At 35.6% G+C, this 72,089-nt stretch overlaps 1 non-coding gene across 1 annotated transcript; it reads right to left on the bottom strand.

Annotated features, from left to right (window-relative positions):
• Positions 1-55,741: 55,741 nt before the first annotated feature.
• LOC141715337 (small nucleolar RNA R71) lies at positions 55,742-55,848 on the bottom strand. Its single transcript, XR_012572103.1, has one exon. It is a non-coding gene; the product is annotated as a small nucleolar RNA R71 (small nucleolar RNA).
• Between the last annotated feature and the right edge of the window lie 16,241 nt (positions 55,849-72,089).

The following is a 72,089-nucleotide window of genomic DNA, read 5'->3' as shown; positions in this document are numbered from 1 at the left end:
TTACTGTCTCAAAGCCACCAGTTGCAGATGGTATAGATCTGATTCAAGTAGTAGCAACCAACTTGAAAGCTGCTGAGAAAGAAAAGTTGAGTTTGATCAACTGGGAAAAGATTGATAAGGAAATACAGAAGAAGTTTGAACTTGTCAAGGAGCCAGTTAAGTCATCCATCCATCACTCTCAAGTTAAACAAATCAGTGTGAATGAGATGAGCATGGACTATCTGGAAAGATGACAATCTTCCTGCATCAAGTCTCCAAAGGATGAAATGATTCTTAAACCAAGGGAAAACTACTCAAAATCATCCTTGAAAAACCCCTTGGATACTGTGTATGAGACACCCAAGCCTGATGAGAAGAAGCTTCTGTCAAGATCAATTGTTTTCTATAAAGATCCAACTAATTCAGCTTCTAAAAAGAGGATTGCTAAGATATTCAGAAATGGGAAGGAAATTTGTGTGGTAGATGGACATCCTCAATTTGCTCAAGCAAAGAGAGAAGAAAAAGCCAGATTGAAGTAGGAAAAGAAGCAAGCTATTCTAGATGCAAAGAAGGCTAAATAAAACAAAGAGCAGATTGCTATCTTGGCCAAGCTACAGGCTGTGAACTCACCACAACAAATTCCCTCTCAATCATCTGAAGCTACTGAATCAAGGAAACATGTTGAAGAACAGAAGAAATCTCCAAGAAAGAAAGAATTGGCTAAAAGAACAAAAAGGAAACTGGATATTGTTGACAAGGAATTGGAAGATCAATTTCCTAAGGAACCCACACCAGCTACAACTCAAGCATCAAAGCCCTCTGTGGTATTTAAAGATATAAGGGTGGTTGATCCCTACAAGAATATTCATGGTGAACCTATTGTGCCCAAGGATGAGCCAATAGAATGGGATAACATACCAATTCCTGACTTCAGTCTACCAATCCTTAGCAAGCCAAAAAGGACAAAGTCAAGGGCAGTCAAGAAAGTGAAATTGTCACCCCTCAAATCCAAATCTGTAGTCAAAGCTCAGCCCAAAGTCAATAAGGGAGACTACTTGTACTTGTGTGACATCAAAGAATTTTCTGATCTAAACCTTTATCTGGATGAACTAGATGAAGTGAGGGGAATTGATGCATACAGAAACCTACCTGAAAGGTTAGTGTTCAAGTACAAAGGAGGAAAGGAGATTTAGTGGCCACTTTACAGTATTCTTCAAGAGAGCCAAGCTATACTGATTAAAGTTTATTCATCCTTCAAGAAGAACTTTGGGTTCAATATCACTGCAAGAAGACTAGTATTAAAGAAGATTGAAGAACTAAGGAGTGTTAGAGCTAAAGATGCACTCCCAAAGACTCTAATCATCCCATACACAGGGAGAAGAGTGCATCTAAGGCCCTACCGGCTGATGGAGTTCATAGACGATAAAGGTGTGAGAAGATTCTTCAGATTAGAAGACCAACTGAGCATCTCCAGCAATGAGACTCTCTTAGAAATGCAAGAAAAGATAAATCTCTCAGAATCTGATGAACTGGGATTCCACAGGCAGCTCCAAAATCAGATTGATGAAAACAACAGAAAGCTTGGAAGAAGATCCAGACCTTCAAGAAACTAGAAAAATCTGCTCAGGCTAGAGGAGCATCTTGAAATGACTGTGAGCCAAACTTTGTACATTTTGATTAATTGAAGCACTTTCACTATTATCTACTTTTCTTTAAAGCTGTATGTTTAGGATGTTTTGTTATCATCAAGTATCTCTTAATTTATGGCTACAATTCCAGTAGACATAAATTGGGGGAGATTGTTGTGCATATGTTGTGTACTTGATGATTTAACAAACAAAACACCTAAGTAGATTTTACTTAGTGAAATAATGTAGCACTCGACGGATAAGAATTATAGTCCCGGCGGATCACTCATTATAGTCCCGACGGATGATGACTTATTATCCATCGAGTGAGTAGCTTATGTAATAATGAGTCTGTAGCACATTTCTGCATACACCTCTGTATAGATTTTGTAGTAGCATATAAGTCATGTTGCTTTAACTAGATATGCAGAATAGGCTGATTAATTGTACATAGATGATGTCTTGTAATTCTGCATAAATGAATTGAAGTCAAGTGCCAAAATAGCTACCGACGGATGATTAACAAAGCCATTGACGGATGATCAAATGGTTATCAACGGATGTTTTATATAGCAGTCGACGGATGATCAATGAAGCCATCAACGGATGATCATAAAGTCAACGGATGATTATGTACCCAACGGATAAAGAATTCAAATATCAGTTGACAATGACAACTGGTCACATGCGTCGGGATGTATGCAAATGGAATGAGGAAGCCTATTAACTGGGTAATAGAGAACAAAGTAGCAAAGCATAAAAACTGATAGTTTTTATAATGATTCTATCTTTTGTCTTTGTAATCTTGGTATTATATAAACCAAGAAGTAACAAATAGAAACTAAGATCTGAGATACAAAAAGTGAGAAACATTTGTAAGCAGAATTATTAGCATTTCTCTATATTCTCAGTAGTTCATTTTTTAAGCAGCTGTGAGCATTCTTGCACACAGAGTTCTCTCGATATAATATATATCTCTGGTGGAATTATTTAAATCCACCATAAAGTTTTTAAAGACTCTTGTTTTTAATTACTTATGTTTTGATTCACTTAAGTTTTTATTCCGCATTGTGCTAATCAAAACACTTATATTTGTATTCGAGTTTGAACATTTTTATTTTTAGAAAAAGGTTCAAGAATTCCATTCAACCCCCCTTCTGTAATTCTTGCTATATTGTTAAGGGACTAACAGAGGTTATCAAGGTTCCAATATTGAAGATACATGAATATCCAATCTGGAAAGTTAAGATGGCCATATGTTTGGAAGCAATGGATCCTGAATATCTGAACTGGATTTATGATGGTCCTCACATGCCAATGAAGCTAGTTGTTGCTGACCAAGAAGAAAAGATGGTTGATAAGGACAAGAAGGATTATACCCCTGAAGATTTGTCATCAATTATGAAAGACGCAAAAGTGAGACATATTCTGCATATCAGTCTTGACAGTGTTATGTCTAACAGAGTTATTGGATGCAAAATTGCCAAAGAGATTTGGGACACTTTGGAAGTCAAGTGTTAAGGAACCGCTGCTATTAAGAATAATAGGAGGACTATACTGACTCAGGAGTATGAACACTTTGACTCAAAAACTGATGAGTCCTTGACTGAAATCTATGACAAATTTCAAAAGTTGATTAATGACTTGTCCCTGGTTGACAAAGAATATGATTTGGAAGATTTTAACTTGAAGTTCCTTCTTGCACCCCCAGAAAAGTGGGACTTAAAGGTCACATCAATTAGTGATAATTATGAACTGGATGATATATCTCCAGATGAGATTTTATGGCATGCTGAAGACTCATGAACTGGAGATGGAACAAAGGAGCAAAAGAAAAGGACCAAGAGCGAGACAGGTTGCCCTAAAGGCTAAGAGAAGCCAAAGGAGAAAGCCAGGAGAAAAAGACAATCCAAAGGAAATGTTATGATTGTAAATTCTGATACTGAGTCATCAAACTCTGATGATAACTTAAACTCTGATAATGAATCACACTGAAATTGATCATGACAATAATGAAGATATTGAACAAATGGCAGCTGTTTTGGTTAAAAGTTTTAAGAAGATGGTCTACAAGAACTTCAAGAAAGGAAAGAGGTTTTCTAGGAAGGGCTCCAGTTCCTCAAACACTGATAAGAGGAATTTTAGAAGAAACTCCGATGTGAAGGAGTCAAAAATTGGAAAGTTTGACAAGTCAAAGGAAAGATGCTACAACTATCATGGAGTTGGACACTTTGCAGCTGACTGTAGAAAGCCAAATGCTGAGAAGAAACAAACCTTGATAAAAAAGAAGAAGAAATGAGATGATTCATCAGAATCAGATGATGGTGTTAACTATGCTCTCATGGAAAATGTTGATACTAAGGCTGACATTGCTGAATTAAAGGTACCCCAAACCACATCTACCTTTAATACTGATGATATTTGTGAATTAAGGTTGTTTCTTAAAAGTCTGCATGTTAGTTATAGGGATCAAACACTTGAGAATGCTAGGATTAAATCCGAAAATATTAATCTTAGGAAAATGAATGATCACCTAGAAGCTGAGTTGATTTTCATGCTAGAAGTTTAAAAAGAAAGAGAGGATGCTTTGTATGTCAAAGAAAAATTTCTAGAAAAGCATGCTTACTTAAAAAAGGAACTAGCTAAAGAAAGAGATGTAATTAAGCTTTGGACTAGTTTAGGGAAAATAACTCAGGGATTAATAGAAAATGGTTGTTGGGAATCAGTATTAGGGTATACTAATAAGTCTAATTCTAATAAGAAAATTGGAAAAGAAACTGAGAAAGTTAAACCAGTAGATACTGATATCAAGGTAAAACTTAACAAGTCTCAGTTAAGACCTATTACGTTTAATTTAAGTGCTAATGCTTTTAAATCAGTAAATAAAAAGGGATCAACATCAACATCTAAGTCAAACTTAAAAAACTGATAAGTGTGAACAAGTTCACAACAAATCAGTAAATGTTGGTCTAATGACTTAGGTGCAGCTTTAGCAAAAGTTGAAGGAAGTAAAAATTAAAAACAAAGAAAAGTAGCCCAGAAAGTAGAGGAATGGAAAGGTAGGTGTCACTAAATATAATAAATACAAACCCATTCCCAATGCACCTAGAAAGGCATGTTTTAACTGTGGTAGTGCTAATCATCTTGCTGTTACTTGCAGGAAGAATAAATGAATGAATATTGTTCCTCCTAAATCAGAATTTAGGAATAGAACAGTTAGATATAAACCACATAATCCATGTTTTCATTGTGTTAGTGTTTGGCACTCAATTTATACATGTAAAGAGTATCACAATTTGTATTATAATTATTATAAACTGAAACCCTCTCCAAATAAGTCAAAAGTTGTTTCTGCATGTGTGATATTAAAATAAACTCTGATTCAAAGTCTTCTTTGCAAATGTTAACAAACTTAAAAAGGCCAAAGAATCCAAGTAAGTGTGGGTCCTTAAAAACACTAATTAACTGTTAAATCAGATTGCAGGGTAACATGAAGAATTTTCTAGTCTTGGACAGTGGATGTTCAGGACATATGATTGGAAATAAATTCGTGTTATCAGAGTTTAAGGAAGAGGCTGGCCCAAATGTTTCTTATGAAGATGGTAACTTAGGAAAGACTGGGATATGGCAAAATCAAGCTTGAAAATGTCATCATTGAGGAAGTTGCTCTGGTTGCAGGACTCAAGCATAATCTGATAAGTGTGAGTCAAATCTCTGATAGAGGTTACTATGTGACTTTTTATGAGAATCGTTGTGAAATTGTCGGTAAATCAGATAGCAAGATTGTAATGGCTGGTTACAGACATGGTAACTTGTATGAAACCAGGGTCTCCATAAATATTGATGGAACTGAAATTTATCTACTTAGTAGAACATCTGTGGAATAAAGATGGAATTGGCATAAAAGATTTTCTCATCTCAATTTTAACAACATCAATGAACTTGTGAAGAAAGATCTTGTGAGAGGATTTCCCAATGCAGTATTTACTCCTGATGGCTTATGTGATTCATGCCCGAAAGCCAAACAAAGGAAAACATCCTTCAAGAGTAAAACTGAATCTGCAATTTTTGAACCATATCACTTGCTTCATATTGATCTTTTTGGTCCAGTCAATGTAATGTCTAGTGTAATAACCCCAATTTTTGAGAAATTTTGAAACCCTTATGAATAGTGTTTTTGCTGAACGAGAAAACTTTTCATGCCACGCTATGTAGGGGTTCTGTTATTGATCTTATGGGATATTATTAGTACTCTATGTGGTATATAAGTGTATGTAAAGATCGTCAGAATCCAATTCCGAACACTTTGATTTTTCCCGGAAATTCACAAGATACGGAGAGAATTGAGTATAAGGTAACATGATAAAAAGGATTTAAATTAAAGGATTATAGGAGGGGATCATAGAAGGAATACAATATATTGAGAAAGGTTAAGGGAACCTAAGTAATAAGATCCCGGGTATGATCCCTCAAACGATAAACGAGAACGAAAGATAAGCGAACCGTAAAACAAATAAGTGACCAAGAGACAAGCTTGTACAAGAAGCCAGGGATTGTGACATCATCAAACCACAAGGTGTGGACAAGTGGGAGCATTATGACATGTGCAAGGTGACATAAGCATGACATGGGAAGGAAGGAGGTGTGGTGGCTTTGTAACCACACAAATTCAAGGGCAAGAAGGTAATTGACTAAAGCAAGCACAAAAACCAAGCAACCAAGCCAAGCAAAAATCATTTTCATCAAAAATCAAAAAGCAACCAAGGCTTTGTTCTTGAAGCTCTCGGCTTTTTACTATTCATAAGGCAAGAACAATTCAAAACTCAAGATCCAAGCTTCCTAAATTGGTAAGATAATTCCCTAATCATCTTCATGCTTAGTTAGGACTATATCATGAGTTTAAGCCATTAATTCCTTCTCAATCTTCTTCATTTAATCAAAGAAGAAGACTATGAATAGTGTTTTCAAGTTTTTTAACTTGAAGTTTTCTTGTTTTTCTTGAAGATCCAAGCTTTCCTAAGACTTCTCAAAGCTTCTTAAGGCTTCCTAGCTCATCCCACCACTTCAAGGAAGGTATACCATCTCCAAACCCTAGATCCCTATGTATTATAAGATGATTTTAATTGGTAGGATGATATTGTAGCTTGTTGTTGTGATTTAGAGTTTGGGATTTGGAATGGTAGTGAAATGGAATGGTAAATGTTGTGGTTTTGATTAAAAGAACTTAATTATGATTAAAGTTAAGTTTAGGCATAAGTATGATGATTAAATTGAATTGGTTGGGGTTGTTATGATGTGATGAGGATGGATGTTGGTTGTATGTTGGATTTGAGGTTGGTTTGTGGTTGGTTTTGAATGGTTAAAAATTGGGAAATCGCGTAAACATAGCCGTCGTAACGTCCGATTTTCTTTGGACTATTTTTGTGCATAGCATTAGGACCCGAGAACCCCCTGCTAGATTATGACCACTGCCATGTTTAGATAGCTCATGTTACGAGCTTCGTTTTGATATGTAGTTCGTTCGATTCCGATGCACGGTTTAGGAGAAACGACCGTTTCAAGTAACGGCGTTTCGCGAACGAAACTTTTCCCCTCGCCTTACTTTGAAACATAGGTTAAAGACCAAAAAGGGTTAATTAATGTATGAAACATTTATGGTAAGTGTGTTAGGCAGTTGGTAAGACACTCGCGAAGGAATCGCTTTAAAACTCGTAAAGGTTAAATTATTAAAAATGGTGGAGCCGAGGGTACCCGAGTGACTTAAGCGAATCAGTGAGCGCAAAACAAGCGTTAGAGTCTAAGTTAGTTAAAGTATAGATTTACAAGTGACTTTGGTTTAATTCCAACTTACTTGTTGCTTATAGGTTACCAGACTCGTCCCGAGCCATTCGTAACCCCCAGTCGCTCAGGCAAGTATTCTATCCGTTATACTGTTGTTGTGATGTATACACTTGTATATGCATTATCTTGCGATAGATGCATGTTGGTTATTTAGCAAATTCTTGCGATATATTGTAGCATGTGATATGGTATATATGCATGCCTGTTTCATATTCTTGAAATATATATCTGTTGGTTCAGTTGATAATACCTATGCTAGAGGATAGCGGTATCTTGCATATACCCTTAGTATAGGGACCCAAAGGTGAAAATATTTTCTAAAACCGGGAGTCGAGGATCCCGAGTAGATTTTGTATATATATGGATATGGATATATATATATATATATATATATTTATATATATATATATGGTTATAGTTTTCCAAACTATTAATCGAATAAGGTTTATTCGATAACTTTAAACTTTATTTATTATTGAATATTATTTCGAATATTATTCGAAGGCGTATGACTCCTTTTATTTATTTATTGAATATTATTTGAATATTCATTCGAGGGCTTATGACTCTTTTATATTATTAGTGAATATTATTGAATATTCATTTGAGGATCTATGACTCCGATTATTTGCTGAAATATATTCTTTATTTTATTAAAGAATAAGGTGTTAATAATCAAACTTATTTTCGATTATTCAAATAAAGATAATACTTTCATATAAGTATATCTTTGGTTATTTAATACTCGTTTCAAGTATAAATTTTAATACTTCTACTTCAATTATTTTTATAAAGACTATTCTTTATGGGAATATTATTTAAATAATAATATTCGGTCATTTTCTAAATATTCTGGGGACTGATTTACTTCATTAAATCAGCTTTACTCCAAACACTCTTTAAAGTGTTTTCGAGTCTTCAAAATGATTTTTAAAAAGTCAGAGTGGATCCCGAAACTCTTTTTTTATATTTAAGATCTTCCTTTTAAGGGGATTTAAATACTCGCTCAAAACCTGGAGAATCCGGCTCTGTGGTGTATTTTATATTCGCAACGAGGTTGCAGTTTTGGTAAATGAATTGATTACTTGCCCAACGTTCGGGAAGTAAGCCCATCTAATTGAGTCGGCATAAGCGACAGGCCGGGGTACGGTCTATTATTGTGTAAGTGGCTGGGTGGCAGTCCATCAACGCGTGAGGGGCCGGGTAACGGTCTAGCACGAGGTCCTAATGCGGCCAGGGTGATGACCGGTGAGGAATTCATCCATCTACAGTAGAAAAGGTTACTTATTGGTATCTTTGCCTGATCAGCAAGATATCTGGTTTATGCCAAAATTCTTTTCCTTTCCAAAATTCATTGGATGTTTCAAACTCTGTTCATACTTTACATAACAGAGGTTCCAGGAAATGTTTAAGAGATATATATATGTGGATATATATATATATCGGGACTAAATAAAGTATCTCGTAACTTTATTTCATTCAATAATATTTCAAAGATTGAATCTATTCAAATCTTGTCTTGTAGTCTCATCTATGTGATGAACTTTTGAAACTGATTATAACTTGAACGGTGGTAGTTCAAGTAGTATTGGGAAAGATATAAGTATATTGGGGTATTTGGTAACCTCATCTTTTAAACTTATATCTAATTAATAATTGTCTTATGTATGACAAAGATTTTCAGAAAAACGTTGAGACAAGGTTAGATATATTAGATCACCTTGCAACGATATTTTTATACAGTTATAAACTGGGACTTTGTGTATATTATGCATGGAAGAGGACTTCCAATATTTTGAAAAGTATATATGTATATATACTGAATATTTTGCGACTTCATCGCATTAAGATATCAAACTTGGTTCATTTCTTTTGACCAAGACTTTCATGAGTACTATGAGAAGGCTCATATATTGTTAATCATTATACATATTATTTTGGTGGGCTTGCTGCTCACCCTTGCTTTCTTCTTTCATCACACAACATCAGATAGACAAGATGAACAGAACCAAGCTCCCGATTCGCAAGCGAGTAGGAGATGTTCCGCAGTTTTTTAGAAGCATTGATGCCGCCGTAGCCGGGGTAGGAACTACCAATAGGCTAGGCTTTCAACTTTTGATGTACCAGATTTATTTATATTTATGAATTGTAATAATGGCAAAGAAATGTAAATTTATTCAGAAAACCTTTTAAGGTGTATTGGCAGATAATTATGGAATAAAATGACTTGTGGTTATTTTTTGGATGTTCATCTCTGAGACTATAACGTATGGTGTGTGTGTTTATTGTGGGGTCACAGTACAGAGGAGTTGAGTAGTTATTAAGATTGGGTGTTATTAAGGGAAATGGAACTCGTGACGACCCGGATCCCCGACCCCGGATCTGGGGGTGTTACATCTAGTGCAAAGAAGAGGTATGCACTTGTCATTGTTGATGAATATATAAGGTACACATGGGTGTACTTTCTATACACCAAGGATGAGACACCATCCATTCTTCTTGATCATGTAAGGGAACTGGAAAAAGGATCAACACATAAAGTCAAGATTATAAAAAGTGATAATGGAACTGAGTTCAGGGACAACACTATGGAAGAATTCTACAAAATACAAGGGGATAAAACATGAATTCTCTGCCCCTGGAACTCCATAACAAAATGGAGTAGTTGAAATAAAAAATAGAACTCTCATAGAAGCTTCAAGGACCATACTTGAAAAAGAAAAACTGCCAACCTATTTCTGGGCTTAGGCTGTGCAAATTGCTTGCTTCACATAAAATGCAACATTGATAAAAAAGCATGGTAAAACACCATTTAAGATGGTTAAAGGAAAGAAGTCAAATTTTAAGTACTTTCACATATTTGGATGCAAATGTTTTGTTCTCAAAACTCATCCTGAACAACTTACAAAATTTGATCTAAAAGCTGATGAAGGCATTTTTGTTGGATACCCACTCTCAACAAAGGCTTTCAGAGTTTATAAACTGAAAACAAGGATGGTCATGAAATCTATTCATTTATCTTTTGATGATAAAAATATTATAGATCTAGACGATATAGATGACCATGAAGAGTTGAGATTTGAAAATAAAGTATCATATGCTAAACAGTTAAATCCTGATGATCCGATAAATCCTGATACTGCAAATCCTGATATCACTCTAAACTCTGATGAACCACATATCAGTGGTAATTCTGCAAATAATGAAGCACATGTTGAGTGGGAACAACATGATTCATATTATGAATCAAGTGATTCAAATCAAGAAAGATTGGTAGATACTTTATCATACTCCGATTCCTCAAATACTGATGAAGCAAATACTGATAGTACTCGAAATACTGATTCAGGGGGAGTTTCAGGAGATAGCAATGGTACTAGACAAAGTGATACTAGAGACTTCATAGATCGAAGGGAGGTTCTACTTCAAGAAGTCAACTTCATTCTGCAAGAAAATGGACTAAGTCACATACACCTGACTTAATCATTGGAAATCCTGATAGTGGTGTGAAGACTAGAAGAACCACTAAGAATGAATGTCTCTATCATTCTTTTTTATCTCAAACAGAAACCAAGAAAGTCGAAGAAGCTCTTTGAGATGCTGATTGGATTACAGCAATGCAAGAGAAGTTGAATGAATTTGAAAGGAGCAAAGTCTGGACTCTTGACCAAGACCAAAGAACAGATCAGTAGTTGGTATAAAGTGGGTGTTAAGAAATAAAACTAATAGTGAAGGCACTATTATAATAAATAAAGAAAGACTAGTTGCAAAGGGTTATTCACAACAAGAAGGCATCGATTATGATGAGACTTTTGCTCCAGTTGCAAGGCTTGAGGCAATCAGAATTTTTCAGGCCTATGCTTCCCACATGAAATTCAAGGTGTTCCAAATGGATGTAAAAAGTGCATTTCTAAATGGTGAACTTGAAGAGGAAGTTTTTGTTGAACAACCTCCAGGGTTTATTGATCCAAAGTTTCCAGATCATGTTTATAAACTGGATAAAGCACTCTATGGACTAAAGCAAGCTCTTAGGGCATGGTATAAAATGCTTGCTCAATTCTTATTGGATAGTGGTTTCAAAAGAGGTATAATTAATAAAACTCTATTTTATAAGTACCATGGAAATGACCTGTTGTTTGTTCAGATATATGTTGATGATATCATTTTTGGTTCTACTAATGATAAACTCTGTGAGAGATTTGCAAAGTTAATGTAGTCTAGATATCAATTGAGTATGATGGGATACAAGTAAAGCAGGCAGATGAAGGAATCTTCATAAATCAATCAAAATATACCAAGAATTTGCTCAAAAGATTTGGAATGCAAGACAATTCTACTGCATCTACTCCTATGGCCACTGCAACCAAGTTAGATTTAAATAATGGTTCATCAGTAGATATAACTAACTACAGAGGTATGGTTGGATCACTCCTATATTTGACCGCTAATAGACCTGATATCATGTATGCTACCTGTCTGTGTGCAAGGTTCCAAGCTGATCCAAGGGAACCACATCTATTAGCTGTGAAAAGAATTTTTAGATATCTCAAAGGCACCATGAATCTTGGATTATGGTATCCTATAGATTCAGACTTTTAGCCAATTAAATATTCAGATGTTGATTTTGCAGGATGCAAAATAGACAGGAAAAGCACCTCTGAAAGCTGCCAATTTCTTGGTGGCAGGTTGGTTTCTTGGTTTAGCAAGAAACAAAAGTCAATTTCCACTTCAACTGCAGAAGCTAAGTATATTGCTGCAGGAAGCTATTGTGCTCAAATCTCGGGGATGAAGAATCAGTTATTGGATTATGGGTTAGAATATTATAAAATTCCTACATATTGTTGTTAGTCCCTTAACAATATAGCAAGAATTACAGAAGGGGGGTTGAATGGAATTCTTGAACCTTTTTCTCGAAATAAAAATGTTCAACTCGAATATAGATATAAGTTTTTGATTAGCACAATGCGGAATAGTAACTTAATTGAATCAAAACAAAAGTAATTAAAAACAAGAGTCTTTAAAAACTTTCTGGTGGATTTAAGCAATTCCACCAGAGATATATATTATATATCGAGAGGACTCTGTGTGCAAGAATGCTCACAGCTGCTTACAAATTGAACTGCTGAGACTACAGGGAAATGCTAATAATTCTGCTTATAAAGATTTCTCTATTTTTGTGTCTCAACACTTAACTTTCTATTTGCTACGATCTTGGTTTATATATTACCAAGATTACAAAGTCAAAAAGACTGAATAAATATAAAAAAACTATCAGTCTTAATCTTTGCTGCTTTTCGTCCTTTATTACCCAGTTAATGGGCTTCCACAGTAGATTTGTATACATCTCGACGGCTGTGCTCAGCTTTCACTGTTCAACTGCTGTTTGAATTCTTTATATGATCATCCGTTGGATTCTATGAACATCCGTTGGATATATGATCATCCGTCGACTTTCTGAACATCCGTTGATGGCTTCATTGATCATCCGTCGACTGCTATATTAAACATCCGTTGATAGTCATTTGATCATCCGTCGATGGCTTTGTTAATCATCCGTTGGTAGCTATTTTGGCACTTGACTTCATTTCACTTATGCAGAATTACAAGACATCATTTATATACAGTTAATCAACCTATTCTGCATATCTAGTTAAAGTCAACATGACTTATAGGCTACTACAGAATCTATACAATGATGTATACAGAACTGTGCTACAGACTTATTATTACATAAGCTACTCACTCGATGGATAATAAGTAAATATCCGTCGGGACTATAATTCTTATCCGTCGGGACTATAATTCTTATCCGTCGAGTGCTATATTATTTCACTAAGTAAAATCTACTTAGATGTTTTGTTTATGAAATCATCAAGTACACAATATATGCACAACAATTGTGATAATCAAAGTGCTATTGCAATGAGTGGAAATCCAGTACAACATTCGATGATTAAACACATCAGCATAAGGTACCATTTCATAAGGGAGCATGTAATGGAAGGTACTGCGGAATTGCACGTTGTGCCTACAGATCAACAATTATTAGATATCTTCACCAAACCACTTTGTGAAGCAACTTTTACAAGACTGGTGAAAGAATTGGGAACAATTACCGGACATTTCTCAAACTCTGAAGGATGAAAAATGATCTGTAATAGGCAAACGTGATCAAAGAGTGGTATCTTTTACTGGTGTATCAGTATTTCTTAAAGTCTGAAAACTGTGATAAAGACTGATGCTATGTATTCATGCTATTTGCTATTAAATTTTTAAGTCAAGTTTAAATCCTGATAGTTAAACTCTGACAGTAGTTGCATGATAAACTCTGATAGATAAGTACTTATATTGGTCAAAGTTGAGTTGATTAATAGATCCTGACAGTAGTTAAATAAATATTGATATTGGTCAAAACATGATTGACTTTTTAATAATGATGATATTTTGAATTTATTCGAAATATATTTTTGGTCAGTATTTTTAATTATTGTGTTGAAGCAGTAGTTTAGTGAGAAAATTTAATTGTTTACAGATGTTATTTGATGGCGTGAGGGTAGGGAAAAATGATTGAGTAATCTACCAAAAATTACTTTTGGTAATTGTACACGTATTAACTGTCATAATTGCATGCGTCTATGATTACTTTTCAGTCAATAAACTTATGCCACGTGTCCCACAAAGGTGAAATACTTCTTATAAGTGGAGTAGAGTGGTAAAAAAAATCAATATTTGATTTATAATTATCACTTTATCAATTTTTGATTATCTTCTTACTCTCTTACTCTCTCTCTCTCTTGAGCCTAAACTCTGAAATCCTAAATAGTTTTGAAGAAAATTACTTACAGAAAATCATGTCTTCACCTGCTACTTCTAAGCCTTTCAACTATGGCGGTGCAAAATTCAACACAAATAACTGCTCTGCAATCTTGGACAATAATGGAATAAATCTCGATTTCCATATTTTTTAAGATTTCTTAAGGTCGAGTGAGGTTTAGGTATGCTCTCAAAGCTCCAACAACTGTTTCTAGAGACCAGGTTCTAGCTTTATAGAGAACTAGTCCATATGATGATGAAGGAGAGGAAGGCACTCCAAGCATCATTCTTGAATTTGATAATGAGAGGAGGGTTGTCACTCCTCAAACTGTTCGTGATGCTCTTTATCTCCCTGCTCCTAATTCTTATGCTACACTAGTTGGGGATGCAGAAATGAGAAGATTATTCATGGAGATTGGCTATGACAAGGACATGAGGAATCTGGGCCAACTAAATATGAATGGGCTGAGGAAGGAGTGGAACTTCTTCTTTGACTGCATTACAAGGGCTTTCAACAACAAATGCACAAACTTTGATGCCCTTCCAATCATGACTCAGCAAATTGGGTACTCTCTAATTCATGGTGAAAATTATGATTTTGGTAGAGTTGTTTTAAATTTTATAGGGGATAGATTAACAGCTAATAGGGATTTAGTATATTATGCTAGATTTTGTCAGTTAATTTTTAATGTCTGTTTCCCTGCTACCCCAGTCCCTGCTAATCAGACTGTGTCAATTTTTAAGCTCACCAAGAGAGCTTTTGCTGATCTTATTTCTAAAGATTCAAAAAAGTTGTTCGTGCACCCATGAGGTTTCCAGTGATTTCCAAGAACTTGCTAATTGCAAGGCTTCCTGAGACTTATGGTCTGCAAAATTAACAAATTTCTAAGCTGCAGGAAATAACAGTTGGTAACCCACTTGTAGCTTACCCCAACACTACAACCTAAACACAAACACAATCCACCTCAGGTGCATCCCAAAAGACACCTGTTATAAAAAGAAATAAACAAGCAGAGTTGGATGTTAGGGTTATTATTTCAACTGAGAATCCACAAGACATTATTGGTAAGTCTGCTAGGTCAAGTGTTGCAAATGCTGATGTAGCACATGAAATGGATTCTGTACAACTTCTCATTCTTTTAAACCTTCAGAATTTGTAAGGAGAAAGCTTGTACTGGCTAATTTAGAATCAAGTGATAAAGACAATGCTCCTTTATCATCAAAGTTCAAGAATTTAAAAGCTGATTCTACTTCAAGTCTACTTGTATTATCAACTGACGAGGGCACAACCACTGATGATGCTGTTCAAATTGGTGATGCTGTTCAAACTGATTTAAGCCCGAGACCAAGGATCAAGAAGAAGTTGGTCAAGACCTACTATGCTCAACAAAAGCTGAAGCTCAAACAAGAGTTAGCTGAGGAGACATATACTGATGCTCAAGAACAGTCAAATGTCGATGCTCCTGTGACAATTTCTGATTCTCCAGTGAAGATAAAGAAAAGAGTGAGGGAGGTCATTTATGAGCAAGTAGAGAAGATAGCTAAGAGGTTGCAGAAATAAAGCATGTTTCAAGGATCAAGCACACAAGAACCTGTATCTCAAAGTGATACATCAGCTACTACAATTATTGATCCAGTCACACAAGAACCTATATTTTAAAGGGATGTAGAAGACGTTGCACCTCTTGCTGAATGTTCAATCCAGGACTGACATGATTCAGCTATAATTAAGATATCTGTCGAGGCTTCAAAAGTCAGATCTATCTGCAAAGTTTTTAAGTCTCATTCTGCTAAATGATCAGCTGGATTGAAACTTGGAGCTGCTCAGGAGTCAGGCACTACATCTGAGGAGAGGAGTACACAAGAATCTGGGTGTCAAAGTCATCCAGCAACTCTTGAATCTCCAGCCCCACAAAAACCACTACCTCAAAGTGGTAGTAAAGGCTTGAATCCTATTATGTTAGCATTTGATACTGAAGAAATGATACATCCAACTTCACCATCTGCTGATATCCTATCAGTACCTCAATTGGATGTTTACACAGAAGTCAATCCTTCAGAAGTACAAAGTATAAATACTGATTTATCTTTATCAACATTTAATTTCAATACTGATTCTGTATTATCAACATATATTTTTAGTTCTATAAATCCTGATGAAATGACTGCGATTATACCTTTACAAAGGAATACCTCTAGTCATGTAATCACAGAAAACTCTTCTTAGCCACCTCTTATTTCTGTAGGATAATAAACTCTGAGCATTTCTTGTGAGACTGAGAGAAAAGATTTAGGAAAAAATATAATGAAAGAGAGGCAGGATCCTTACCTAGCAAAAGGAGAGGTAGATGAGTGTCAGGATTTAGTTAATCCTTGTGAGGAAACTCTGACTATCAAAAGTCATGAGATGAATGGTGTGGGGAGTAGTGAGACTACTTTAAAAGAAAATAGAGATTTAAGTAATTTTTTTGAAAATTTTGCAGGTACACAGAGTAGTTATGAAACAGCTGCTGAACAACAGTGTGTAGACCCTCAGATAAACTCTGATGTACCAAGTGTTGATATTCTCCCTGCAGGTCTAACAAATGATACTTTTCTGAAGTCCACTTACATCTCTATGCCATCCACTACAATAATCCATGTTCTTGCTGAAGGACAATCCACTCAATCTTTCATTCCACCTTCTATTATTCTCCATATTCTTGCTGGTGATGTAGATGCAGAACAGTCCATTTAAAATGAATCCATCATTGCAGAGTCACCCCATCATTCAACTTGTACTGAGGTTTTGGAGATAAATACTGAAGCTCCACCTCATATGGCCACTATTCGTGAAAATTTGGAGTTAAATGCTGAAGACATAGCAGTTTCTGAAGCAGCTGGATCACATATGGCTCCAATTCCCGATTATTTGCTAAATGCTGAAGATGAAGTAGCACCATTTGTTCAGGAGCCAATTATTAATGAAGAATCTGGTCATGAGAGTGAACCTAGTGATTAAAGAGATATTAATGTACACCTTCTATCTGATGAAGATCTTAAGGTATAACATAATGGGAAAAGAAGTCAAAATTAGCTAAGTTGCAAGCTAAGAATGAGAAAGAATATGTTGTCACTGAATGGAATTCTAAATGGAAGGATTTCTCCTGTCCAATCTCTATTGCTAATGCCTCTAAGCATTTAAAGATAACAGAGCAGAAAATTACAAATCCTGATGTCCTTGTTCATCTCAAAGCTTCTTCACTTATGATCAAGACTATTCAGAACACTCATGCTAATACTAAATTTGAGATTAACAAGTTCAAGAAATCCTTTTTGGAAACTAGGCTTACTGCTTTCCATGAGTGACCAAATAGTTGAGGCCTATCCTTACTAGACAAGACAAATTGGAAGCCAACCAAGCTAAGTTGGAACCTAATTAGGCAAAAATGTCTAGTCAATTGGATGAGGTACAACAGTCAATGGAGCTTATAGTTTCCCTCCTACTTGGTGATGATGCCAAAAAGGGGGAAAAATATTGAAATCTAAATATAAGCAACTCAAATTGACAGATGCTGATAAGGATGGTCATGATGGTGATAGCAAGGGTAGTAAGAGGGAGTTGGTATTGAAGAGACAAGGTGGAGATCTTATTGGTACTAATGGTACATCTAAAACTACTAGTCAATCTGGACAAGGTAGAGAGAGGAGTAGAGAGAGGAGAAGATCTTGAAGGCAAGTCTCAAAGATTGTGCAAAGTAGGGAACTGACTATGACTACATCTCAACAAACTATGAAAGTCACAAATGCTGATGATGACCAGGGCATTCTGGAGATAGAAGCTGGTGCTGAAGCAAGTCAGTATCTTCAAACTCTGAAAGTGAAAGGGAAGAAAAAAACTCTACAAGGATCCAAAGATTTAAGCTTTTGATTCTGAGGTGAGTAAAAGAATATTTGTAAGGGAAAATCCTGGAGTTGATATGGAATAGCTTAGGCTTATGGGGGAAGAATTCAAATCTTTGAGATCAGAAATACTGATGCTATCTCACCTTATGAAGATGTTCCTGGTAGCAGACCTATAAAAGGAGTAGTAATCAAGGAGGTCAGTAAAACTGATACTGAAAGGCCTTTAAGGTCTCAAGAAATTTTAAATGTTGAGAGGAGTTATAAGGGAAAAGAGAAAGTTGACAAGAAATCACAGCCAAAGCCTAAAGCAAGATCCAAGAAGAAATCAGCATCTAAGGTTATAAAATCTCAAATACTGATAGATCCAATCTATTCAGTAGCTGAATCTCATGATAACGCTGATGAAGAAAAGACTCAAGAAGATGAATCCAGTCAGTCCTACAAGAAAAGAAAGATGATTTCTGGAGCTAATTGGGCTGAGAAATTACAACTGATACCAACCTCTGACAATGCTCAAGTTGATAAAGAAATAATTGATGAAGCTCAACCAGTCACAACCACCGATACTACTCAAGTTGTTGACAATTTAAGTCAAATATAAGATGATTTTATAAATCTTGATTCAGAGAAATTAAACTCTGATATGCCAGAATTGACTTTAGAAGAAAAGAAGAAGCTACTATGGGGAAGCAAGACAACAACACCGGTAAGAGATTCTTCTGAGACTATAAATAAGATATATAGTGGAAATACTCAGTCTAGAAGAGCTGGTAGAAGAAGTGGCTAGGGACTTCCAAGTGCTGATAATTATGTTGCTGATGCTTTAATTATAAGGGAACCTGGAAATCTGACAGGAATTGGGGATAATACAAAGCTTGAAGATTTGTAGAAAATTATATCAGTACAGATTGTGAATGATCTAGTTGGTGAAAAACAGATTTATTTTTTGAAGACTTGAAGAAGATTAAAGCTTACTCGAGAGAATTTGAAGAACAAACCATGACAGAAGTTGAAATTTGTCACTACTTTACTCAAGGTAACTAACTCTACTACTACTAGATGGTTTAAATTTTTGAAGAACTAAGTATGTTTAAAGCATAAAGGAATGACATACAAGTCTAATTACATTCATGAATCTGGTCATATTGTTGATATGCCTATTAGAGGAGCCAAGGTGGTTAAGTCTTTAGGAAGAGAATTTCTAACTTTCAGTCCTGATGGTAAGATAGTTGGATTTATGGAACTCGATGATTTGTCACTTCGAGAATCATATCTGCATGACCTAAGAGCTGCTGTTTATCAGAATGATGAATCAACAGAGGAGCTAAAGGATATCAAACAGAGAATGGAAATGTATGTAAATGTGCTTGAAGGTCAACTACTCAAGCAATTCCTTGATGAAGCTACTGACTGTACTGAAGTTGAAGATTAAAGATAAAGTCTGAGAAACACTGATTGTAAGTGTAACAACCCCAAATCCGGGGTCGGGGATCCGGGTTGTCACGAGTTCCATTTCCCTTAATAACACCCAATCTTAATAATTACTCAACTACTCTGTACTGTGACCCCATAATAAACACACACACCACACGTTATAGTCTCAGAGATGAACATCCAAAAATAACCACAAGTCATTTTATTCCACAATTATCTGTCCATACACCTTAAAAGGTTTTCTGAATAAATTTACATTTTCTTTGCCATTATTACAATTCATAAATATACATAAATCTGGTACATCAAAAGTTGAAAGCCTAGCCTATTGGTAGCTCCTACCTCAGCCATGACGGCATCAACGCTTCTAGAAAACTGCGGAACGTCTCCTAATCGCTTGCGAATCGGGAGCTTGGTCCTGTTCATCTTATCTATCTGATGTTGTGTGATGAAAGAAGAAAGCAAGGGTGAGCAGCAAGCCCACCAAAATAATATGTATAATGATTAACAATATATGAGCCTACTCATAATACTCATGAAAGTCTTGGTCAAAAGAAATGAACCAAGTTGATATCTTACTGCGATGAAGTCGCAAAATATTCAGTATATATATATACATATATACTTTTCAAAATATTGGAAGTCCTCTTCCATGCATAATATACACAAAGTCCCAGTGTATAACTGTATAAAAATATCGTTGCAAGGTGATCTCATATATCTAACCTTGTCTCAACGTTTTTCTGAAAATCTTTGTCATTCATAAGACAATTATTAACTAGATATAAGTTTAAAAGATGGAGTTACCAAATACTTTACTACACTTATATCATTTATAAAGCTACTTGAACTACCACTGTTCAAAGTATAATGAGCTTTCAACAGTTCATCACATAGATGAGACTACAAGACAAGATTTGAATAGATTAAATCTTTGAAATATTATTAAAGGAAATGAAGTTATGATATACTTCATTAAGTTCTGATATATATATATATATATATCCACATATACATCTTCTTTATACATTTCCTGAAAACCTCTGTCATGTAAAGTATGAACAGAATTGCAATATCCAATAAATTTGGAAAGGAAAAGAATTTGGCATAAACCAGATATCTTGCTGATCAGGAAAAGATACCCATAAGTAACCTTTTCTACTAGTAGATGGACGAATTCCCCACTGGTCATCACCCTGGTCGAATAGGACCTTATGCTGGACTGCCACTCAGCCACTTATGCATTTGATGGACTCCCACTGAGCCACTTACACTATCATGGACTCCCACTGAGCCCATGTTGCTTATGCCGACTCAATAGATGGACTTACTTCCCGAATGTTGGGTAAACAATCAATTCATTTACCAAAACTGCAACCGTGTTGCGAATATAAAATACACCACAGAGCCGGATCCCTTAGATTTTTGAGCGAGTATTCAAGTCCCCTTAAAATGGAAGATCTTGAATTTGAAAACAAGTTTTGGGATCCGCTCTACCCTTTTTAAATTCATTTTGAAGACTCGAAAACATTTTTAAGAATGTTTGGAGTAATGCTGATTTATGAAATAAATCAGTCCCAGTTATGAAAGAAATATCTGAATATTATTATTTAAATAATATTCCCATAAAGAATAATGGAGGTAGAAGTTGGAAAACTTATACTCGAAATGAATAGCAAATAATCAAAGATATACTTATACGAAAGTAATATCTTTATTTGAATAATCAAAAATAAGTTTGATTATCGACACCTTATTCTTTAATAAAATAAAGAATATATTTCAGTAATAAGCGGAGTCATAATACCTCGAATGAATATTATAAATAATATTCATTAAATAAAATAAAGGAGTAATACATCCTCAAATGAATATTCAAATAATATTCAATAATAAAATAAAGGAGTCATAAGTCCTCGGATGAATATTTGAAATAATATTCAATAATAAAATAAAGGAGTCATAAGTCCTCGAATGAATATTCAAAATAATATTCATTTAATATAAAGGAGTCATACGCCTTCGAATAATATTCGAAATAATATTCAATAATAAAATAAAGTTAAAGTTATCGAATAAACCTTATTCGATTAATAGTTTTGAAAACTATGACCATATATATATATAAGTATATATATATATATTTTTATATCCATATATACAAAATCTACTCGTGATCCTCGACTCCCGGTTTTAGAAAATATTTTCACCTTTGGGTCCCTGTACTAAGGGTATATGCAAATTACCGCTATCCTCTAGCATAGGTATTATCAACTGAATCAACAGATATATATGGAAAGAATACGAAACAGGCATGCATATATATATACCATAGCAACATGCTTCAATATATTGCATCATTTGCTAATTAACCAACATGCATCTATCGCAAGATAATGCAAATACATATATTCATCACAACAACAGTTATAACGGGTAGAAAACTTGCCTGAGCGACTGGGGTTACGAATGGCTCGGGACGAGTCTGGTAACCTATAAACAACAAGTAAGTTGGAATTAAACCAAAATCACTTGTAAATCTATACTTTAACTAACTTAGACTCTAACGCTTGTTTTGCGCTCACTGATTCGCTTAAGTCACTCGGGTACCCTCGGCTCCACCATTTTTAATAATTTAACCTTTATGAGTTTTAAAGCGATTCCTTCGCGAGTGTCTTACCAACTGCCTAACACACTTACCATAAATGCTTCATACATTAATTAACCCTTTTTGGTCTTTAACCTATGTTTCAAAGTAAGGTGAGGGGAAAAGTTTCGTTCGCGAAACGCCGTTACTTGAAACGGTCGTTTCTCCTAAACCGTGCATCGGAATCGAACGAACTACATATCAAAACGAAGCTCGTAACATGAGCTATCTAAACATGGCAGTGGTCATAATCTATCAGGGGGTTCTCGGGTCCTAATGCTATGCACAAAAACAGTCCAAAGAAAATCGGACGTTACGACGGCTATGTTTACGCGATTTCCAATATTTTAAACCATTCAAAACCATCCCAAATCAACCTCAAATCCAACATACAACCAACATCCATCCTCATCACATCATAACAACCCCAACCAATTCAATTTAATCATTAATACTTATGCCTAAGCTTAACTTTAATCATACTTAAGTTCTTTTAATCAAAACCACAACATTTACCATTCCATTTCACTACCATTCCAAATCCTAAACTCTAAATCACAACAACAATCTACAATATCATCCTACTAATCAAAATCATCTTATAATATATAGTAATCTAGGGTTTGGAGATGGTATACCTTCCTTGAAGTGGTGGGAGGAGCTAGGAAGCCTTAAGAAGCTTTGAGAAGTCTTAGGAATGCTTGGATCTTCAAGGAAAACAAGAAAAACTTCAAGTTAAAAACTTGAAAACACTATTCATAGTCTTCTTCTTTGATTAAATGAAGAAGATGGAGAAGGAATTGATGGCTTAAACTCATGATATAGCCCTAACTAAGCATGAAGATGATTAGGGAATTAACTCACCAATTTAGGAAGCTTGGATCTTTGATTTTGAATTTCTCCTCCATTTGCAATAGTAAAAGCCGAGAGCAAGCTTGCTTGGATGAGAGAATGGTTTTTGTGTTTTGATGAAAATGATTTGCTTGGCTTGGTTGGCTTGTTTTTTGTGTTTGTTTTAGTAAATTACCTAGTTGCCCTTGATTTTGTGTGGTTAAAAAGCCACCACATCTCCTTCCTTCCCATGTCATGCTTGTGTCATCCTCATGATGTCATCCTCCCCTCCTTGTCCTCTTCTCATTGGTTGGGTGACATCATCCTCTCTAATCCCTTTGATTAACTTCCTAATTGTTTGCCTAATGACCGCTGATCTGTTATACGGTTCGCTTAACTTTCGTTTTCGTTTTTCGTTTGAGGGATCATACCCGGGATCTTATTACTTAGGTTCCCTTAACCTTTCTCAATATATTGTATTCCTTCTATGATCCTCTCTTAATACTTTAATTTAAATCCTTTTTATCATGTTACCTTATACTCAATTCTCTCCGTATCTTGTGGATTTCCGGGAAAAATCAAAGTGTTCGGAATTGGATTCTGACGATCTTTACATACACTTATATACCACATAGAGTACTAATAAAATCTCAGAATATTCATAACAGAACCCCTACATAGTGTGGCATGAAAAGTTTTCTCGTTCAGCAAAAACACTATTCATAAGGGTTTCAAAATTTCTCAAAAATTGGGGTTATTACAGTCTCCCCTCCTTAAAAGGATTCCGTCCCGGAATCAGATAGAAATGAATAGGGATACCTTCTTAATATTGCACTTTCTAACTCTCAAGTCAATTTTCCCACATTGTGGTCCTGCCACCAAACTCTGCCTAGTTTGATAATCCTTCCCCTAAGCACTTGTTCCTTCTTAATCTATACCCTTCCTGGTTGCTCCATATAGGTTACGTCTGGTTGCATGTCTATGCGCTCCTATGCCCCTATTTATCTGGCATCCGAATTACACTTCCTTAACATTGATACGTGAAACACGTTATGACTTGCTACATGTTCTGGGGTAAGGCTAGCTCATATGCTAACTTCCCAATACTTCTTAATATATCCAAGGGTCCAACAATTGGTGGACTTAGCTTTCCTTTCTTTCCGAATCTCATTAATTCTTTTCAAGGGAATACTTTTAACAATACAAGGTTGCCTCCTTCCTATTCTTTGTCCTTTCGTGTCAAATCGACATACTTCTTATGTCCTTCCTGGCTACTACCAGTCGTCCTCTGATTAGATCTATTATATCCCTGGTCCTTTGAACTACTGCGGGTCCGAGCATCTTGCGCTCTACAACTTCATCCTAACATAAGGGAGATCGACATTGTCTTCCCTCAAGGATCTCATAAGGCGATACCTCAATACTGACATATGATCTATTGTCGTAAGAAAACTCAAGCCGTGTTAAGTGATCATTCCAATTTCTTTCAAGTCTATTGCACAGACTCTCCTTATAGCTTTTAGCATTAGAGCTTTTGCTTCTCACTACCCATCCTTTTTCCCAGTTCGTAGTCGCTACTACCTTCCGTTCCTAATATTATACTAGTTATACTTTTGCTCGTTAGCATTCTATAACCTTTTAATAACCACGTCAACTTAGTATCACGAATGTGTTCCCATTCCGCATACTACCACCACTTTATTACTCATTTTTCAGTTGTTTCTATTTTCCAAAATTTGATCAATCAAATAGAAGTAAAGGAATTTGTTGAGAGATCACTATGATCATGAACACTTGTTATATCGCATAGTTAGTACAGAAGGTGGCCAGCCTTTAGTACTTGACAAGCAATTAAACAATAGCTGGTATCCTACTTGGCTTCTATCACACAGATAGATAGTCATTCGGCAATACCTCCCCTTCTGGAAGGGTTGTTCTCCTCAGCTTACATGAAATGAAAAGAAGAGAAAAGAACAAATTGAAGAGAATTGTATATTCATAAAAAAATTTTATTGCCATAAAATATCTGGCTTGGAACCTACCTCTGAACTATAGAGGTTTGTCATAGGAGAACAAAACATATATATATTTATATCAACATCAAGTATTATAGCATCGCATTTCACGTGCCTAAATATTTTCGCTATCCCGTCCATCATTCTATGGACCCATGCTCTTCCTCGAGCTTATACACAATTACCTTTGAAACTCCCTCGACATCGAAAATCGAATCTGGGATCTCATTCTAGACATCATCGTTACTTGAATTCTATGCTTGCACCGCAACCTTCCTCGTATAATAATACGACTCTCTATTGATAAGAAAGAATAATAATTCACTAGGTAGATACTCTACTTAATTAGTCTATCAATGATAACTTATACACTACCACGACCCGATTAGTGGTACTCAATCTCAACACCCATTCCAATACAACTCTCACGGTTGTAATCAGCTCATTACTCGCAGAATCATTGCTGCCTTACTATGGTCCACCACTGACCTACTGTAGTCATTCATTTTCCATGAAGTCTTAATAGCTAACCATACGAAGTCCATACATCTCGTATCAAATCCTTTTAAGGAGGTAACATAATCACCATTCATGATTCATGGAGTACACTCCTGATCCTGACATACTTACATGACATGAAGCATATAAAATTGCAGAAGAGTTTCAATCAAAGCACCGATAGCAGGTTAATACCATTCTTAATCATATGCCTTCAATAGAAGACTTAACTCAAAGGTTTGTTTGGTCCTTTTTGAAACATGGTCCTGGCTTATCTCAAGATAGGACCTTCTAAGATAGATAGCCCGTTCATGGCGATTACACGAATTAAACCTTTACCAACTACTATTACGGTTGGGTATTGCACAGTCATCAGAAGGAATGTCAATCTTCCAAACCATAATTCAACCTTCACATTTTTAACCATCATTACTGTATTCCTTTGGCACACGCGCCTATAATTATCCACTTACCTTTAAAGTGTCGGCCACCTCTTTGGCCTTTCCTGATAGTACAATTTCCTTATAGTCAATGTCATTTTAACCACCTCCAAATAATTTTCTACCTCATTTCAATCACAGCTTATGTGAAGATGTTTTCCTTAAAATCTGATGAGTAAAAAAAAATCACCATTTTTCCATAAGTTATTGCCTCAGTCTTTAGAGGCTAATCACTGTCAAGACTGACTCTCAATCATACTTAGAACATTTTTTTTTTCTTAAGTCCTAATTGCCCTGAACAATTTCGACCATTACTGGTTTGATCCATACTTTCTCGTGGTTTAACACGTGCCCCACTTGGCATCATTATAATTACGTCATATTTCCTTTATCCACATTTCTATTCTTGAGAATTTTGAATATTACCTTTTTCCTTATAAAACCTCTAAGGTTATCCTTGAATCGTTCCTCCTGTATTCCCTAGATACAGGGCATATCAAAATACCATATACTAATACTAGAATCATTGTCTATATACTTTTGAAAAAAAATTCTCCACTGATTCTTTAAAGGTTGTTGTTACCTTAATCCTTTCCAATTCATACTGTCAAAACTCATACTATCCCTATTAAGGGTGAAATGCCAACCTTTATGCATTCCCCTAGGATTCGTTTTAAGTTACTGATGTTTTATCCTTAATTCCACCTTTAAAAAGGTACTTGCATCCTTCCATGGATAAATCAAGTCTTATATCCTTGATAGATTATCTTAATCAATCATTCCCACCTTGATAGTTTATACCAATTTCACGATAGCATCCTTATTCAAACTGAGGTCAATCCATATGGCCTCCAAAAGATAACAATGGTCATCCGCTTTTCTTTCCTGATTTGGTAATGATAACAAGGATGTTCTGGAAGATATTGGTCGTGTTCAACGTGAACTTCTTCTTAATAATTCCTTATTTACTTTTGTTGTTTCTCAACAGTCACCTCAATGTTGGAATATCTCTCATACCTGGCGTCTCCCTTTCTGGGTATCAAGCCACCGGTCTTACACTTCACATTCTTGAAGGTCACTTCCTTCATCCAATTTTCCTAATTTCTTACTTCCTTGTCTCCTCAGTCTATCCGCGTCTCATATTTAACCTTCGAACTATCTCAAGGTTTCCTCGGATCCTTCCAACTTACAGGAAATAAAATATATGTATCTCTTATGCCTTCCACCATCAATTTAACTCATGGTGAATCACCCTCATCCTGACGATTACATACTTTTCTATTTCTATTGCTACGAGTCTTTAGGGTTTCCCTATACCCAACTCCCTTATCATTCCTCAAACTCTATTGCCGTTATATTCCTTTCCACTTCAATTTCTTTTAATTTTCCTTTCTCTTATCATTATTTCATGAACCAACACAACATAAACATTGATTTCAAACATCCCGTCATTCTGGATTCGTGTCCTCAGAACGAATCTTGATAACTTTTACAACTTAGATTCATAATTCATCATACTCATCCACTTTTGTTCTAGCTCCAAAGCTTTTACACTATCTCCTTATCTTTGGGAATTACTTTCCCGAAAACAATTGACTGAACTTAAATCAGTTTATTCTAACCTCTGGCTCCGTGCCTTTCTTGGTCTTTCACCAGCGAGTGGTCTCTCTCTTAGGAGGGTAAGTGACAAAACAGTCCTTTGTGGTTCGTCAATCATTTAGAATCTCAAATGATTCCTCTATTTCCTTTAGCCAGGCTCTTGCCTCGACTAGGTCAACCTGTTCCTTGGAACTCTGAGAGCTTAGAGACTTACAGGTCCTGAAAGAATTTCTCACCGCACTGTCTCCTCAGGGTGGTGGTTGGGGATAATAGTCTAAGTTCTTTTTAGACAGGTCCATGAATTGCCGTATAGGAGTACCGTCTCGGGTCTCCTTTCCTTACTCGACTTTCTGTTTCCTTAGTATGAAATGTTTCATCCTTCTCCCATACTTGGGGTTATCTTATACGTTAAAATCCTCATTTTCCACTTCATTATGTTATGGGTTCCTTCTATCTTGATGGCGTCCTCCCTGACTATCACATTCAGGGTTTGCCCTTAATCTTATTCCTTGAACTATGACTTTCATCTAAGATCTCATCCTTACGCTCTTGAACTTTCGGAACCCAAATTCTATAGGAATACCTCATTATTCCCTTATCATCTTTCTCGATATTAATCTTTTATCTAATTGTTGGCTCTCTGCCTTCATTCATAACTTTTTCTGGCACAATATGATCTTTTCCAATAATTCGGGCTGTATTGCAATCTCAAACAGCTTTTCGGTACTGGCTCCGGTTACCTTCACTTCTATTTCCATTTTCTCAAAATCTCTTATAAACTCTCCAAAAGACATTATCATCTTGAGTCTCTCCTTTTTACTAAGGGCATCAGCCACCATATTGGCTTTCCCCGAATGATAAAGAATCTCCCAATCATTATTCTTGATTAGCTCTAACTGCCTCCTCTGGCATATATTGAGCTCTTTCTACGTGAAAATGTACTAGAGCACTTATGGCTTAGGTAATTCTCGCACTGCTCTCCATACAAGTAGTGCCTCCAATCTTTAGGGTAAACTATTGCCACGAGCCTAAGCTCATGAGCGGGGATATCGAATTTCATATTACCTTAATTGTCTTGACATGTACGCGATTACCTTACCGTGCTGCATAAGCACGCACCCTAAGCCCTTGTGCGAAGCGTCACTACACTTCACAAAATCTCCTTTTCCATCCGGCAACGCCAGCATAGGGGCCATCACCAACCTCTGCTTCAGTTCTTGAAAGCTGTTCTCGCATTTCTCTATCCATTCGAACTTCTCAGTCTTACGAGTAAGCCGCGTTAAAGGGGCTACTATCTTTACAACTTGAACGAACCTCCGGTAGTGACCGACCAATCCTACCTCTGGTAGTCGACCTAACCATGGTCATCAATTCATCAGTGGTCCTTTATTCATTCTTGTCAGGATCCTCCATGGGATCCTTCTCAGCAACTATCCCTTCTAGGACAACATCCTCAACCGCTACATTCTCAATATCAACATCATCCGGTCCTGCATTAGGACACTCTATCGAATCCACAATCCGATCTCCAATTAGTAATAAAATATCATCGCGATGTTGCTCCTCAACCTCAGGGTTCGGAGTCCCGCTACCATATACGATAACGAACTACGCTCCTATCACGATATTTATAAGGGTTCCCATAAGGGTTTTAACTGTCAGTGCTACGTTAGGTAGCCCGACTATGAACTTGGCAAGAGTTCTTATTATCTTAGTTAACTTATTATCTTAACGTCCCATCATCTCTGAGGTTTATAACGCTTAGCTCTGATACCACTTCTGTAACAACCCCAAATCCGGGGTCGGGGATCCGGGTTGTCACGAGTTCCATTTCCCTTAATAACACCCAATCTTAATAATTACTCAACTACTCTGTACTGTGACCCCATAATAAACACACACACCACACGTTATAGTCTCAGAGATGAACATCCAAAAATAACCACAAGTCATTTTATTCCACAATTATCTGTCCATACACCTTAAAAGGTTTTCTGAATAAATTTACATTTTCTTTGCCATTATTACAATTCATAAATATACATAAATCTGGTACATCAAAAGTTGAAAGCCTAGCCTATTGGTAGCTCCTACCTCAGCCATGACGGCATCAACGCTTCTAGAAAACTGTGGAACGTCTCCTAATCGCTTGCGAATCGGGAGCTTGGTCCTGTTCATCTTATCTATCTGATGTTGTGTGATGAAAGAAGAAAGCAAGGGTGAGCAGCAAGCCCACCAAAATAATATGTATAATGATTAACAATATATGAGCCTACTCATAATACTCATGAAAGTCTTGGTCAAAAGAAATGAACCAAGTTGATATCTTACTGCGATGAAGTCGCAAAATATTCAGTATATATATATATACATATATACTTTTCAAAATATTGGAAGTCCTCTTCCATGCATAATATACACAAAGTCCCAGTGTATAACTGTATAAAAATATCGTTGCAAGGTGATCTCATATATCTAACCTTGTCTCAACGTTTTTCTGAAAATCTTTGTCATTCATAAGACAATTATTAACTAGATATAAGTTTAAAAGATGGAGTTACCAAATACTTTACTACACTTATATCATTTATAAAGCTACTTGAACTACCACTGTTCAAAGTATAATGAGCTTTCAACAGTTCATCACATAGATGAGACTACAAGACAAGATTTGAATAGATTAAATCTTTGAAATATTATTAAAGGAAATGAAGTTATGATATACTTTATTAAGTTCTGATATATATATATATATATATATATATCCACATATACATCTTCTTTATACATTTCCTGAAAACCTCTGTCATGTAAAGTATGAACAGAATTGCAATATCCAATAAATTTGGAAAGGAAAAGAATTTGGCATAAACCAGATATCTTGCTGATCAGGCAAAGATACCCATAAGTAACCTTTTCTACTAGTAGATGGACGAATTCCCCACTGGTCATCACCCTGGTCGAATAGGACCTTATGCTGGACTGCCACTCAGCCACTTATGCATTTGATGGACTCCCACTGAGCCACTTACACTATCATGGACTCCCACTGAGCCCATGTTGCTTATGCCGACTCAATAGATGGACTTACTTCCCGAATGTTGGGTAAGCAATCAATTCATTTACCAAAACTGCAACCGTGTTGCGAATATAAAATACACCACAGAGCCGGATCCCTTAGATTTTTGAGCGAGTATTCAAGTCCCCTTAAAATGGAAGATCTTGAATTTGAAAACAAGTTTTGGGATCCGCTCTACCCTTTTTAAATTCATTTTGAAGACTCGAAAACATTTTTAAGAATGTTTGGAGTAATGCTGATTTATGAAATAAATCAGTCCCAATTATGAAAGAAATATCTGAATATTATTATTTAAATAATATTCCCATAAAGAATAATGGAGGTAGAAGTTGGAAAACTTATACTCGAAATGAATAGCAAATAATCAAAGATATACTTATACGAAAGTAATATCTTTATTTGAATAATCAAAAATAAGTTTGATTATTGACACCTTATTCTTTAATAAAATAAAGAATATATTTCAGTAATAAGCGGAGTCATAATACCTCGAATGAATATTATAAATAATATTCATTAAATAAAATAAAGGAGTCATACATCATCAAATGAATATTCAAATAATATTCAATAATAAAATAAAGGAGTCATAAGTCCTCGGATGAATATTTGAAATAATATTCAATAATAAAATAAAGGAGTCATAAGTCCTCGAATGAATATTCAAAATAATATTCATTTAATATAAAGGAGTCATACGCCTTCGAATAATATTCGAAATAATATTCAATAATAAAATAAAGTTAAAGTTATCGAATAAACCTTATTCGATTAATAGTTTTGAAAACTATGACCATATATATATATATATATAAGTATATATATATATTTATATCCATATATACAAAATCTACTCGGGATCCTCGACTCCCGGTTTTAGAAAATATTTTCACCTTTGGGTCCCTGTACTAAGGGTATATGCAAATTACCGCTATCCTCTAGCATAAGTATTATCAACTGAATCAACAGATATATATGGAAAGAATACAAAACATGCATGCATATATATATATACCATAGCAGCATGCTTCAATATATTGCATCATTTGCTAATTAACCAACATGCATCTATCGCAAGATAATGCAAATACATATATTCATCACAACAACAGTTATAACGGGTAGAAAACTTGCCTGAGCGACTGGGGTTACGAATGGCTCGGGACGAGTCTGGTAACCTATAAACAACAAGTAAGTTGGAATTAAACCAAAATCACTTGTAAATCTATACTTTAACTAACTTAGACTCTAACGCTTGTTTTGCGCTCACTGATTCGCTTAAGTCACTCGGGTACCCTCGGCTCCACCATTTTTAATAATTTAACCTTTATGAGTTTTAAAGCGATTCCTTCGCGAGTGTCTTACCAACTGCCTAACACACTTACCATAAATGCTTCATACATTAATTAACCCTTTTTGGTCTTTAACCTATGTTTCAAAGTAAGGCGAGGGGAAACGTTTCGTTCGCGAAACGCCGTTACTTGAAACGGTCGTTTCTCCTAAACCGTGCATCGGAATCGAATGAACTACATATCAAAACGAAGCTCGTAACATGAGATATCTAAACATGGCAGTGGTCATAATCTAGCAGGGGGTTCTCGGGTCCTAATGCTATGCACAAAAACAGTCCAAAGAAAATCGGACGTTACGACGGCTATGTTTACGCGATTTCCAATATTTTAAACCATTCAAAACCATCCCAAATCAACCTCAAATCCAACATACAACCAACATCCATCCTCATCACATCATAACAACCCCAACCAATTCAATTTAATCATTCATACGTATGCCTAAGCTTAACTTTAATCATACTTAAGTTCTTTTAATCAAAACCACAACATTTACCATTCCATTTCACTACCATTCCAAATCCTAAACTCTAAATCACAACAATAAGCTACAATATCATCCTACTAATCAAAATCATCTTATAATATATAGGAATCTAGGGTTTGGAGATGGTATACCTTCCTTGAAGTGGTGGGAGGAGCTAGGAAGCCTTAAGAAGCTTTGAAAAGTCTTAGGAATGCTGGGATCTTCAAGAAAAACAAGAAAAACTTCAAGTTAAAAACTTGAAAACACTATTCATAGTCTTCTTCTTTGATTAAATAAAGAAGATGGAGAAGGAATTGATGGCTTAAACTCATGATATAGCCCTAACTAAGCATGAAGATGATTAGGGAATTAACTCACCAATATAGGAAGCTTGGATCTTTGATTTTGAATTTCTCCTCCATTTGTAATAGTAAAAGCCGAGAGCAAGCTTGCTTGGATGAGAGAATGGTTTTTGTGTTTTGATGAAAATGATTTGCTTGGCTTGGTTGGCTTGTTTTTTGTGTTTGTTTTAGTAAATTACCTAGTTGCCCATAATTTTGTGTGGTTAAAAAGCCACCACATCTCCTTCCTTCCCATGTCATGCTTGTGTCATCCTCATGATGTCATCCTCCCCTCCTTGTCCTCTTCTCATTGGTTGGGTGACATCATCCTCTCTAATCCCTTTGATTAACTTCCTAATTGTTTGCCTAATGACCGCTGATCTGTTATACGGTTCGCTTAACTTTCGTTTTCGTTTTTCGTTTGAGGGATCATACCCGGGATCTTATTACTTAGGTTCCCTTAACCTTTCTCAATATATTGTATTCCTTTTATGATCCTCTCTTATAATCCTTTAATTTAAATCCTTTTTATCCTGTTACCTTATACTCAATTCTCTCCGTATCTTGTGGATTTCCGGGAAAAATCAAAGTGTTCGGAATTGGATTCTGACGATCTTTACATACACTTATATACCACATAGAGTACTAATAAAATCTCAGAATATCCATAACAGAACCCCTACATAGTGTGGCATGAAAAGTTTTCTCGTTCAGCAAAAACACTATTCATAAGGGTTTCAAAATTTCTCAAAAATTGGGGTTATTACAGTAAGAGTGTATATTCATTTATATTTTTGCATTTTAGATAGTTTTGACATCATCAATTTAAAAATTGTCCATATATTCATAATGCACAAGTTGGGGGAGATTGTTAGAAGAAATTGATGATATCAGCTTATAAACTATCAGAGTTTGTTATCAGTATTTGATATCAGAGATTAGCAAAAGGTGAAGTTATCAACATTTGTTATCAGCATTTGCTGATCAGTAATTGACATCAGTATTTGGTCACTTCAGCTGAAAGTCAGGAGATATCGAATAATGAAAGGATTGCAGAATACATGTCAGTGTAGGACTTTATTCTTTGTAACAATCAATGCATGGATATATTTTAGGATTCCTTATTATAACAGAATAGGATTCCTTATTTGATTGTGTAATTGTGCAGTATATAAGCACATATTAGTTTACACTTTATGTGTCTCGAATTGATATATCTTTTATGTAACCTGACAGCTCTCAAGGATAATTGTTCATCCTTTGCGGAAGTAGTTTTTAATCAGTTTTTATCAATCAATACAAATTTGTTACATTCTGTTGAGTACTTAATTCAAATTGTTTGCATAAACTGTATTCACCCCCTCTACAGTTGTATTAAGTACCTAACACAATCAACTTTGATTAATTTTTAGAAAGGGGGGTTTGTATACAAATCAAAATTTTCATAATATTTCGTATTTTAGAAATAAAAACTGAACACAAATATATTCAAGATTTTTAGGTAGTTTATTTTTCGACTTGTCACCTAAGGTTTTTATTGAAGAAATACTCTGTTAAGATTACAGAGTATCTCACAACTGCATTTTACAGTGTCTCACTTAGAGGATGATCTCTCTCTCTCTCTCTCTCTCTCTCTCTCTCTCTCCCTCTATGACACTCAAAATATAAACCTATTTCGTAAGTAAAACATCTGTTACACCTTAGTTTATATACCACCAAGTTACAGTGCTTGCTAGACAATATATAACACAATTTTCAAGGTCCAGGAAGGTTGCTTCTTCATTTTTTCCCGGGAGGCTTGATAAATGAGGCTATAATCTATCTTGATATATTGGTTTGAGTATCCCTCCAATTTGTCTTGCATGGAAATAAAATGTTTCTTCTTTTTCAGAATCCATGATCACATGCAAAGTTTTTCTTGGCTTCTATTTTCTTTACTGAGATTCCCATCAGCCCATTAGCTGTGTCAGACTCAAGACTCGACCAATGTCACTATCACCAGCTATGTGAGTTCCCTTAGTCATTGACAGTCACTTGATTAGCCGTTGATGGCTTGTTGTAGTAAGCCGTTGATGATGAAGCTTCACTTAGTAGTTAGTAGATCACTTCACTTAAACGTGACATCAAGTACTTACAATTAGCAATCTAATTCTAGATTATCCGCTGAGTCAACGTGACTTCTGAATGAGTAACAACATTAGTATCTATACTGAAATTCTCACAGAAAGTGTTACAAAAACCTCATCAGATGATGGGCTACTCATTCAACTACTATCCTTTAGGATGGCTAGACGTTGAAGGCTACAATATAACTTAACATAATTATGCAATGTGACTTGTGAAAGAGATATGTCCTAAGTCCAATCATGTATGAGGATTTAAGAATAACTTTTATGTAATCTATTTTTGATTTCATTGATATTAATAAAAGACTTGTTTTTATTTTTTATTGCGGGCTCTATCTATTTTAAGTGTTTAAATAAGATATACCACAGTTTAGAGTAAAGCTTTTTATGGATTGTGATGAGATCATAATAATGAGACCTAAAAGATGATAACTCTAAACTTAAATAGTTCCTGGTCGTAGGATTACTAACTGGTAATTAATAATCCGCAAAAACGGTACATACTATGCTTGCTTCATTATGAAGGATGTCTGTTCTCATAGACATTTGTGTGGTGACACTATAGCTAGTATGTAGGTGCTTATTATAGAATAAGTTCACTGAACATGACTCACACAGCTGAACAACTGATGGAGTTCACTCACGTGTCAGCAGTTGTTAACATAGTGATAGTTGTACAAGTATCCTTAGACTTGAGGTCATCATAGTCATCTTGTGTACACTGAACTATGCTTTGGTTTAGTTCTTAGTCTCCAGGGACAATTATAAGGGCTCTACTGGGTATAGGAATTTGTACACGAAGATAGTGTATGATCAATAAAGGATCTACCCCTTCCAGTGAAGGAAGAGAATGTTCAAAGCTGATCCACTTATGCTAGTTCAGGAATCTCTAGCCAGAGTGAATGAAATTAGAAAGGAGTTTCTAATTTACATTAAATAGAACTAAGCATAGTGAATGGGAAAACAAGTGATTAAATAAGATAGGCTTGACACAAGTTTCATGCCTTGTATTTAATCATGAAATTGCAGGGCAGAAGGAATTGATTATACGGTAACTACTCACTGAATAGGTTCTTGGTATTCTAAGCAGTGAATTCGTATTATCCGGATAGTCGCGATATGCTGAGAAGTATCCCTCACGATGTAGAATAAATATGATTAATTAACTAATCATATTTAATGAATTAGAGAATTTATATAAATAATGATAAAATAGTTTTATTATTATTTATTTCTACTACCGGCTTAATATTGAACCTACAGGGTCACACCATAAAAGAGAATGATTTAATGATGGAGGAATTAATTAATAATGGATGATAATTATTTATTTATGAAATAAATAATTAATTGGAAAATTTAATAATTGATTAAATGAGATTTAATTGATTATAAATTAATTAAGAAAAGGTTCTTAATATTATTAATTAAGAATTTAATTTTTGGAAATTAAATCAAGTGAGAGAATTATTTCTAAAGAGTTTAGAAAAAGGATTAATAATTAAAAGGTGTTTTAATTATTAGTGAGAATAATAAAGGGTTAATAATAATAATATTTTATGGGAAAATTTTCAGCTGAAAATTTTGCCTATAAATATACTATTATAAACCCTATTTTTGCCTCAACCCAAAAGATTTACAAAACCCTAATTCTCACCATCTCCTCCTCCTTCATTACATCGTTTTCTTGGTGGATACCGGTGGAGTGCTTCACACTTGAGGAGCAGCTGCTAAGGATCTCTGTTAATCGTTCTTGGATCTCTATTAAAGACCTCCATCTTCCATTAACGTAAAACTTCTTAAGGTAAACATACTGAACTACGAATTAAATATTATTTTTTCGCCTGGATCCTGCGGAGGGTTTCGGTTTTTTTAAGATTAAATTTGCGTTTTCGCTGCGTTTATGTACTAAAAACCCTTCAATGGCATCAGAGCTACTTGCGAAAATTTTTTAATTCGTTTATGTGTTTAACTGTTTTCGATATATGAGCATGTACGTGATTCGCCATGATTTGATGTTGATATAATATGCTTATATATGTATGGTTTTGAATATATGATATTCATGTGAGTTGTATAATCATAAGATGATTATGTAATCTGTATATATACTGATATATACATGATTTATGTTTGTTCTAATTATGAGAATCATATTAGATACGGATTCTGAATTGGCTGCTGCAGATTTGCTGAAATCTGGGTTTGGTGTCCGATTTATGCAAACGAATACCCTATTCCATAGGGAAACGAGCGTCTGAATAAAGCTGATAGCTAAAGCTATCAACAACTCGTCTGTAAGGCATTTGATGTCGTTTACTGCCCGTAAACAGTGATTCTTGTTTTTCTGATTTTTGTCATATTTTCTTTTTATGATTAGATCATGGATAATATGATATGTTAAAATCAGATTATGTGTTTTAACATGATTTTATGTGTTGTATGAGCATGGTGGATGGTTATGGCCTTTCGACCTTAGTGTAATGGTTTTGGTTTTGGTTTTAAATACGACTTGCATGTCGTCAATCTTTGTAATCATAAATCTCGAATTTAACTCAAGTTATTCTTGTAAGTTCATTAGATTAGTTTTACTTTCAATCATGTAATGTAATTGAAGACTCAAGAAGGCTATCCAATGGAGGTGATACAAAGAAGAAGACGAGGCATACAAGAAGTCTAAACAAAAAAGAAGACTTATGTAATAAATAATTGTATTTATTTCCATCACCATATTATATTGACCTTGATCTTTATCATGAGCTTGATAAAGATCACATAGGATGGGGCCATAACAAAACACATTTACTATATTGCACTTTACATTTACTTGTTTATTTAATTTTATATATGAGATATATGCCTATGTTTACCATGCGATGATAGATTTAGGTGAACTTAAATCAATATAAGGCGTGCTCTAGAAAATCTAGAATAGGAATCGTTTCTTGCCTTAACAATAAATATTATGAATACGATCATGAGATTCTTGTGTTTATGAAAATACGTAATTGAATATGAATTTTCAATATTGAGAGAAAGGATGATTCTGTCAACAACAGATTTCTATCTGTAAGAAAGGGTTATTAAGTGACGCCTCTTGACAATGCTCCACCTGATCTGGGAATCATCTGATTATCGATTATTGATTTGAAATATTTAATTTAAAAGGAAGAATCTCTTTATAATATGATTATGATTATAACGTAATATAATCCCTCTAAAATTAAATAATATCAAGTAGTAATTGGCCAATGACACAACGGGCTTGTGTCGGTCATAGCCTTCCAACATGGTAGAAAGTGGTTCTTATTTTTAAATCATTGTCGTTTCGTGCTACAGCCGAGGGCTTTGATTTCGAAATAAGAAATACTTGTCTATTACATAGAGATGTGTACATTGAATTAGAATCTAAAGGTCGGTACGTGCTACAGCCGTGGGCCGTTGGAGACTGATTCAATTGTACGAAATATTGGGTTAGACTTGACTTAGAATATTGAGTTTGTCATGCCACGACCGTGACTCAATTATTCAAGAGGCTAAACTTATATTAGGGAATAACATAAGATGTAATTGACAAGAGTTGTCTGCCTATTGAACATCACATGACGTTTCATGCCACAACCGAGGTTGTGTGATGGAATGTAGGATCCCTATTCCCACTAGCATTATGAATGCTTAATTTTCACTTAGGGGTTTGAAAAAATTAGATAAACTAGCGGGAGACACTTATGAATAAAGACCCGATTCATATAGTGTTTGAAATGAAATTGAATATTTGCTAAGTGTTGTTATGTGTTTATCATTTACAGATTTACTATATTCGTCATGTCTTCTGCATTATCACTCCGGAGCCTACTAGATGCTCACAAGTTGACTAGTCCTAATTTAGCTGTTTATTTTCACTGTAACAAGTTGGGGCACTGGAAGAGGAACTACAAGGTTTACCTTGCAGAATTGAAGAAGAAGAAGGGTAGTAAGACTACCGCTTCTGATTCAGGCATGTTCATGATCAAAGTTAATATGTCACTAGGTCAAATTTCTACTTGGGTATTAGATACCGCCTGTGGTTCTCATATTTGCAATTCGTTGCAAGGACTAAAGGGAAGTAGGACTCTTGAAAAAGATGAGGTGATTCTACGTATGGGCAATGGAGCAAGGGTTGCGGCCATATCTGTAGGATCATTTAGTTTACATATGCCTACGGGCAAGATTTTTATTTTGAATAATTGTTATTACGTTCCCTCTATTGTGAGGAATATTGTTTCTATTCCTATGTTGGATGTGGATGGTTTTTCATTTATTATTAAGAATAATGAATGTTCTATCCTTAGAGATAATGTTATTTTTGGATGTGGCATTTTAAATAATGGTTTGTATGTATGTGATGTAGAGCATGATATACTTCAGATTGAACAAACTAATAAAAGAAAATGAGATGATGAAAATCTGACCTATTTATGGCACTGTAGGCTAGGTCATATTAGTGAAAATAGACTGCGGACATTGCATAAGGAAGGATTACTTGACCCCTTTGATTTTGAATCATATCCTACATGCGAGTCTTTTCTATTAGGTAAAATGACCAAATCTCCATTTAGTGGACATGGAGAGAGGGGTGCAGATTTGCTAGGATTGGTACACACAGATGTAAGTGGACCAATGTCTACGCAAGTCATGGGTGGATTTTCGTACTTCATTACTTTCATAGATGATAGATCTAGATTCGGATATGTGTATTTGATGAAACACAAGTCTGAAGCCTTTGAAAAGTTCAAAGAATACAAACATGAAGTGGAGAAACAAACCAAACATAGTATTATAACTCTTCAATCAGATCGAGGTGGTAAATACTTGAATTGAGAGTTTCTAGATTATCTCAAAGAAAATGGTATAGTCTCCCAGTGGACTCCTTCATATACTCCACAGTTGTGTGGGGTATCTGAAAGGAGAAATTGAACTTTGTTAGACATGGTTCGGTCCATGATGAGCTATGCTAATCTTCCAGTATTCCTATGGGGTTATGCATTGGAAACCTCAACATATTTACTGAATAAGGTGCCTTCCAAATCTGTTCCTCAAGCTCCATATGAGATATGGAAAGAAAGGAAACCGAGTCTTAAACACGTTAAGATTTGGGGATGTCCAGCTTATGTCAAGAAAGTTGACCCAGATAAGCTGGAATCTCGATCCGTAAAATGTAATTTTGTGGGATATCCTAAAGAGACTTTGGGGTATTACTTTTACACCGATCATCGGGTGTTTATCTCCAGACATGCTACCTTCTTGGAAAAGGAGTTTATCCTTGAAGGAAACAGTGGGAGCAAAATTGAACTTGATGAAGTTCAAGAAGCACAAACTACTACGGATCAAGTGGAAACACTTGTTCAGACTGAACAACTTTCTGTGGAACAACCCATTCGTAGGACAGGGAGAGTGTCTTGCCAACCTGAGAGGTATTATGGCCTTGTCATTGAGAATGGAAATGACTTGTCAATCATTGATGATGACAACCCTGTGGCCTATAATGAGGCTATGAGTAGTGTTGACTCAGAGAAATGGCATAGTGCCATGAAATCCGAAATGGAATCTATGTATACCAACCAAGTATGGTCTCTGGTTGAGGCGCCTGAAGGTGTTAAGCCTATTGGGTGTAAGTGGGTATACAAAAGAAAGATTGGAGCAGATGGCCAGGTGGAGACCTATAAGGCCAGGCTCGTGGCAAAAGGATTCAAACAAAGGGAAGGGATTGACTTTGATGAAACTTTTTCACCTGTAGCCCTGTTAAAATCAATTCGGATTTTGCTTGCGATTGCTGTTTACTACGACTATGAGATCTGGCAAATGGACATGAAAACGGCCTTCCTCAATGGGGAACTTGAGGAGGAAGTGTATATGACACAGCCAAAGGGTTTTCTTTCCAAGGGAAATGAACACCTAGTGTATAAGTTGCTGCGAACCATATATGGTTTAAGGCAAGCTTCTCGTAGATGGAACATCCGTTTTGATGAGACAATCAAAGAGTTTGGTTTTATCAAAAACATAGATGAACCATGTGTCTACAAGAAGGTTAGTGGGAGCGCGGTAACATTTTTTGTATTGTATGTGGAAGACATACTTCTTATAGGAAATGATATACCGATGCTACAATCAGTCAAAGTATGGCTATCAAAGAACTTCACCATGAAGGACTTGGGAGAAGCATCCTACATTCTCGGTATGAAGATCTATAGAGATAGATCTAGAAGAATGATAGGTCTTACCCAGGGTACATACATCCAGAAAGTGCTTAAAAGGTTTAGCATGGAAAACTCTAAAAGAGGTCTCATACCGATGAGCCATGGAGTGTCCCTTTCCGAAAAAATGTCTCCTAAGACACCTGAGGAAAGAGAGCGTATGAGTAAGATTCCTTATGCTTCAGCAATAGGATCTATCATGTACGCGATGTTGTATACAAGGCCTGATGTTGCTTATTCAATTAGTTTGACGAGCAGATATCAGTCCAATCCAGGTGAAGACCACTGGAAAGCAGTGAAAAACATCCTTAAGTACTTGCGAAGGACTCAGGACATTTTTCTTGTTTTTGGTGGTGAATCTGAGTTGAAAATAGAGGGTTATACTAACTATAGTTTTCAATCAGAAAGTGATAGCAAATCCATGTCAGGGTACGTGTTTACTCTGAATGGTGGTGCGATCAGTTGGAAGAGTTCCAAACAGTCTACAACGGCTGACTCCACAGCGGAAGCAGAATATATAGCTGCAAGTGAGGCTGCAAAAAAAGCAGTTTGGATGAGGAAATTTGTTTCTGAGTTGGGAGTTGTTCCTAGAGTTGAAGAGCCTATTATGTTGTATTGTGATAACAACGCAGCAATAGCACAAGCCAAGGAACCTAGGTCTCATAGAAATTTCAAACATGTCCTGCGGCGCTTTCATCTGATTAGGGAGATTGTTGAAAGAGGAGATGTAAATGTCGAGAGAGTTGACACACATAACAACGTAGCAGACCCACTAATAAAGCCACTTTCTCAAAGTCACTTTGATCATCATAAAGACAAGATGGGTATTAGATACCAGAGTGATTGGCTTTAGTACAAGTGGGAGATTGAAAGAGATATGTCCTTAGTCCAATCATGTATGAGGATTTAGGAATAACTTTTATGTAATCTATTTTTGATTTCATTGATATTAATAAAAGACTTGTTTTATTTTTTATTGCGGGCTCTATCTATTTTAAGTGTTTAAATAAGATATACCACAGTTTAGAGTAAAGCTTTTTATGGATTGTGATGAGATCATAATAATGAGACCTAAAAGATGATAACTCTAAACTTAAATAGTTCCTGGTCGTAGGATTACTAACTGATAATTAATAATCCGCAAAGATCGGTACATACTATGCTTGCTTCATTATGAAGGATGTCTGTTCTCATAGACATTTGTGTGGTGATACTATAGCTAGTATGTAGGTGCTTATTATAGAATAAGTTCACTGAACATGACTCACACAGCTGAACAACTGATGGAGTTCACTCACGTGTCAGCAGTTGTTCACATAGTGATAGTTGTACAAGTATCCTTAGACTTGAGATCATCATAGTCATCTTGTGTACACTGAACTATGCTTTGGTTTAGTTCTTAGTCTCCATGGACAATTATAAGGGCTCTACTGGGTATAGGAATTTGTACACGAAGATAGTGTACGATCAATAAAGGATCTACCCCTTCCAGTGAAGGAAGAGAATGTTCAATGCTGATCCACTTATGCTAGTTCAAGAATCTCTGGCCAGAGTGAATGAAATTAGAAAGGAGTTTCTAATTTATATTAAATGGAACTAAGCATAGTGAATGGGAAAGCAAGTGATTAAATAAGATAGGCTTGACACAAGTTCCATGCCTATTTAATCGTGACATTGCAGGGTAGAAGGAATTGATTGTACGGTAACTACTCACTGAATAGGTTCTTGGTATTCTAAGCAGTGAATTCATATTATCCGGATAGTCGCGATATGTTGAGAAGTATCCCTCACGATGTAGAATAAATATGATTAATTAATTAATCATATTTAATGAATTAGAGAATTTATATAAATAATGATAAAATAGTTTTATTATTATTTATTTCTACTACCGGCTTAATATTGAACCTACAGGGTCACACCATAAAAGAGAATGATTTAATGGTGGAAGAATTAATTAATAATGGCTGATAATTATTTATTTATCAAATAAATAATTAATTGGAAAATTTAATAATTGATTAAATGAGATTTAATTGATTATAAATTATTTAAGAAAATGTTCTTAATATTATTAATTAAGAATTTAATTTTTGGAAATTAAATCAAGTGAGAGAATTATTTCTAAAGAGTTTAGAAAAAAGATTAATAATTAAAATGTGTTTTAATTATTAGTGAGAATAATAAAGGGTTAATAATAATAATATTTTATGGGAAAATTTTCAGCTGAAAATTTTGCCTATAAATATACTATTATAAACCCTATTTTTGCCTCAACCCAAAAGATTTACAAAACCCTAATTTTCTCCATCTCCTCCTCCTTCATTACATCGTTTTCTTGGTGGATACCGGTGGAGTGCTTCACACTTGAGGAGCAGCTGCTAAGGATCTCCGTTCATCGTTCTTGGATCGCTATTAAAGACCTCCATCTTCCATTAACGTAAAACTTCTTAAGGTAAACATACTGAACTGCGAATTAAATATTATTTTTTCACATGGATCCTACGGAGGGTTTCAGTTTTTTTTAAGATTAAATTTACATTTTCGCTGCGTTTATGTGCTAAAAACCCTTCAACTTGCCTATCAACGGGATTCATATTAGATACCTAATAATCTCTTCCAATTTATGACTGATAGAATAACAACCATAAATTAGATCCTTCATGATAACAAAACACATTTTGACTTATGAACATTAAAAGTGCATAATTATATTATGTAAAGCTGCTATTATATGGACTGTACAAGGAAATAGTTTTGAGGAAAAGGTGTTACTTTGAAAGTAGCTCCTTCAGGTTAGGTAGATGAGAAATTAGTTTCTTTCAGATTTCCTTCCTTTTTAAATCTCCAATATGCCTTTTTGAGAATTACAAGAAAAATCCCTTCACCCTTCACCCTTCACCTCAATATTCAGCTTATTCAAGAGAAATACTGGATCTTTATTGGTTCTTTGAAGTATTAGGCTTTTGGCAGTGGAAGTAAAATTTCCAGCTCTTTTTAAGCCTAAAGATGCCTTCATGTCAAGAATTTGTATCCTTCTTTCAAGATGTGATGCAGAAGTCATATGTTTATGATTCCTTTATTATGCTCAAACACTATCCTTTCAAACAATTTTCGGGTGGAATGCAATCTTATAACTTCATGGATCTTGTCAGGATGAAAATTATTATGGGAGTGCTCACCTATGTCAACTGTGTAATATCTTGTATTTTGAGAAATTATTATTATGGTTTGAATACTTTATGTGAGTTTTCTGATTTGGAAGGGATAAAATTATGGATATTTTATTCCTATTTGATGAGTTCGTGTATTGAAATGGTTTAATGTATTAATTGTTAAGTGATGTATCGATCCTTTTCGGTCTTCTGAAAATAATTACTTAAGTTTATTATTTTCAAAATTTTATTAAAACTCAATTATTTTATCAATATCGGTTATTTTAGTTCGTTTCAGATACTAAAGATCTAATGAATATTCTATCCTCTTCAATATTTTATTTTGTGTTCATCCTGGTTTAGGGCAAGTTATGAAAATATTTAAAATTAGTATCTAATGACTATTTTGTTATGTGTTAAATGAATTATTATGTGATTATTTTAATTTAAAATATTGTTGGCCATGATTTAACATGCGGTAGATATTATTTGCGGTCCCATAAGGACCAATATATTTTTCGGATATTTATTATGTGTTAAAATATAATTGTATGCACTTAATTGCTATCTGAAATTAAATCATGTTGTCATATATCTCATATTCCATGTTCAGTATCGTTTTGTGTGCGTCAACATGTTTTGTATTTGTTTTCAGGCTTTATTTTAAATTTAGCAAATATTTCAGTTTACAAAAAATGGTCGGACCGGGTCCCGACCGGGACGTCTAAGCCCCTAAAATTCGTCTTTTGATTTTTATGAAATCAAAAATCTTTCAAATATGTTATGTTTTCGTGTATTTGGAATATTTTTAAGTTTTGGAGAATTTTGGTATAATTTTTGTATTTACTTAAAAATAATATTTTAAAAATAATTCCCCGTATATTATTATTTTCGGGCTAGCTGTTTTAAATTTCGAGATCAAAACATCGTCTATTGAATTATAGGAGGTTATTTTTCCGAAAGTATAAATAGCCTAAATTATTTTTAATTATCCTAAAAATCCATATAGTTAGCAGATAATTATTAGAAATTCAGATAAGCTTGTGGGTAAGAAACATTCATTCTTGATCTTTAACTGGTGATTACTAGATAGTGTAGTTCAAGTTCAATTTTTATTTTTATTTTCAATTTTTGAATTACTTGCTAATCGTTTGTATGTTTTGAAGATATTATAAGATTGTAGAGATCACGAGGATCGTGTTGATGTATGATTTGCATAGTTTCAATCCGTATTTAGCTAAAGTTGATTTGTGCCCTGTTTTTGAAAATCAATTTATGATCTTGTTCTAAATTATATGATGATATGGTTGCTAATAGTAGATTATAGAGATTCATAGCTTTATTTTGGCAGTCACATCTTTAATTTTGGTTGAGAATTGACCGAAATTGTGTTTTGACGGAAATTGCTCCATTTTGCTTCGATTTTTGGACGAAGATTTGAGGATGGGGATCAGTTGTGAGTGTTGTGGATGTGGTCAAGTTTCTGGATTGCGAATGAGTGGTTTCGGCTGAAAATCGGGGTGGAATCGTGAGGATTGCAGGATGTTAGGGCGATCGCCGGAAAATGGCGAAGTCGTCGATTTCTGGGAATGAACCCAGATTCCTGCCGACATTCGACCGATTTCCGGTCATCTTCTCCATGTCTGCCATTGTTTGATCCATCCTCAAAAATCGTAACCTTAATTTCCTTTTTATGCGAATTTTCTTATAAAAAATACTTTAAATTTTCAATTTTAATTCCAAAAGTTATTTTAATTCAAAAATAATTTGGTTAATTATTTTTAAACAATTAACCAAATTAATTCAAATAATTTTTTTTGTTAGTCCCAGAAAACCATATTTGATTTAATTATTAAAAAGTTATTTTATTTATTTATTTATTTAATTGATTAATTTAATTTATAATAGTTAAATAAAATATAAATATTTATAATTAAGCCAAATGATATTTTTAGAATGATCTTGATCTTTTAAAATATATATGAATATATTTAATAAATTAATTTTAATATTAATTGAATTATTATTATTATATTCGTAATAAATAGACTATGTGTCTGTTTAATACGAAAGAAACGCGTCTAGACTCAGAAAAAAATTTCGTTTCTATTAAAAACACTTTCAAGACATAAACTCTTTTTTTTATAGAAAGGTCGCTCATTTTTTAAATGTTTCTGAGTCACGTATTGACTGAAAAATCGTATATTGAACTGATTTCGGTCATATATCACTACCACACAAATGGTCTTTAACAACATCGAAAAATGGTGTTGGCACAAAAAATGTTGCCTTATGTGACAAAAAATCGAATAAGGGGATGTATAAGAATATTAATTTAAAATGTTGCCATGCATGTTGCCTAAGTACAACTATGCCAACACCTATATGAATGTTGCCTTAAATACATGAAAAAATATTAAAAAGAGAGGAGCAAAAAGCCCGCTCCTAGGGGAAAAGAAAGCTCGGTAATGAAAAATTGAAAAGCCCGCTCAGTTCAATTTGTCAATTACAACACAAAACAAAATAAATAAAATATAAAAACAATTATAAAACCAAAAAAATAAAAAACACTCCATCTCTCCATCTCTCTGACTCTCGTAGATCCCTCAGCGACGATCGTCTCTTTCTGCCCTTATCTGCAACTATACACACATACACTCATACAGAAGAAGAGCTTAACAACAGCGAGGATGACATCGCCGTCGCCGATAAAAGGATCGCCGGAGAGCGAAGCAGGCGGTCAGTTTGAGTATTTCGGATGGGTGTATCATTTAGGCATTAATAAAATTGGTCATGAATAGTCCTAACGATGCTAAAATCTACTCCATCTTAGCCTCAAGCGGTCTCTCAAAATCCGTTTCATCTCTCTTCTCATCTCCTTCCCCATTCTCTTTCAATCTCTACGAGCAACTCTTCTCTTTATGCGCTTCTAATAGGTCCATTATTGATGCTCGCAAAGTAGAATCACATCTTACTACATTTGCAACAACCCCTCCTGCTTTTTTGATCAATAGGGCTATTGAATGTTATGGGAAATGTGGGTGTTTGGGTGATGCACGTGAATTGTTTGATGAAATGTCGTAGAGAAATGGAGGGTCTTGGAATGCGATGATTACGGCGTATGGGAAGAATGGTTGTGCTGAAGAAATGAAGGATCTTGAAATGGCCTTCACTTTTTATGTACAAGCGAGATCCTCACGAGCATCCCGACATTGTATAGTCCTCTTTCCCCCTTGTGCTTTTATGTATTCAATTTAATTTTTGTTGTTGATTCTAAATCATTTTCAGTAATTACTCTCAAATCTCAACTCGGAACCTAATAGATTGTTTGTGCTTTTCATGGATTGATTAAGAGTGAGGGGTGTTTAAATATTTTGATGGATAAATGTAGTGGTTCGGTTCTTACGGAGATGCAGAGAAATGGAGGGAGACTTACTCTTGAGCAAATCTTAAGGTTTGTGTGCTTCCTTTTTGTTTGTTCCTTTTTTTGATGCTTGTTTGAATCCATTTTCAAAGTAATTGTTCTCGCTTTTTTTGGTTATGTTGACATTATCTTTTTAGTTAAATAATGTATTTTTTTTAGCTGAGTACCATGTCTCAGAAGGTGGGGTGGCTACCTCGAGAGAATTAGTGTGATTACAAAACGAGTCTAGTATTCGTACAACCTTTGTTAAAACTTGGAGCATGTTATAAACTTCAGGATTAAATGTGCTTTCATGTCTGAAACATAGCCTTAGAGCTTTGGATATACGTGCTACAAATTCTAAATAAGTCTTTTTGAATCAACATGAATCTATATTACAAGATAACAAGTTCTTGTTACACCCATGGCTGTAAATTAGATTTCCAGCTGAAATGAAATAAGAAATAGTAAATTCACATTTACTTATCCTTATTAATACAATATGTTAGCCAGGCATGTCACCTTTTATTTATATTGTCGATCGTGTTATAGAGTCATCTAGGTGAGTAAATGTAGTATATCACTTCTGGATAATTTGAAGATCAATCATTAATCTTCCATCGAACTACAAATGTGCATTATTATACTTACTATTATAAAAAAAACAAATAGTCAATTTAGAGGTGACTATATCCTGATCTGCTAGCAAATTTTGATTGAGCATGCCTCCTATTCACTGTACTGAAAACTGGAGTCCTTACTGATTTACGGTAATAAGCAGCTTAAAATTTGGAGTATATTTGGAGAAAAGATTTGGAATATTGATCTAATAGTCCCTCAAAAAATTTGCAGCTGTCTAATTTAGGAAGAACTTCAGCAGATGTAACCTTGCTATTTACTTGGGAGGTAATTTTTTGCCTCTGTTAATCTCTTCTCCAATAAATATCCTCTAAAGGTTCATGCTTTTATTGTACAAAACCCTTCTCAAACTCATAGAATTGATCTTTTTTCTTTCAATGGATTCAGAACTCTGTTGGTGGATTATCTGGATTATCTGGTCAGCATTCTAATATGAGAATTGTGTAAGAACATAGAGCCCTTCATCTTAAGGATCTGTTGGGTTCAAGATATCACTGTAGTCTGTGGATCAGTACTTGCATGGTTTGATGAACAATTTTTTACAGTGCTTCTCAATCTGATCATTTTTTGAGGAGCATGTTGTAGAGAACCATTTTTAGTGATGGAGAAGAAAAATATGTGAAATGAAAGTGAAGAGGATGATTTGTGTATTGGCAGGGGTGATTTGACGAAATGAGAATAATAATTTAAATAACCGAGATAGAAAAGGAATAACAAAGGACTAGGGGACTGATCAATTATTAAGTGTAGAGTTAACTTAATGATTTAACCAAAAGATATCTTGTTAAGGCGCGTCTCCCTAGACTGATTTGCAATTATGACAATGATATATATATATATATATATATTCATACATGCACAAATAGCAAATAAATTCACTTAATTCATCATGCATAAAATACATCAAATATTCCTGGCTTAATATCTAGAACAACATTTAGGACATATCAGGATTTGATCCATATACATCAGGATTTGATCAAATATAAATTGAAAAGAATTTATTTATCCCAACTAACCATACCAAGTTCATTGACAAGCTTTGTAAATGTTGCTTCAGGTAATGGCTTCGTGAAGATATCAGCTAACTGTCGATCAGTAGGAACGAAATGAAGCTCAATTATTCCTTCCATAACATGCTCTCTTATAAAGTGATATATGATGCTGATATGTTTAGTAAGAGAGTGTTGTACTGGATTTCCTGTCATAGCAATAGCACTTTGATTATCACAATAAATAAGAATTTTTGAAAATGATAATCCATAGTCCATGAGCTGATTTCTCATCCAAAACAACTGAGCACAGCAACTCCCAACTGCAATATATTCAACCTCAGCAGTCGAAGTAGAAATAGATTTCTGCTTCTTACTGAACCATGAGACTAATCTGCCTCCCATAAACTGACAGCTCGTTGATGTACTTTTCCTGTCTATTTTGCAGCCAGCAAAGTCAGCATCTGAATAACCACATAATGCAAAATCAGTTTCCCTTACATATCATAGACCAAGTGATACAGTGCCCTTGAGATATCTGAAAATTCTCTTTACTACAATAAGATGTGGTTCCCTTGGATTTGCCTGAAATCTTGCACACAGACAGGTGGCAAATATAATGTCTGGCCTACTAGCCGTTAGGTACAAAAGAGAACCAATCATACCTCTGTAATTTGAGACATCAACTGTTGTACCTTCATGAGGATCAAGCTTTGTAGCAGTTGCCATTGGAGTAGTTGATGTTGCACTATCTTGCATATTAAACCTTTTCAGTAGATACTTTGTGTACTTTGACTGATTAAAGTAGATCCGATTATCAGTCTGTTTAATTTGCAATCCCAAAAATTAACTCATCTCTCCCATCATGCTCATTTGATATCTTGATTGCATCAACTTTGAGAACTTATCACACGATTTTTGATTAGTTGATCCAAAAATGATATCATCCACATAAATTTGAACTAAAAGCAGATTTTTACCTTGATTCAGATAAAATAAAGTTTTATCTATAGTACCTCTTTTGAATCCACTTTCCAACATAAACTGAGCAAGAATCTCATACCATGCCCTTGGTGCTTGCTTTAGTCCATAGAGTGCTTTGTCAAGTCTATAAACATGATAAGGATATTTAGGATCCACAAAACCAGGTGGCTGTTCAACATAGACTTCCTCTTCAAGTTCTCCATTGAAAAACACACTCTTGACATCCATCTGGAAGACTTTCAACTTTTTGTGAGCAGCATATGCCAAAAAGATTCCGATTGCTTCCAGCCTAGCAACAAGAGCAAATGTTTCATCATAGTCAATACCTTCCTGTTGGGAATATCCTTTAGCCACCAATCTTGCCTTGTTTCTGATGATTGTTCCATCAGAATCAGTCTTATTTCTGAAGACCCACTTTGTTCCTACAATTGACCTGTTCTTTAGTCTAGGCACCAGCTTTCATACTTCATTTCTTTCAAACTCATTCAACTCTTTTTGCATAGCCATGACCCAATCTGCATCCTTGAGTGCATCTTCTACTTTCTTTGGCTCTTCTTTTGAAAATAGATTATGATATAAACATTCATTTAAGTTGCACTCCTTGTCTTTACACCATCATCATGATTTCCAATGATCAGATCAGGAGTATGATCTTTAGTCCATTTTCTGGCACTAGGAAGTATCCTTCTAGAGCTAGATGCTCCCCATGAATTGTATGCCTCATCAAATGCATTTGAGGCTCCCCTTGAATTGGTTGTGTTATCTCCTGATGAAGTATTGGGACTTGAATTATGTCCATCTGATTGAATTGGCATTTGATTCTGAATGATCAGTTGACCCTTGCTGTTGCTCCCCCTCAACATGTGATAGTTCATTAGTACAATGATTATCTTCAGAATCTGAAAGAGTATCAGGATTTGGATCATCAGGTGTTGATAGTTCATTAGAGTTTGATCCAGATTCCAACAATGCATTTTTATTTGCAAAGATTAGACTTTCATGAGTGTTTTCTTCAAAAACAGGAATCTTCTTATCATAAAAAGATACATTTATGGAGACAACTACAGTATTTGTTCTCAGATTGGAAACTCTGTATGCTCTTGATGGTGAGTATCCAACAAAGATTCCTTCATCAGCTTTTGATTCAAACTTTCCTAGCTGATCAGTATGAGTTCTCAAAACAAAGCACTTACATCCAAATACATGAAGATGTTTGAGATTGGGCTTCTTTTCTTTCAGCATTTGATAAGGAGTAACACCATGTCTGTTTATCAGAGTGATATTCTGAGTATAACATGTTGTGTTTCCTGCTTCAGTCCAAAAGTAAGTGGGTAGTTTTACTTCTTCTAGCAGAGTCCTGCCAGCTTCAATCAAGGTTCTGTTCTTCCTCTCAACAACACCATTTTGTTGAGGTATACCAGGAGCTGAGAATTGTTGTTGTATGCCTTTGTACTTACAGAATTCCTCCATTTTTGAGTTCTTGAACTCAGTGCCATTATCACTTCTCATAATTTTCACTTTATGAATGGATCCATTCTCAATTTGCCTTATGTGATCCAAAAGAATTTCTGGAGTTTCATCCTTCCCGTGTAGAAAATAAATCCAATTATATCTAGTGAAATAATCAACAATTACAAGTGTGTACCTTTTCTTGTTGATGGACATTATGTTCACTGGTCTAAAACGATCCAAGTGTAGCATGTGATATGGCTCAGAAATAGGGAATTCAGTTTTGCTTTTGAAAGATACTCTTCTTTGTTTGGACTTTTGGCAAGCATCACAAAGACCATCAGATGAGTATAACATATTTGGTAATCCTCTTACCATCTCCTTCTTGGCAAGTTTATTGATTGAATTGAAGTTGAGATGTGAGAGCTTCTTATGCCAGTTCTAGCTCTCATCTACTGATGCCTTTGAGATAAGGCAAGTAGCTTCTTTCTCAAGACTTTTATGTAGCCTTGCTTCATATATGTTACCATGTCTATATCCTATCAAGACAATTTTCTTTGACTTGTTACGAACGACTTCACAATGTGAGTCATAGAATACTACATGATAACCTCTGTCAGTAATTTGACTGATGCTTAGAAGATTATGCATTAGTCCTTCCACCAGAGATACATTCTCTATTGCTACCTTTCCAATTATCAAGGTTCCATATTCCAGAGTGTGTCCTACATTTCCATCTCCATAAGTTACATCCGGGCCAGCCTTTTTCTCAAATTCTGACAACAGGGATTTATTTCCAGTCATGTGTCCTGAGCATCCACTATCCAGGACAAGTGTATTTTTCTTGTTACCCTGTAGTCAGAGGAATAATTAATTAGAAGGATTTTTAAGGACCCATACTTTTTGGGCCCTCTTTTTGGACAACTTAAGCCTTTGTGAGTCAGGAGTACTTCTGACAGTTTTTCCTTTGTCAGGATTTGTCTTGTCAGAAGCAGATTTAGTAGAACCAAGAGAATTAAGCACACAAGAAACTTTATTAAATTTAGGCAAAGGTTCATAATAGTTGTGATACAGCTTATGATAGGAACTACAAGTATAGATCGAATGCCAACTACTACCACAATGAAAACAAGGATTTTGTGGTTTATAAAATACTGATCTACCCCTAACATAAGACTCGGGAATAATAATTTTCATTTTCTTACTCCTCCTGCAATCAATAGCAAGATGATTAGTATTACCACCGTTAAAATAAGTTTTTCTAGGAGCATTGGAAACAACCTTATAATTAGAATCCTTAGCAATACCTTGCTTACCATTCCTGTTTCTTTTAGGACTTTTTACTTGAGGCTTGTTAGTAAGCTCAGATAATTTCTTTTTTAATTGTCTTTAGACAAAAGTCCTATGTTCTTTTCTTTCTTAACAGTCTTAATGGTTTTCTTATTTTCCTTTCTTTGAGATTTATCACTTACTAATTTTTCTTGTGATGCTGATGTTGAACCCTTTTCAAAGATGGATTTGGGTTCATCAGCTTCTGAAGAGATAAACTTAACAGGAGTTTTATGGGTAGTCTCATTTTCAGTGTCAACATCCTTAATTCCATCTACATAACCAAGACATTCGTTCCAGTTTTTCTTAGATATCATCTCATGAACCTTTTTGCCTGAAGCAGTCCAGGCATTAAGAGTTTTTCTCTCATTTTCTAATTCATTTTCTAACATACTGTACTTAGCTTCTAGTACCTTTGCTGTATGTTTAGCTTTCTCACATTCTTTCTGAATTTCAATCTGATTTACTAAATCAGACTACAACTGATCATTCCTAGACTTTAACAATTCATTTCAGTTAACAGTCTATTGTTCTCTAGAATCTTATTTTTAAAATTACCATGAAGAGACTTAAGAATAGATTTCAGTTCAGATATATCTTCAGTATTAAACGAGAAGAAAGAAGTTGATACCTTAGACTCAGAGGAAGCAGGATCATCAAAGTTATCCATCAGTACATAACATGCGTCTTCATTTTCAGAATCAGAGGAGTCCATCCAATTCTCGCTTGATGTAATTAGGGCTTTGTTCTTCCCTTTATCATGCTTTGTCTTCTTGCACTCTGTAGCAAAGTGACCAGGTTCATCACAGTTGTAGCACTTGATTTTTGTCCTGTCTACCTTTCCAGCTTTAGAGTCCTTTCCATTTCTTCTTCTAGTTGACTTCCTTTCACCTCCAGTGAACTTCTTCCTGAAGCTTTTATTCTTCTTAGACTTCCTGAATTGCATCCTCTTGAAGCCCTTAACCAGCAATGCAGCCATTTGCATGACATCAAAATCTGTCATGTTCTCATCAGTTTCAGAATCAGTATTATCATCAGGATTTGATGATGAATTATCAGTATCTGATTCTGGCAGATTGTTCTTCTTTCTTGCAACTTCAACAGACCTTTCTTTTGAAGCTTTATCATTTACTTTCAAAGCAACTAATTTTTTTTGCTGCTTTTCCTCTCCTTCCTTTGCTGGACTTCCAAGTCATGAGTTCTCAGCATGCCATAGAATTCATCCAGAATGATTATTTCCAAATCATACTGATGTCGTATGATTGAAGTCTGAGTCTCCCATTCTTCAATCAAGGCTCTCAGAAATTTAGTGTTTGAATCCTCTCGATCATACATCTTTCCCACCAAGGACAGATTGTTGAGCAGGGTCAGAAATCTGTCATAGATATCAGTGAGACTTTCATCAGGCTTGGCCTCAAAATGTTCATATTCTTGAATCAGAACAGCCCTTTCTGTCTTCTTGATGGCCATGGTTCCTTGACATTGGGTTTCAAGAGCATCTCAGATCTCCTTGGCAGTCTTGTATGCTATAACCCTGTTTGACATCACAGAATCAAGACTGTTATGCAAAGTATTTCTTACCTTTGCATCTTTTAACATAGCTACCTTCTCTTCTGGTGTCCACTCACTCTTTTCCTTCAACTGATAATGTCAACAGTAGGAGTTGCAGGCACCAGTTTTGTTGGCATGTATGGTCCATCATTAATTACGTCGAGATAATCTGGATCTGTAGCTTCCAGGTGCATGAGCATCTTCATCTTCCATGTAGGATATTCAGTCTTTTTCAGAATGGGGATTTTAATACTTTCATACTTGTTCAGAGACATATTTAGATCGCTTCTGATTGTAATTTTATCAGTAGGCTCTGATACCAATTGTTGCCCAGTAAAGATATAATTATTTAAGGAGGTTGGATACAATTGTATAAATATTTCGAACAAGTATAAAAATATAACAGTTCTTTATATTTCTAATAAAAACTGTTACAAACTCTATCAAGAAATACTAATGTTCTTGAGAGCTGCTAAGTCGTACAATGCTTGAGTTAATCACAATATGATGACCTAAACTGTGCTTATATAATACACAGCTGCTACAAATCAGTCTAGGATATGCATTATCAAATACTAACATAAAATAATACATATCTCTAACTGAATATACAAAGTCCTATCGCTCAGAACGAACAGATATCCATCCCTCAAAATAAGGAACAGACTCAATCTTCACAATAGACTGCTCTTCAAATACTGATGCTTCTGCAGATACTGATGGGCATCAAATCCTGATGGCACATCAAATCCTGTTGACATCCGGAATAGCTGGATCCTGAGCTTCTCCTGATCATTGAGAATCAGTACGTAACAAAAACCCCAACATGCACATCAGAGATTTCATCGTGATCTGTGACAGTTTCAAGTTCAATGGAGTTGCTGAGTTGATATTAAGTTGAGGCTTTTCCCATTTTCTCTGCTGGATTAAGCTAAGTGCTGGTTACATTCTCTACAACCAGGGTCTCTCACCAAATGGGAGGATCTTGCTCAAAAGTTCTTAACTAAATTCTTTCCTATGACGGAGACTGCTGCAATCAGAAACGTACTTACTCAATTTGCTCAGCAATCTAGAGAATCTTTATGTGAGGCTTGGGATCGCTACAAGGAGATGCTTAGAAAGTGTCATCACCATGGGATGCCTGACTGGATGATCATTAACTGTTTCTATAATGGTTTGAGTGCTACTTCTAGACCCATGCTTAATGCAGCATCAGGAGGAGACTTGTGGGCTAAAAGCTATGATGAAGCTTATGAATTGATTAAACCAATGACTGCGAATGAATACCAGAATCCTGCTCAGAGACTACCTCAGGGCAAGATAGCAGGAATTCTGGAGTTAGATACATCTACTACTATAGCTGCTCAGCTTAAGGATTTGATGATGAATGTGGATTCTTTGGCTAATTATGAAGTTAATCATATTACTAGTGTTAGTGAGCTTTGTGCTGGTGCCCATGAGACGGAGCAGTGTGCTATTTCTAGTGAATCAGCTTAGTTTGTGAGCAACTTTTAGAGGTTGCAGTAGCTAGTTCCAGCCACTTATCATCCCAACAACCGCAATCATCCTAACTTGAGCTGGAGTAATACCCAGAATGCGGTTCAGCAGCCTTATCAGCAGTATGGAGCAAAGCAATACAACCTTCCTGGTTTTCAACAACCACAATATGCACCAAGACAACAACTCCAGCTGCAAAAATGTAATGAAATGTATGAATTGGAGGAGTTGAGGCTCATGTGCAAGAGCCAAGTGGTTTCTATCAAGACCTTGGAGAATCAAATTGGGCAAATTGCCAATGCTTTGCTAAATCGTCAACCTGGTACACTCCCTAGTGACACTGAAGTACCAGGAAAGAGGGAAGCTAAGGAGCAGGTGAAGGCAATTACATTGAGGTCTGGGAAGGTTGCAAATCCCGAAAATCTCAAGTTTTGGAAAAAAAGCTGTGGCTGAAGAAGAAGTGCCAAAGGAAGCAAAAGTGGAACCAAGGAAGACTACTGTGTAACACACTCCTCCTGAGGGTAATACATGGAATAAATAGATCTATCCTCCACCTCCTTTTCCTAAGAGGCTGTAGAAGAAAAGGCTGGATAAGCAGTTTGAGAAGTTTCTGGAGGTGTTCAAGAAACTTTATATCAAAATACCTTTCACTGAAGCTCTTGAACAGGTACCTAGTTATGCGAAGTTTATGAAAGGTATTCTCTCTCGGAATGTGAAGCTTGATGACTTAGAGACAGTTGCTCTCACGGAGGAATGCAGTGATGTGCTGCAACAAAAGTTACTTCCGAAGCTTAAAGATCCTGTAAGCTTCACTATTCCTTATACCATTGGAAAAGTGTCATTGGACAAATGCTTATGTGAATTGAGAGCTAGCATCAATCTGATGCCCTTGTCAATCTTCAAGAAGTTGGACTTACCTGATCCAAAACCTACTTATATGACCTTATAGTTGGCCGACCGTTCTATTACATATTCACGAGGCATTGTGAAGGATGTCTTGGTCAAGGTTGATAAACTTATCTTTCCTGCTGATTTTGTAATTCTTGATTTCGATGAGGATAAGAAGATTCCCATAATATTGGGAAGACCATTCTTGGCTACTGGCCGAACCTTGATCGATGTGCAGAAGGGTGAGCTTACTATGCGAGTGTTGGATCAGGATGTGATGTTCAATGTTTTTAATGCCATAAAATTCCCGACTGAAAATGAGGATTGCTTAAAAGTGGAGTTGGTCGATACTGTGGTTACTTCAGAACTTGATCATATGCTAAGGTCTGATGCCTTAGAGAAGGCCTTGTTGGGGAATTCAGATAGTGAAGATGACGAAGGTGATGAACAATTGCAATATCAGAATACTTCTCCCTAAAAATGAAGGCTGGATATGCCTTTTGAATCTCTTGGAATGGAGGAGCTAAAAAATCTCCAAAGCGCCTCAAGCCATCTATTGAGGAAGCTCCTACACTTGAGCTTAAACCATTGCCTGAACACTTAAGATATGCTTTTTTAGGTGATGCATCTACTTTGCCTGTTATTATTGCATCTGACCTTTCATGTAATGATGAGCAAAAGCTCTTAAGAATTCTGAGAGAGTTCAAATCGGCAATTTGATGGACTATAACAGATATTAAGGGAATCAACCCTTCTTATTGCATGCATAAAAATATGCTAGAGGAAGGTAGCAAGCCTACTGTTGAGCAACAGAGAAGGCTTAATCCAATCATGAAAGAAGTTGTGAAGAAGGAAATTCTCAAATGGCTAGATGCAGGGATCATCTATCATATTTCTGACAATTCTTGGGTGAGCCCAGTACAGTGTGTGCTGAAGAAATGAGGTATCATAGTTTTTTCTAATGAGAAGAATGAGCTAATTCCTACGAGAACAGTCATGGGGTGGAGAGTTTGTATGGATTACAGAAAGCTGAACAAAGCCACGAGAAAGAATCACTTCCCTCTTCCTTTTATTGATCAGATGCTTGACAGGTTGGCTGGGCATGAGTATTATTGTCTTCTGGATGGCTATCCGGGTTATAATCAGATTTGCATTGCTCCAGAAGATCAGGAGAAGACTACTTTCACTTGTCCGTTTGGAACTTTTACCTTCAGAATAGTTTCTTTTGGGTTGTGTGGAGCGCCTGCCACATTTCAGAGAAGCATGATGGCTATATTCTCTGACATGATTGGTCGGAATGTGGAGGTGTTCATGGACGATTTCTCTGTGTTTGGTGATTCTTTTGATGAATGCTTGTAGAATCTTGGCGCTGTTCTTAAAAGGTGTGTTGAGACCAATCTGGTTCTCAACTGGGAGAAATGTTATTTTATGGTGCGATATGGCATTATTCTTGGACACAAGGTCTTTAGTAAAGGACTTGAGGTGGACAAAGCCAAGGTGGGGGTTATCGAAAACCTTCCTCCACCAATTTCTGTTAAGGGAGTTCGCATCTTTCTTGGTCATGCGGGTTTCTATCGGCGGTTCATCAAGGACATCTCAAAAATCTCTAAACCCTTGTGCAATCTTCTAGAGAAAGATGTCCCGTTCAAGTTTGATGATGAGTGCCTAGCTGCTTTTGAGTTCTTGAAGAAGAGTTTAATAACGACACCTGTCATAACTGCACCTAATTGAGATAAACCTTTTGAGATGATGTACGATGTGACTATGCAGTTGGAGCAGTTCTTGGGCAGAGAAAGAACAACATATTTCATGTGGTCTACTATACTAGTAAGACCCTCAATGGTGCTCAACCGAATTATACTAATACTGAGAAAGAACTCTTAGCCATCGTCTACGGTTTTGAGAAGTTTCAATCTTATTATCTTGGGACGAAGGTGACAGTTTTCACTGATCACACTGCTATTCGATATCTCGTCTCGAAGAAGGACTCGAAGCCTAGATTGATTATACGGGTTTTTTACTTTAGGAATTTGAATTAGAGATCAAGGATAGAAAAGGTACTGAGAATTAAGTCGTTGATCATGTCTCTCATTTGGAAGATCCAAGTGCAACTTCACAGGATAAGACATTGATAAATGAGTCTTTTCCCGATGAGCAGCTGTTTGGGGTGCAAAAAGAAGAACCGTGGTTCGCAGTCATTGTGAACTACCTAGTGAGTAATATCATGCCTCCAGATTTATCCTATGCTCAAAGGAAGAAGTTTCTTTATGAGGTGAAGTGGTACATGTGGGATGAACCATATTTGTTTAGGCAAGGAGCTGACCAAATTATCAGGAGATGTATTCCGTACAGCGAAATATGGGGGATCTTGCGAGATTGTCATTCGACTACATATGGAGGTCCCTATGGTAGAGAAAAGACAACAGCTCGTATCCTTCAAGCAGGATTTTTCTGGCCTATATTCTTTAAGGATGCGCATCAATTTATTTTGAAGTGTGATCGATGCCAGCAAGTGGGTAATATGTCTAAGAGGTATGATATGCCTCTTAATGTGCTTCTCGAGGTTGAAGTCTTTGATGTTTGGGGAATCGACTTCATGGAGCCGTTTGTCTCATCTTACAATAATCAGCATATCTTGTTGGCGGTTGATTATGTCTCGAAATGAGTTGAAGTTAAGGCTTTACCGACAAATGATGCGAAGGTAGTGCTTAATTTTCTTCATAAGCAGATATTCACAAGGTTTGGGACTCCAAAAGTCATTATCAGTGACGAGGGATCACATTTTTGCAATTGCAAGTTCACTGCTATGATGTAACTGTAACGACCGAGAAAATTACGCTTGTATTATATTATAATAAAGATATTTATATATATTATTATGTGATTAAATGTGTTGAGTTGTTAAACCCTAATTGCTATGTGCTACGTGTTGTCTGTTTTGATCCGAATGTGATTTGGATATTTATTGAGTGTTTTATCGTAAGTTATATGTTTTATATGCAAGCCCGTACAGCTCAAACAGTGTTTTAAAAGCCCGTATTTCAAACAAAATTATTGGCCCTGTTTTGCCAAAAACGACCTATACCACATCGCTATTCTGAACCCCTAGACGTTTTACAAATTTACCTTTTTCGCGAAAAATGACTTTTCCAGACCCCTTCGGGTACCAGAAGCCCCAAAAAAATCACATTTTTATTTTTATATGATCATAAAATTATCATACATCATTTTTCTTTGTATTTTTGCAATATTCATAATTTTTGGGAATTTTTAGCATTGATTTTGTATTTATTGGATATTTAAAAATTCATTATTAATACCCACAAAATTATAAAAATTGGGGCCAAATATTTTTATTAGGTGTGTAATTAGCCCCTTAATTTTATTTAGGGGTATTATTTTGAAAAATATAAATAGCTGAATTATTGTTAATTAATTAGTTAATTAATCATAAAAAAATCAGAAAAATCAAGAAAATCCCCAATTATCTGAAATTAGGGTTTGGAGTTCTTGGAATCAAATCAGATTTTGAAGGTGATTTTGTTAACCAAATCAAACATTATCAACAAGGTAGATCAAGCAGGAGACAGAAGGCAGTGAGTTGAACCAGGTTAACTACGCGTAATGCAAGTTTTTCCCCTATTCTAAATTCAGAATAGTGAAATATACCCCACTTTCCATATCAGTTACACTTTGATAATCTTGTTCACATATACGGATACACAATTATTGATTCTTGTTTCTATTTCATTTCAATTCTTAATTTCTCCCAATTTATTGAATCCTCTATTCATATTCCAATAATTTTATCCTTATTACATATACTCTGATATATTCAGATGTTGGGATACATCAAAAGCATTCCGATTGTTCCGGATGCTAAGCTTTGGACTAGATGGTTACGAGACGGGATGAGCATTACCTGATGTGGATCTCTCCACAAAGAAAGAAAAAAATAAGAAAGAAAAGGGATAAGAGAAGAAGAGGATATTTCAAAAGAACACGATCAAGCCAGAATTGTGAACTTTGAATCTCAAATTGCTTAGATCAATCCAGAAACTAAGTAATTCGAATCTAACCTTCAAAACAATCCAGTAATTGAAGTTTAGAGAAAAGAAAAACTACTAATAGTTTATCTTAAATTAAATGTTTTATATCATCCATTGTCTCCCTTAAAAGATTACATGAGAAGGGTATTTATAGGCTTAGACAATAACCCAAACCCAATAGAATTCCAAGAGAAATTCAATATCAGCTTGAATTAGCCAATATCTGAATCCTTCCAGGGTACAAATTTAAAAACCAAATCCGAATAGAAAAAAGACAAAAATCAAATACAAATAGGAAAATAAAATCCTAAGTGCTTAAAACAAGAAAAACCCTTTCAAGTGAAAGGTAAAAACTTGCAAGCAAAATTCGAATTAATAATTATATAATAATCAGCTACTTGTCCAACTTCATGCATCGCTCTCTTATTCCTTGTTGTCCAAGTAAGCTGCATAACCCATGTTTCGTCCTCTCCAATTGAACATCACCACGAGCACACATAACCAAATCCAAATTAACATATTCATTCCTTGATCCTCATCATTCTCCTCTCCTTTGAAGAAAACTCGCCCTCGAGTTCTAAAGTATTTAAGAATAAGCACACAATGAGGTGATTTCTTGTAGAACTTGAAAGCCTTAAATTTCAATTCCATCAGCAATAGCTTTGGAAGTAAACTCGAAAGAATAAGATAGTTTGATGAGATAGGTGCATTCAACAAGTTCTCTTCCCCCAGAAAATCATTGTGTTCCACTAGGATGATGTTGTTTTCCTTGTACACAACCTCTTTAGTTTCGAACTTCTCCTTTAGTAACTCTTCTCCTTCAACAATGTCGTCATACACAAATTTAGGAGATGCATCTATCTAATTTTTTTCAACAACCAAAATTTTCTCAACAAGTGACTTTCTTTCTTCATGCTTCTCTATCATAGCTTCTTTTGTAACTGGTTCATCCTTTTTATCCAAATTTGATGTAGTCGCCACATGTAACACCTGGTAATCAACAACAAGATTCGCGACATTCTCCACACTGACAAAGTCTTCTTCTTTAGTTTCTTTAGAAAGAGTAAACTCGTGAAGGGAAGACTTCAATTTCTCGTCTTATTGAAAAGATTCAAATTCCAAAGCAAGATTGCATACATCATTAAACGAGATATATGGACTTGATTTAACCTTTCGATAAATAGGCAAATTCAATCCACGAATAAATCTTCCAATTTTAATTGTTTCTGTCTCCTCCAAGTCACAAATAAGGCACAATCTATAAAATTCAGAAGTATACTCAGAAACACTCATAATACCTTGAGAGAGGGATGTCATCTTCATTATACATTCGAATTTATAATGCAAAGGAATAAATTTGCACGAAGTTTCTTCTTCAGAGATATCCAAGTCATAATCTTTTCTTTTCCAGATCTAACTCTTTTTGTGTTTAGATTATCAAACCACAAGCCTGCTTTCTTTGTAAGTTTAAGCGCTGCAATCTTGAATATTCTCATCTCAGTCCAACCTGTATAAGCAGAAATCTTGTCGACTTGTGTAACCCATTCAACAAAATCATCTATGCTACCCAAACCTGTAAAATAACCAAGCTCTATACCAGGATCATAGACTTCATCACTATCTTTCACCTTAACTAAAATTTTATCCAATTCATCAAACCTCGATTCCGTTGAATTAGCAAGCTTTTGAGTACGTTTATCAATCTCATCCAATCTTCCAAGTAATTTTCTGAGCAATTCATCCGTAGCCATAAGAAAAATCTGAATTTTTTTATGAATATTACCCGTGAACAGTGCCAATGAACAGTTCCCGTGAACAGTACTCGTGAACAGTGCCTATGAACAGTACTCATGAACAGTAACCCGTGAACAGTACTCCCCCCCCCCCCCCCGTGAACAGTAACTCGTGAATATTAATTTATTTTTTTTTAAAACCTAGATTTCCCAACAATTAAGAAATTGGAGAAAAAACCTTGGCTCTGATACCAAATTGATGTGGATCTCTCCACAAAGAAAGAAAAAATAAGAAAGAAAAGGGATAAGAGAAGAAGAGGATATTTCAAAAGAACACGATCAATCCAGAAACGTGAACTTTGAATCTCAAATTGCTTAGATCAATCCAGAAACTAAGTAATTCGAATCTAACCTTCAAAACAATCCAGTAATTGAAGTTTAGAGAAAAGAAAAACTACTAATAGTTTATCTCAAAACAAAAGTTTTATATCATCCATTGTCTCCCTTAAAAGATTACATGAGTAGGGTATTTATAGGCTTAGACAATAACCCAAACCCAATAGGATTCCAAGAGAAATTCAATATCAGCTTCAATTAGCCAATATCTGAATCCTTCCAGGAAACAAATTTAAAAACCAAATCCGAATAGAAAAAAGACAAAAATCAAATACAAATAGGAAAATAAAATCCTAAGTGCTTAAAACAAGAAAAACCCTTTCAAGTGAAAGGTAAAAACTTGCAAGCAAAATTCGAATTAATAATTATATAATAATCAGCTACTTTTCCAACTTCATGCATCACTCCTTTATTCCTTGTTGTCCAAGTAAGCTGCATAACCCATGTTTGCGTCCTCTCCAATTGAACATCACCACGAGCACACATAACCAAATCCAAATTAACATATTCATTCCTTGATCCTCATCATTTTAAAACAAGAAAAACCCTTTCAAGTGAAAGGTAAAAACTTGCAAGCAAAATTCGAATTAATAATTATATAATAATCAGCTACTTGTCCAACTTCATGCATCGCTCCTTTATTCCTTGTTGTCCAAGTAAGCTGCATAACCCATGTTTGCGTCCTCTCCAATTGAACATCACCACGAGCACACATAACCAAATCCAAATTAACATATTCATTCCTTGATCCTCATAATTACCCATACCTTTAATTAATAGGCCATAGTTTCCTGAGTACTCCTTATGTTGGTTGGGTCTATGCAGTTGGGTATAGATCTGCACTGTATCCTAACTGATCAGCGGGTTATAGTGCATATGTTGGTTCTTGTTTCCAGTCTTGTTCATTTGGCTCTCGCCAGTATTGGCAAATTGTTATTCTTTACAGAAATAGATGGTTGTTCAAACCAGAAGCTTACCGATCATTTATTCTTCTCCTTTACACTAGATATATATATTGTTGCAGGCTTGTTGAGCAATTTTGGCTCATCCCCTTTTATTGTTATTCCTATTGTTTTACAGTTAAGGTAGAGAATGAAACCCATCAGAACCCGCATAGTCAGGAAGCGAGTCAAGCAGTGGGACCCTCTTATACCAAGAGTGTTCATCCCTATCCCAGAAGAGAGTTTTGAACTACCAGATCAGGTGTAACAGGATAAGTAGTAGTGCTGGTTTGAATAAAAGTTGTTTGGTGAGAAATGTACATAGAATAAAGTTTTGTATCAAAGAGAGTTCTTGAGACAGATTATTTTTAAACTGGTTTGTAATAAAGTTAGTGTGTCATTCTTGTTTTCAACTCTTAACCTTAAAAGATCCCGAGTAGCTGTAGTTCGGGGTAATTATTATATTTATATTCCGCTTGTGCAGAATTAGCGAGTAGTTAATATTAATAATGCCCCAAATCTATATGCCGGATTTGGAGGGTGTTACAGTTGGCATCAGAGCATAGGTTTTGACCCTTGAAAATAAGAACATTAGGGTTAAGATAAGATAGGAAGATCATATAGGATAAAAGTAAGAATATTAGGATTGTTTGTTTATGTGATTAAAAGTTATGAGATCTAGGATTGTGATTTGATTGTTCTTGCGTTATTATTGTTGCGTATATTAGATGGCTTCTTCAGCGTCATCTGTGGAGCGGACTGAGTCAGACCCAGTAGCAGCACCAGTACTAGCCCCAACATCACTGCAGGTTTTCCCTCCATTACCACCACCTCCACCCCTACCACAGGGTTCAGCACCAGATCAGTTACCTGCCCTAGAGGTACCAGATTTTATTGATTACTTTCCGTATTTTGAGCCGGAGATACCTGATTTTCCACCATTGGAGTTTCCGATGTTTGATGTTCCTGATATGGTTGACATTCCACAGTGGGAGTATTTAGAGCTACAGGTTCCCGTGCCACAGCCTGAGATTCCAGAGATTCCCCAGATGGAGCTAGAGTTAGAGCCACCTGTATATGCACCCCAGGAGTAGCCTGTTTTGTTTCCTGCACCACTAGCTATCTATGCCCCTGTGCCCGGGGTATACCAGTTTTCGCAGCCAAAGTTTATGGATGAGGTAGTGGTGGATCAACCATTACCATTGCCTTCTCGAGGTTCTCGTACAGATCTTCGCGAGCCTCGCACGATTACATATCAGCGGTACCAGTCAGAGAGAGAGGAGAGGGTCAGATGGCAGGATCAGTGTAGGGAGATTCTTGGGTTGTTTGAGACAACAGAGGACGGTCCAGTTCGAGCACTTCGACCAGACTACATCTTGAGGGAGAGACTACGCCAAATCCATAAGGCTGGTTCTCAGGAGCTTACTGACTTGAGGCAGCAGGACATACATACAGAGGCAGCATATCGCAGAGCGATGAGACTCACAGAGGCAATATTAGAGGCTTTGCAGGAGGAGTTGAGCTGTGTGCCACCTGGATTCTGATCTCAGCAGACAGTGGAGTGTTGTATCTTGTATATTATCTGTAGATAGATGCAGCGTAGTATTGTATGACTAGTTTGTATGAGTGTAGCTATTAGTTTTGACTGATAGCAGTAGTAGGACGACTGACATATTATAGACTTTTGTATCAAGCATTGACACCTGCAACTGGTGTCCTACCTATATATATATGGGATGAACCTTTTCACATTTTCTTTATTTTATTTTTCCAGCCATTTAAGCATTTACATTTATTTTACTGTTTTACTGCTGCATATTTTAAAATGTTGTTTTATTTATAATCATGTTGTACCCTTTATGTTTTTCAAAATTTTAATTTTTTTTTAAAAGGGATTTATTTAAACATCACACTGTTTTTACTCACTTATTTAGATATTTGATAAATTGTTTTCTTTCCCATATCAACTATTTTAATGTTGTTTTAATATTATAAAGACTGTTTCTATTCCATATCACCTGTTTAATAAATCGTTATTAAAAGAACCCATTGTTTAATTATCAGAATATGACACCTAAAAGAAAAGCGAGACCTGACACATCTAACGGAAATACCGAGGGTCAGAATGATAACAATCATATGGATCAGATGTTTCATCTTATACAACAGAAGATGCTGATGATGCAGCAACAGATGCAGCAACAACAACAGCAGTTTCAACAACAAATGCTACAGCAAGCCGCTCATCCAGAACATCAAGTACCACCAGCAGCACCTGTAGTTACTTTCAAGCAATTTCAGTCGGTAAAGCCTCCGGAATTTGCAGGTTCCGCAGATCCTACAAAGGCGAGAGCTTGGTTGAAGGAGATAGAAAAGGCTTTTGCGCTGGTTAAGGTTGAGGAAGAACAGAAGATGGCTTTTGCTAGCTACTTTCTGAAGGTCGAAGCTAATTACTGGCGGGAATCAAAGAAAGCTTTGAAAGGAGAAGGTGTAGTGACTTGGGATAGATTCACTGAACTTTTCCTGGAGAAGTATTTTCCTAGCTTCATGAAGAATCAGATGGAGATCAAGTTCCTGGAATTGAAGCAAGACAATTTGTCGGTCGCGGATTATGAAGTCAAGTTCACGGAATTGGCTAGGTTTGTACCTGAGCAGGTGGATACGGATGAAAAGCGAGCCAAGAGGTTTCAACAGGGATTGAAGCCATGGATTCGTAGCAGGATAGCAGTATTCGAGCTAAGGATTTGTACGACTATTGTTCAGAAGTCCATGATCATTGAAGGTGAGAGTGAAGAAGCTCAGAAAGAGAAGGGACCAGGAAATTTCCAGAACCGTTTCAACAGAAGGCCGGGATTTCAAGCCCGGGGAAAGGTAAACTTCGTGAGACCAGAACAGGGCAACCAGAGGACGGGTAATCGACTTCCAGCCCCAAATCAGCAAAGACTTATCCGACCGCCTATACCTGATAGCAGAACATGTGGTAAAAAGCATACTGGGATTTGCAACAAGCCAAATGTCACGTGTTTTAAGTGCAAGCAGAGGGGACACTACTCTGGAGAATGTCCGATGGGAAAGGCATAAGTCACTTATTTCCAGTGCGGAAGAAAATGACATATTGCCAAGGACTGCAGAGGAGTCGCAATGGCCGCTAGCATTCTAAGGGTTTTAGCATTACCTCCTCCACCACTACCACCACAAAATCAGCCCAGGGCAAGGACTTTCAACATGTCAATGAAGGAAGCTATGCAGAGTCCGAATGTGGTTGCAGGTACGCTCTCTATAAATTCCGTAAATGCTCAAGTATTAATTGATTCAGGAGCTACGAGATCTTTTATTTCTGAAGGTTTTATTACTAAGATAGATTGTGAGGTTCAGTGGTTAGATGAAGTGCTAGTCATAAAATTAGCAAATGATGATCAGGTTACGGTAGATCGAGTATGCTCAGGTTGTGATATTAAAATAGGGAGATGTCATTTCTAAGTTGACTTGATACCTTTCAGGTTAGGAGAATTTGATGTTATTCTAGGAATGGATTGGCTAGCTAGTAATAATGCTCAGATTGATTGCGCAAATAAGAAAGTGAAATTGCAAACCGAAGAAAATACAACGGTAACATTTCAAGGTGAAAAGCAAAAGCAGGGATTCTTAACAATAATGCAGACGAAATGATTGTTACGTCAAGGATGTCAAGCTTATTTAGCCTACGTGTTGGACACATAAAAAAGAAAGCCCGAAGATTGATGATATTTCTGTAGTTTGTGAGTTTCCCGATGTCTTTCCAGATGAACTTCCAGGACTACCTCCGGATCGAGAAATCGAGTTCACTATTGATTTGGCATCAGGGACTGAACCAATTTCAAAAGCTCCATATCGAATGGAACCTGTTAAAATGAAAGAATTAGCAAAGCAATTGCAGGATCTTCTCGACAAAGGAATTATAAGGCCGAGTGTATCCCCATGGGGCGCACCAGTATTGTTCGTAAAAAAGAAGGACGTTAGCATGCGACTATGTATTGATTATCGTGAGCTGAACAAGTTAACTATCAAGAATAAATATCCTTTGCCTCACATCGACGACTTATTTGATCAACTGCAAGGAGTGGCATGGTTTTCATAAATCGACTTACGATCAGGCTATCATCAGTTAAAGATCAAGGCAAAAGACATTCCAAAGACTGCGTTCAGAACGAGATATGGGCACTACGAATTTCTTGTGATGGTATTTGGACTGACTAATGTACCTGTAGTATTTATGGATTTGATGAATTGAGTATTCAAGAAGTATCTGGATAAGTTTATCATTGTATTTATTGATGACATCTTGATTTATTCGAAGACAGAAGAAGAACATGGAGCGCACTTAAGAACGACATTGGAGACGTTACGAAAGGAACATCTCTATGTGAAATTTTCGAAATGTGAATTTTGGTTGAAGGAAGTGCAATTTCTAGGACACATCATTAGTATTGAAGGAATTCAAGTGGGTCCAGCAAAGATTGAAGCTATTTTAAATTGGGAAAGACCGAAGACTCCAACCGAAGTCAGAAGTTTCTTAAGATTAGCAGGTTATTACAGAAGATTCGTTAAATATTTTGCAAAGATAGCCACACCATTGACGAAGTTGACACGAAAGAATGAAAAGTTCGAATGGAACGAGAAATGCGAAGTAAGTTTCCAAGAATTGAAGAATCGATTAGTAACTGCACCTGTGCTTGTTTTACCTGATGATCAAGGGGACTTTGTCATATACAGCGACGCTTCGTATCGAGGACTTGGATGTGTTCTGATGCAATATGGCAACATGATCGCATACGCTTCTAGACAGCTAAAGCCACATGAATAGAAATATCTGACGCACGATCTCGAACTAGCAGCAATTGTATTTGCATTGAAACTCTGGAGACACTATCTATATGGTGAAAGATGTGAGATTTACACGGACCATAAAAGCTTGAAATATATTTTCACACAAAATGAACTCAACATGCGACATCGACGCTGGCTAGAGTTAATCAAGGATTAAGACGTTTCGATCAATTATCATCCAGGCAAAGCTAATGTAGTAGCAGATGCGTTGAGTCGAAAGGAATGATTGAACCTGTTAACATCTTCAGAAGACTTAATCAAGGAATTCGATAAACTGGAAATTGAAGTTTGTGTTCCGAAAAGCTCTACTAAAATGATTTACGCTATGACTTTTCAGCCAGAATTATTGGAGAAGATAAGAAGGTGTCAAGAAGAAGTAATGGATCAGAAAATCGACAATTTAACAGGAGAAGAGATTACTAGCCAGAAGGATGCCAAAGGAATTTTTCGAGTTGCTTCGAGAATTTGGATACCTAATATACCGGAATTGAAAGTGGAAATTTTACAGGACGCTCATAGCTCAAGATATTCAATTCATCCCGGAAGCACAAAGATGTACAAAGACTTGAAGGAAAACTTTCGGTGGCCAAATATGAAGAAAGAAATAGTGGAATGGGTTAGTAAGTGTTATACGTGCCAAAGAGTTAAAGCTGAACATCAACGCCCGAGCGGATTACTACAACCACTAGATATTCCCGAATGGAAATGGGAGCACTTAGCCATGGATTTTGTAGTGGGACTTCCAAGGACGAAAGCAAATCATGATACAATTTGGGTTATTATTGATCGTTTAACGAAGTCAGCACATTTCCTTCCGATCAACGAAAGGTTTTCACTGGACAAGTTAGTACACTTATATCTCAAGGAAATCGTGATGCGTCATGGAGTACATGTATCTATTGTATCGGATATTGTATCGGATCGAGATCCCCGTTTTAATTCAAGATTTTGGAGACAATTCCAAGAATGTCTAGGAACCAAGTTTAATATGAGCAGCGCTTATCATCCACAAACGGACGGGCAAAGTGAAAGGACTATTTAGACAATTGAAGATATGTTACGTTTGTATGCAATAGACTTTGAAGGCAATTGGGACGAGCACTTACCGCTAGTGGAATTTTCTTACAATAACAGCTATCAAGCGAGTATCGAAATGCCACCTTACGAAGCCTTATACGGTAGAAAATGCAGATCACCTACCTGTTGGGATGAAGTTGGAGAGCGCAAGATTCTAGGTCCAGAACTAATTCAGCAGACCAAGTAGAAAATAGAACTTATCCAAAAGCGACTCGAAACAGCGCATAATCGATAACGTAAATATGCCGATCTATCTAGAAAAGATGTGGACTATCAAGAAGGGGAAACATGTACTACTAAAGGTATCGCCATGGAAGGGATTAACTAGGTTTAGCAATAAAGGCAAATTAAAACCTCGCTATATTGGACCATTCAAAATTTTGAAGAAAGTCGGAAAAATGACGTACGAATTAGCTTTACCACCTCATATGCAGCATATTCATAATGTATTTCATGTATCCATGCTTAAGAAGTACAACCCTGATACAAGGCATATAATAGAATATGAGCCAATAGAACTTCAGGCAGATTTATCGTATGTAGAGAAGCCGATAAGAATTCTAGATCGGCAAGAGAAGGTATTAAGAAATAAGTTTGTACCATTAGTGAGAGTTTTGTGGAGAAACCTAGTGGTTGAAGAATCAACCTGGGAGCTCGAGAGTGATATGTTAGAAAAGTATCCTCAGTTATTTTCATAGCGTGATTCTGAGGACAGAATCCTGTTAAGGGGGGCGAATGTAACGACCGAGAAAATTATGCTTGTATTATATTATAATAAAGATATTTATGTGTATTATTATGTGATTAAATGTGTTGAGTTGTTAAACCCTAATTGCTATGTGCTACGTGTTGTCTGTTTTGATCCGAATGTGATTTGGATATTTATTGAGTGTTTTATCGTAAGTATATGTTTTATATCCAAGCCCGTACAACTCAAACAGTGTTTTAAAAGCCCGTATTTCAAACAAAATCATTGGCCCTGTTTTGTCAAAATGACCTATACCACATCTCTATTCTGAACCCCTAGACGTTTTACAAATTTACCTTTTTCGCGAAAAATGACTTTTCCGGACCCCTTCGGGTACCAAAAGCCCCATAAAAATCACATTTTTATTTTTATATGATCATAAAATTATCATACATCATTTTTCTTTGTATTTTTGTAATATTCATAATTTTTGGGAATTTTTAGCATTAATTTTGTATTTATTGGATATTTAAAAATTCATTATTAATACCCAAAAAATTATAAAAATTGGGGCAAAATATTTTTATTAGGTGTGTAATTAGCCCCTTAATTTTATTGAGGGGTATTATTTTGGTAAATATAAATAGCTGAATTATTGTTAATTAATTAGTTAATTAATCATAAAAAAATCAGAAAAATCAAGAAAATCCCCAATTCTTTGAAATTAGGGTTTGGAGTTCTTGGAATCAAATCAGATTTTGAAGGTGATTCTGTTAACCAAATCAAACAATATCAACAAGGCAGATCAAGCAGGAGACAGAAGGCGGTGAATTGAACCAGGTTAAGTACGCGCAAGGCAAGTTTTTCCCCTATTCTAAATTCAGAATAGTGAAATATACCCCACTTTCCATATCAGTTACACTTTGATAATCTTGTTCACATATACTGTACACAATTATTGATTCTTGTTTCTATTTCATTTCGATTCTTGATTTCTCCCAGTTTATTGAATCCTCTATTCATATTTCAATAATTTTATCCTTGTTACATATATTCTAATATATTCTGATATTGGGATACATTAAAAGTATTCTGATTATTCCGGATGCTGAGCTTTGGACTGGATGGTTATGATACAGGCCGGGCATTACCCAGACCTTTAATTAATAGGCCATAGTTGCCTGAGTACTCCTTATGTTGGTTGGGTCTATGCAGTTGGGTATAGATCCACACTGTATCCTGACT

This window comes from Apium graveolens, chromosome 3, assembly GCF_009905375.1.
Source record: "Apium graveolens cultivar Ventura chromosome 3, ASM990537v1, whole genome shotgun sequence".
In the NCBI taxonomy this organism is placed as follows: domain Eukaryota; kingdom Viridiplantae; phylum Streptophyta; class Magnoliopsida; order Apiales; family Apiaceae; genus Apium; species Apium graveolens.
Note: the sequence above shows the minus strand (reverse complement) of the source record. Positions and strands in the feature narration are given on the sequence as shown.